The following is a 71,545-nucleotide window of genomic DNA, read 5'->3' on the forward strand; positions in this document are numbered from 1 at the left end:
ATCACTCACATAGCAACAAATAGCAAAATCTTACTGCACTTGGGCAGTCTGCCACCTGCTTGCTCCTCTATGTAAACACCAGCCACCCTATAGCTTTAAGATGGTATATGTTCCCAGCTAAACTAGCCAAGTTCTCCAAAACGACCTCAAATGGATGTTGGAAATGTAAGCGGAATGTCGGCACTTATTTCCATATGTGGTGGAATTGTTGTAAAGCAAAGCAATACTGGATGATGGTTAACAAAATGTTGGGGGAAATAACAGGTACGCAAATTCCCTTAGAACCACAGATGTGTTTATTAAATATGATTCCAGAATTGTACGGGAAAAGAAAGAAAAACTTGTTGGTTCACTTCTATACGGCTGCTAGGATAATGTACGCTAAGTACTGGAAAGAGGAGAAAATTCCAGAAAAAAGTGAAGTTATACAGAAGATATGGGAAGTAGCCGAGATGGACAAAATATCATGTAATTTGCAGGGGAAAGACGATTTGAATTACGAGAAAAAATGGGAAAAATTCTATAACTGAACACGAAAAATGAAGGGTTAGAACACGTTTAATTTATTGTATATACTAGTTTATTGCATATATTAGTTTTTACTATTGTATTTAAAATGGAAGAGGTAGAAAGTTTTCAATATGTAAAACTATAGTCAATGGCTGGATTACTTACACTCAGAAGGAAAGAGGCTGTATGCTCATCTGTTTTTGTGTGTAGAATCAACTGCTAATGTTTGATTTATTTTGGAAAATTCAATAAAGAAGTGTAAAAAAAAAAATGAACACCAGCTACCCTAGAGTTTATCACTCAGAGATGAACGAAAACCTTTAGGTTGAACAGAAGGGTCCAAATCTTTTTAAATTAATAAACTGTACTTAACTGCCATTCCTTTTTTTCTACCACTGCCTTGTTTTCTTTAGCTCAGGGCAGTTTTTCACATACATACCCTTCAACTGTGAACTCACTGTCTAATTTTACAATACACAACCAATGAACAGCCTAGTTCCTAAAGATTTCTGCATGACTATTTCAGGGTGCATTAATCAGGGCTCATGTTCCAAAAAATCTACACAGAAACGTAGAGCATTTATCACAAACTTATAAAAAACAAGATCTAACACAGCATTTGAACCTCCAGGTTGTACTGTTTTTAATCTATGAATCCAAAATACCTTTACATACAGGCATTTTGGATTCATAGATTAAAAACAGTACAACCTGGAGGTTCAAATGCTGTGTTAGATCTTGTTTTTTATAAGTTTGTGATAAATGCTCTACGTTTCTGTGTAGATTTTTTGGAACATGAGCCCTGATAATGCTCTTTGAAATAGTGCTTGCTGTATAACAGCGTACCTTTAAAATGACTATTTCAGGGTAGCTGCACTAATGTTTAAATATGTTTATATTTCAAAGGTTAACAAAATAAGAAAAATTTATTGTCCAGTGATCCCATACCCTTTTTAGCTCTTGGTTGTTATAACCCCAGGGATGTTTAATGAAACGGCAGATAAATCAATTATGTATAAATGGAAAGAAATTTTATTTGAACAACTCCATCACTTAAGATATAAAATACCATAAAACTTTGAAACTACATGCTATTACAGCCTAACCATAATGGAAAGATTTTATAGAGGTGCAGTGTGCAGCCAAAGTACAATACCAAACAGTCCAAAATAGTCAACCCAAAGTCTTATACTGAGCATAATAAGAACAAGCTCCAAGGATGGGAAAATGCAGTTTCCACATATTAAAGTTTTTAGGCACTAAATCACTACCAATTTCCTGCATGTGTAGTTTCCTCAGTAGCTTTAACTTTAGTATAACACAAACAACATAAACAAACAGCTCTACAACATAAAGAACAATTTCTCATTAAGATCCATGCAATTTATATATACAAGGGAAACACTTCACATTTCATGATCTAATCTAATTACCTGATAACCTCAAATGTAATGACTAATTTATGAACATCACTGCACAGACAGGAGTTAAGACTATTACACTAGATAAAGAAGAAGGAATTGCTAGGTTCTGTATGACTTTTCTATTTGGTGATTATATGTTTTCAGTTATACACCTGATAGCTTTCCCCCCTTTTAGTGCCATTCACTGACAAAAGATTAAACAGTGAAATACATACCATTTTTATGGAAGAAACCAGTAAAGGTGAGTTGCAGATGAGCAGACAAACTAAATTAAGGAAACAAACTTGAATTTACTGTTTTGAACATAAAATATACTGCTTATAACTCTTCAGATATTTACTCTATACACAAAGAGATGCTTTATACCTTTCCTGCTAACTGCTGAAGGAACACAGTGATAAAAAGAAAACAAGCAGTAATACTTACAAGGTCATGTTAAAGTCAGACAATGTTACAACCAATCAGCACCTCCTCCTTGTTCTGTTACAGCCCAAGGCTGATGTAAACTGGGAGCACAGAAGTTTATACACTGGCTATGTCACAAGGATAGAGCTGCTCTTCCCAAGAGACTCACCAAACTTGAACTTTTCTTATGCACTGTAAGACCTTAACATTTGAAATATCTAATGGTGCCTGGAGTTAAGCCATTCACAAGAGTGGCCTTTTAACATCAGTTTGGTCAACCATTTTGATCTAATTCCAAATTACACATGTAAAGAAATTTAACATTAACCATTTTAATTACTTATGTAAATCAAATTTTTCCTCTGCACTTTACATATTTCCTGAACAAAAGACTAGTACAGCCAAGCGATTTACATTTACATACAGGCATTATTATTAGGAGCTGCGGTGGCTCAAGTGGTTAAGACGCTGAACTGCAGGCTGTGGAAGGTCGGTAGTTCAGCAGTTCGAGATCCGAGTGTGCCGCATGACAGAGTGAGCTCCCGTTTCTAGTTCCAGCTCCTGCCAACCTAGCAGTTCGAAAGCAAGAAATTGCCAAGTAGATAAATAGGTACCACTTCAGTGGGAAGGTAACAGCGTTCCGTGTGCCTTGGTGTTTAGTCATGCCAGCCACATGACAACGGAAATGTCTTTGGACAGCGCTGGCTCTTTGGCTTTGAAACGGAGATGAGCACCGCAACCCTAGAGTCGGATTTGACTGGCTTTCGAGCAAGGGAACCTTTACCTTTAACAGGCATTATACTATCCAGGAGGCAATTGAAAACTTCTGCTCATGCAGCCTTATACCTCAGAATTTGGGAAACAAGAAGGGGCATTTGCAAAATTAATGGAACTCTGGCTTAGATCCTAAACTTTGTTTCGACTTATGTTCCTCTTTACCCATTTTGGAGGCCTCTGCTATAGAGTATGTTTCTTTGGTGCTGGACTCTTCTCACACAAAGCTAGTCTTTCATTGAACTGAACTGGGCCTAACACCGGAGGAATTCTTTGCATTGGAGGGCCACCTTTGCAACAAGAGTAAGCAGACACAAGTGGAAGTAATGTTTAGGACTGAAAGCTCAGTTTTTCTCAACTATACACCTGAAAGTACACTTTCCTCCATGGGGGAAAACGAGCAGGAAAAGCAACACAAGGCTAAGACTTATTGCTAAACCATGTCTTTTTGTTGTTGTTCAGTCGCACAGTCGAGTCCAACTCTTTACAACCCCATGGACAAGATCACGCCAGGCCTTCCTGTTTTCCGCCGTCCTCTGAAGTTTGCTCAATTTCATGTTTGTTGCATCGATGACACTGTCTAACCATCTCATCCTTTGCTGTCCCCGTCTTCTTTGACCTTCAATCTTTCCCAGCATCAGGGTCTTCTCCAGTGAGTGCTCCCTTCTCATTTGGTAGCCGAAGTATTTGAGCTTCAGTTTCATTATCTGGCCTTCCAGGGAACAGTCAGGGTTGATTTCTTTTAGGATTGACTGATTTGATCTTCTTGCAGTCCAAGGGACTCTCAAGAGTCTTCTCCAACACCATAGTTCAAAAGAATCTATTATTTGGCGCTCGGCCTTCCTTATAGTCCAACTCTCGCAGCCATACATGACTACTGGGAATACCATTGCTTTGATCATGCGGACTTTTGTTGGCAGGGTGATGTTTCTACTTTTTATCATGCTGTTTAGGTTCGCCATCGCTTTCCTCCCAAGGAGCAGGCGTCTTTTAATTTCATGGCTGCTGTCACCAGGTCTAGGTCTTTCTAAAAGCAAAGCTCAATGGTTACTGGGCAAATTGGATTTTTTTAAAAAACTGACTGCTAATGGCAGCATGTTTCTCTGATGTAAAAGGCTTTTTTGTTAACTGAGAGAAGTAGGATGCCACCCACTGTAAAGAATGCCCATCCCCTTTGTTTGGTAGAGGGAGCCAGCCATTCACAACTTGAAATAAAAAAAGATTTGAAATTTGTTAAAAGGCATAAAAAGGAGTCCTATTGCACAAGTAGGCTCAGGGTATAATACTATTGAGATATAGGATGAGTTTCAGACCAGCGTTACTATTCATGATTTATCAGTCCCTAAGCCAAGATGTGAAATACAGTAGTCATGTCAATTTTAATAACTGACCTAGAACTGCAACTTTTCCAGGTCTCTCCAAAATTCCCTCAGAAAAACAGCATTTACTCAATGTGCTTGCTTATTAAGAGCTTTGTGGATTTATTTTAAGGGATTCTACATATTAGTTTTGCTTTGTTTTCAGGTTTTAAACAAGATTATTTTAAAAAACAAATAAAACTGACTTCTTTTTTTTTTAAATTATTGATTTACCTTCACTCTGCACCTAACTTTTCTTACTACCTTCAACTTTTGGAGAAAGTGTTAAATGTTTTAATTGGATTAATGAAAGCACCTGCTTAACACTGTCCCTGTAGCTGAGGCTTCTGCAGATAAGAGTAAACATCAGTTTCTCCACTATAATTTTAATGTATTTGTAATTTGTTGATAGCTGTTTAGATAGAAACAGGCAGCAATTTATTCTTTCAAAAGTCTAGAATCTTAAACACACTAACAAAAGGGTAGCAGCTATTCAGATCTTAACTTGCAGGAAGAGTGGAATCTTCTCTATATGAAATATAACTTAAATTACCCAAAAGACTGCACAGAACTACATGGATCATTTTGGACCCATCATGAGACACCATGCAAGTCATATGCTAGCCAATACATGGACATAAAACTGGTAACACTTTAGCATGTACATTTCCCCCCAAGATGTTTGCAACTTAATGAATCAATGCATTCCCATTTGCTGTGCAAAGTGTCTGGGAGGGTACCCATCAGTCCACATCCTACAAATTAAATGGTGATTGCATTGGATTCAGTCCACATGTTTAGTTCCAATATTTAACAAGAAAGTATGTGCAGAAGATTGTTTCGGTGTACTCTCTTGTAAGATCAAAGCATGTACCTATAGTGGTATAGAGAGACAGAAAGAGCCTAGATAGACCAATAAAATGAAGATCAATACAGACGAGACCGGGGTGATGCTGGCAAATGGGACAATAAATGTAAGAGGAGTTACAGCATGTTGTGGATGGGGTTGCACTCCCTTATAGCAGCAGGTTTACAGCTAAGAAAAAGTTATCTAATCCACACCTACAAACTAGATGTCTAGCTCACACTGGAGGTGACGCTCATAGATATACCTTGTGTGCACAAGGTCCCAGGTTCAATTTCTGCCACTTCTAATTAGAGGGTATTAGGTACAGATCTTGGGAAAGACAGCTATGCCTGAGAGCCTGGACAGCCGCTATCTGAGTATATTACATTGAGATAGGTGCAGCAATGGTATGATTTGGTATAAGGCAGATTCTTATGACACTCAGCACCTTCGGCCAACTTTGGGTTGTGTGTCAGCTCCAGCCCTTCCCTAGAATAAGATACAGCTCTTTCTGTTGCAGTGCCTCATCACTATTAAAATACAAGCACCAGGAAAGTCCATTCTTATTGTTGCAGGATGTTGTGATTTAAAGTTGTTTAGCTGTCTGTCTTTTCTACCTCTTAAAAATACGCAAAAATATTAGTATAAGAAAAGCAAATGAGTCAGGAACCCTATTTTAGATAATTTAAATTTGTTGCACCTGACACCTGGTTTTTTTTTTTAATGACATTACTATTTTGAGACAACTCTTGCACTATTCTAAAGCAAAGTACCTACTGTAAGAAAAGCTATTCTCAGCCTTATGTTATACCAATGTAAAATATGAACTGTGAGTGCCACTGACAAAAAAAAAAAAAATTATCCCATTATATGTCAGTGTCTGCAGACACATGGGTCAAATGCACACCTCTCAGTACAAGCAGAAGGCCACTCCTATCATACAAGATGTGTATGGAGGGAGTATACAATTTCTGCAGATATTCCCCTTGACCATCAGTTTCCTGAGCCACATCTTGAGGATTTCATTCCCAGTAGCCCCTCAGTCCCTAGGAACTGCTTTTCAGAGTACATGAGGGGCTGCTGCAGGATTAATGATGCAGGAAATAGTCACTTTGCAAAATGTAGTTTAACACCTAGAGGGGCAACCCATTGTCATTGAAACTCTTGAAATATATTTTAAAATGTCCCATTATTTCTGCCCCAAAACAAAATTATGGAAGATAAAAATCAGGTATAAATTAAATAAATATACAACTAGCCTTTAAGAACACAGTAAAATACAATGTAATTCCATAGAACTGGCTTAACTTCGTTTTAGCATGAGATGGAATCTTGGGAATATGTATACCAGCTGAGTGAGATCTGGAATGAGCTTGTTTCCTTTTCTGTTATGTGTATTTAAGCCTGGGCTTGGTCAAGGACACAAATCTTTCAGCAAAAGCCAAAAGGGGGTCTTGACCCCATAACCCGTTGGTCTGGGTAAGCCAGGCCAGCCGATCCATGGCCAATCTAGGAGCTCTGTTGTACTGTTATCTTTGTTTCGTTAAACTATATTTTTGTATTTCCCTGTAAGCCATTTTAAATCCTCAGTTTGAAGCTAAATGGGACAGAAAATTTAATTTTATTCCCCAAAGTTCCATACAAATGCAATTTCTGCCCACTTCCTATTAGAGGATGGAAGGGGCCAGCCATGGGTGGGGGTCCTAAATGGGGGGCCTCAGTTTGTATAACATTTATAAAGAATTCTCCCTCGCTCCAAGATCCTTCTGGCATGGTGTTAGCATATGATAAATGATAAATGTAACAGAATGTAACAGTTCTTTCCCCCAACCACTTCCTCTAAAAAATCCACGGGGACATAGGGGATGAGATGGAACTTTGTGATATTACATAGGGCAGAACAACGGCACTGTCTCGAATCTATATGCCAGGTAGGAGCAGAAGCCCCACAGAATGGCTTCCCCAACTCCTAGAATAGTTAGATGACTCTTCGTTAATAAGTATCAAAAAGCCACTCAGACTTGGTTGGTCTTAGAGGTGCCACTGGACTCAAACTTTGTTCTGCTGCTTCAGACCAACATAGCTACCCACCCGAATCTATCCACTCAGAGACAGTTAGAGTTAACAGGGGTGTACTCCCACATCCGTCTTCCAACTTAGGTCACCCACCAAGATAGCCTCTGTATCTATCCTCATCTTGTAGCCAGACTAATCGGGATCTAGACCAGGCATCCCCAATGTGGTGCCCACAGGCACCGTGGTGCCCACCAAGTTTTTAGAAATGGATAGAGCCAGGTGGGGCTTTCACCAGCAAAGCTTCTGAATGGCTGTGTAGATTTTTTTAAATGTTGCTTTGGTAGAGCTGCCAACACAGTACAAGGATCTTCACTGTGTCACTGAAGCTAAGGTACGACAATCATTTTGCATCTAGCTCTGCCCCCTGTGGTAGCCACTTTGTGGCTGTGCCCACCACACTGTGTGAGAATTCCAAAGGTCCCTGCAAGGCTCAAAGTTTAGGGACCCCTGATCTAGACCAGGGGTGGTCAAACCGCAGCTTGGGAGCTGTATGTGGCTCTTTCACATAGTCTAATTTAATGTTAATTAAAAAAGCAAATTTGCATATTTTCCAATAAAAATGTGTGTGTAATATTTGTTCAGGTCCTGCGGCTCTCAAGCATATGACGTCTATTCTATGTGGCTGTTACATTAAGCAAGTTTGGCCACCCCTGATCTAGACGGTTACCCAGAAGAGACTGGAACTGAATTACTATCACACGCTCAAGCACTTCGCCCAAGAATAAGAGGAACCATCACAAGATGATAGTTGCACTGGTCAAAGAGGGCTTTAAAGAGTCGCCTTACCATTGCCTCTTACAAAGTACAGACTACCACCCCCTTCTCAACTACAAGGTTTTAATCTTCTGGACCTATACAACTAGATATAATTAGCCACGAATCGCAAGTATATAGTAAGCTAGTGGTTAGCCAAACTGATCTAAGCACTCTGTATCCTCAGGAGGCACAACATGAAATTCATTCAAGTGCTTGTGAGTGGAGGAGGCAGGTTTATATTTCAGATTATTTGTAATTAAAGTGACATCTAAGTAAGAAAGCATGCAAAGAAAGTGCTTTACAAATAAATCATGAGGCAACAGAGTAACAGACAAGACTTTTATAATAGTACTCACTACCATCATAACACAGCAAACCTCAAAATGAGCTGTAAGCCTTCCTTCATTTCTACTCTACCCATTATCCCTGCTACTTCAGTACCCAAGTAGCTGAATGTCATATGTTTAGAAAGGGGAGAGTGCATAACTTTGGCAGGATCCCTAAACACATCAATAGGGAAATACAATGAAATCTACCAGATCAATCCCTATCAGACTCTAGGTTTAGTACATCCTAATTAGCTCCACCACTGTGGAGGTTAGAAGAAAAGAAGGTTTTTATACCTTAGTTTTCTCTACTCTAAGGAATCTCAAAGCTGCTTAAAATCTCATTCCCTTCCCCTCCCCATAACAGGCACCTTGTGAGGTAGGTAGGGCTCAGAGATAACTATGACTGGCCCAACATCACCCAGCAGGCTTCATGTGGAGGAGTGGGGAAATCAAACCCGGTTCTTCAGATTAGAGTCCACCACTCTTAACCACTAGAACCATGCTCGTTAGGCATTCCTAAGAGACTGGACTTAGCCAGGCAGTTACCTATCCTTGATAAAGCAGTCCAATGTATGGCATGCCATGTGTAATTGCTAAGATGTCCTTTGGCAGTAACAGGGATCACAAAATCTTAAACTGCACCAGATAAAAGAGGTTCAGAATGGATGCTGAAGTTCTCTTGTACAAAAAATGGGTGTCCTCAACATTCAGTCTGAGACCATCTCTGCTATATCATCAGAAGCCAGACAATATGGGCAGTGGTAAACCAACAGAATCCCCATTCTGTCCCTGGACCCCAACACTAGGTACATACATTCGAAATTCGCCGTCTGCTGGAAATGGCACCTGAAAAGTGAGAAAATGAATGTTAATAAATTAATGTTGATGAAGTGAATGTTACCTTTGCAAATCATGTTCTCCCTTCATTTTCTCTACCTTCGTCAACATCTCATCTACTTTGAATGTTTTCCTGTAATAAAAATAGAAATTAAATTTTCATTACATAGTACAATTCTTTTTCATAAACATTTCTAATACTGTTTTGCAAACCTCCAGCTGCTTGGAGGTCTATACAAGTGAAACATTTTTCAGTTTTGAATACAAAATTTGGGCCTGTTTCCTAACAAAGTGATCCAGAAGTCCTGTGATTTTAAATTCTGTATTTGTTAATCTTAAAATCCTACTACATAATACAGATATACTTAATTATATTTCTCAAGATTATAATAGACAAAAAGAAAATTTATTGGGATATACATGTCTGCATGAGAATTCCAGACTGTTTGAAGCTATGCTTTCCATGCATGATTATGCAATAGAGAAGTTAGGTTCATAGAGCTGCCGTCATCTGAACCTATCAGTATGCTTGACTCCTCTACATATACACAACTTCTCAGCACTATTAAGCAGAAGTACACTCAGTAAAATTAAAATTGCTGGGCACTATGATTTGTAAATTTAATCAAATTGCAAACAAAATCTCCATGTAATATATTTCACTCTAAACTAAGTGACAAATAATCCAGCCTCCTGATATGCTGGACAGGTATTTGACTTTTATTAGAAATGATGATGCGCTAAGAGCATTACAACTCAAATATTTTCTTTTAATTTTTTTAAACTCACAGAATTCTGAGAGTCAACAGAAAAAATAATATTGCAGAGTCAAAAGAAAAGGACAATTATGCACTTTTAGTCTTACATTACGCTACATGCAATGTAACAAATTCTTTGTTCAAATTTTTACATACTAATATATTTCTACAACTCACATTAAAATTCTTTGACAAAATGTTTACATAGATTTATTCACAGAATTTATTCCACAACTAGTACAATTTTTCCCCAGTAGAACTGCAAATGTTTAACACAAATAAATTAGTGAAACTACTGGCTCACACATAGAGCCCTCAAATTTACTAGCCTACTCACACATAGCTAGCCTAGTCATTTGCAACACACAGACTGGGAATACAAAACAAAAGAAGGAACCAATTTTTCCAGTTCCCAAAGCTTCACATCCTGGTCTCTTGGTGCCAAAGGCTTACCTAAGCAAGTGACTACTTGCAAACATGGCTTAAGTACTACAGTTAAGAATTCAGACCATAATCAAATATGGTATTTAACCAATAGCTGCAGCATGGAAAAAACTAGTTTCATGTTCCTTCAATGCACTGCAGGGAAAGATGTACACCACACACAATATAACAGAATGCCAATGAAGATTTTTACTAGCAGCAAAACAAAGAATCTTGCTAGACTTTAAACAAAAGTGTGTGAAAACTTAAGAGTTACTCCAAAGAAGCACATTACAGATTTTAAGCGGGTAGTCCTCCAAAATGCAACTAATACAAGAAAAATCAACCAATACAAAAATGCAACAGACAACTCTACATCTAGCGCATGTTTTCTACCACTGTCTAATAGCAGCAGTGGCCACTAGATCACCACTGATTTGGGGTGTTACTTAAGATGGCATCACAGAATCAGAGTTGCATAACGGTAATCTTAAGGCATCATCAATTTGCCTGCACAAAACACTACAGCTTTAGTTATACCGAAACCTATCAAACTTGGCGTTTGCCTAGATAACTAGATTAACTTCTGGTTATATTTCTTAAATGCATATTCTTGCTCTACTTTTGTAGTTTCAGAAAATAGTTAATTTTAATGTCAGAACAGCAGCTCCTTTACATACATAAAGAATCTATGGAATGCTCCTCCTCATGTTAACAAGGTCATTTCTTCAGACTTACTCTTTAAATCCCTGTGTTCTTCATTACCTCAAAACTCAGTTTTGTCAGCCTCATAAAAGTTGGTGCCTAAAATGCACACCTCATTTCTTGACTCAAACGATGTCTTACACCTCTAATGCCACTCAAGTTGAAGTTACAAAATTAATCTTGCTGCAAGGTTTCAAAGCTTTACATTTTTGGTCTGATTTCCAGATTCTTTGATTGCCAAATCAAGGGCTCCATGTTTAAATAATGGACAGCTAGAGTTACAAACAGCAATCTTTTAAACTGGTTTTTACATCATTATGCTAAAACTAAACTCAATATGAATGGTGCATAGAAAATTCCTGCCATTAGTAAAACCACACTGACCATATGGTGTAGCAGCTCAGGCACAAGAATTAAATGATACTCACTATTCATTGTTAATTAGCAACTGTTATGACATGCTTCTGAAGTAAATTCCTTTTTTGTACTTCTGATCTTTGGTTTGTGTTGTTGTATTTAACATCTTTGCCAGCATACAGAGATGTCAACACTTTTCATTGCTGAACATCAAGAAAGTACATTTCCAAACAACTACCACTTCCAGTTTCATAATACACACCACACAAATAAGTCAAGACACACAACATACGTCAATTCGCCCCACTGCATAAATGCAGCAATCACAGGGTCATGCTCAATGGAAGATCACAATAATTTGATCCCATTTACAGACATAGTGACATTTCATCTCATACACTGGTACCTGCATACTATTATTGTCATTTCTTTGGAGGGGGGGGGGCTTTAGCATGTTAAATAACATGCCCTTTTTAATGAGTGAAGTTACCTTTTGATATTTGTTCGGGAGTTTCTATGGGACATGTAAGTCAGAGTTCTGTGCAAGAATATTGGCTGCAAAAGAAAAGGAAAATCCATCAAACATTGCCATTAAGGATTGTCTAAAACTAAAAGCAAAGATTAAAAATTACTCACAGCTATAAGATTGCGGGTACGTAGAAATCTATATATCTGTGTTGGTTCTGTGAGAGAAAATAAAACAAGCAACCAATTTGATACTTTTGATACTTTTTCCACAAGTACAACAGTACTAAACACCCCAAATATCAAGAGAAGTAAGCATTTTTAACAGTAACCTAAAAACTGATGCTACCACTAAATGATGCTACTGTGTGACATCGCCAGCTATGTACAAATGGTACATATAAATACATCACAGTATGTTTAATAAATTCAGAAAGATACCTTTAGCATATACAAGTGTGGCCAATACTTTAGATTTGTAATATCATTTTATAGAGATGAAACTCATTGTTTTAAAATTCTAACCAAATTTTCTGTCACCGACTCTCATTTTGAATAACCACGAGGAACAGCACTGATTCCTGTATACAAGTTGTTTTATTACATTTGTGAGTAAACAACTTTAACGTTTTTTTTCTATGGAACATATGTGCACTTGAATGCTAAAATACCAACACATTTGGACAGGGTAGAGGCATTAATAGTAACTTACTCAAGATGTACAAGATTTCTTGTACAGTGAATTGCCTAGTTACAACTCAGCTTTCCTTAAAAAGTTTCTTAAATATAAACAATAAAACAGTCTCTTAAAGATTTGGCCAAAATAGGCTTAACACACACACACACTAAATTGATGATGCCCTTATCTTCCAGCTACATCAACTTACATTTGTATCATAAACCATATTAAATGCTTACTAATAATTTCAACCTACAATATTTTTCTGTCTTGAGGAATATAAGACATGCTTTGACTGTACTACAGGCAGTTACACTGTTGACTTTTCACAATGCAGTTAAGTTGCTCTTTTATTATCAAAGTCTGCTGGAACTACTGTGAAACCTTTCAAGTTTAAATACACACCAAGCAAACGAAACACACAAAACAGCAGTATCTTGGGTAATCTTACAACCAGCACTTGGGCAGCATCTCCTTCTTACTTATGTTTTCCTCACAATCACTCCATCCCAACACTTGATCAAGACACTCTCTTTTTACAATGCAACTTAAACATGAAATTCATAACTTTCTCCTATGCAGGTAATCAACATAACGCATCATAAGCCCCTTTTCATTCCGTAAATGCTAGTAACGCATTCGGCATACTTAGTTTACACTTTTAATTATTATGGGATGTCCACAATTCAACAAGAATAGGACAAAACAATTCCTGAACATCAGACTTCCGAAAATATCTTTAGCTCTCTTTCTGCAGGAACTCTCAAAGGCACGAAAAAAGATATTCAAAACAACAAGGTATCATCTTACAGGGTCTCGGCGGCCTGGAGACAGAAGGGACCCCCAAACGCAACCCGAGCAAGAGACGCAATCTCAAAAGCGTTGACGTGGGAGTGTACGACAGCACCTCGTTAATGAAACAATTAGTAAGGCACGGATTTCCCTACGCCCCCCAATCCCCTCGAGCTGACAACTCTGACACAGAAGCAACAGCTCTGCCTCCAGAGCCCCCCCCCCCCCCGCAACCTCGATTGCCAACTCCCCAGAAAGGTTCGCATCGCGCACACGGGGCTGAAAAGGTGCCTTCGCCGCGTCCCCATAAATGAGCGCCCAATGCGGCTTCTCTCCGCCCATCCCACCTCGGCCCGGGGAATAGCTGGAGATCGCCCTGGCTCTGCTCCATCTTCGGCTTCTTCACTGGCGGGAGGGCCGCAGCCGAGGCGGCCGCCGCTGAGGACGCCGAGGAGCCCCCGCCACCGGTACCGCCAGAATAACTACTGCCTCCGCCGCCAGCGGCGCCGCCGGATTTGCCGCCCGGGGTGGCGGCTGAGGTAGAGCCAGCGAACCCCCCAGCAGCACCAGCACCACCTCCTCCTCCTGCCGCAGCGGTGGCGGCGACGGCGCCTCCCCCTCCGCTGGGAGCAGCCGAGCTGGGCCCCGCGCCGCCGCCGTGTTTTTGAGGAGCCATGAGGGCCTCTTCGCCGGGGCGGGAGTGTAGCGGAGACCGGCAGCGAACGGGGGCGCGGGGGAAGGCAAGGGGGCCAGAGGCAAGGTGAGGTAAGGAGGAAGTGGAAGCGCGGCGCTTCAACTCCTCTAAGTCTCCCCCGCTCCGTTCTCCTCAAGCGCCCTCTCTATCCAGCCAAACCCGACGGCATCGCCGTCGCTCCCGCCCCCTCCGCCGCGCGGCTATTGGCTCCTGCGATGGCGCCGTGCTGCGTCATTGGTCAGGAGAGAGCCCGCCCAGGCGTGACGCTAACGAAGGCCCTGCAAGAGTTTGGTTGGACCGCGCGCTTCACCGCTGGGAGCTTTCCTCACCCCCCCTCCCTCGCCTTCCTCCTTTGAACTGAATTCGCGGGAAAGCGGCGCTGCTCCTCCTCTTCCCTCCCCACGCTTGCGCTGCCGAAGTGCACGATGGGATAGAATTCTTCGTCTAACCAACGACTCGGGTGCAGCTCCCTCAGAGAGCGCGAGCTAGCCCGCCCGCCTGAGATTGACAGCTCCCAACCTCCAGTCCGTGTTTTGTGGCATCCCCCACCCCACCCCGCCGCTAATTAAAGGAGTCCGCGCGCGGGAACGGACGAAGGCAGACAAGCCACCAAGCTAGTGCCTTGCCCATGCTGCAGAACGGGAAGGGGGGGGGGGTCTGCTTGTGGTCTACCATTGGGAGCCGCAGCCGGGGGGAGACCGCCTTTGAATGCTCTTATACTTCTAAATGATCCTCGCCCATAGAGAAAGAGTATGTCAGTGAGGAAGAAGGCGCTACCCCACCATCCTTTCCTTGCTGTGCTAGTTTTCTGTTTGCAGGGAGTTGTTGGATTTCGAGGTTCAAGAGCATTAAGAAATAGCGTCCCTCACCTGCAGTCTGAAGTGGTATAGACCATTGTGTCTTATTGTGCTGTTAGGCTTGGTCTACACGACAGGCAGAGTGAGATGATACAACTGTATCCTAGGGGGGGGGGTTGATTCGTTGTTCCCTCATAAAAAATCTTCCTGTGCAGAAAAAAAAGAAAACACCTCTAGCTTAGCTCTTCACGCATGGTGTTAATTTTCTGCTTGTGAGGAATTATTGGTGTTAAGGGAACATAGAAAACCGTAATTTTTTGCCCACAGTCTAAAGTGGTGTGCTCCACTCTGCTACCTGCGCTTCTTTCATTAACTCCCCCAAATCATGCTGCCTATGTACACTGGGCCTTAGAAGCAGGAAGTGTTGGAGTGTATTGGTGGGGAGGGGGAGTGTTAAGGGGTCTTACTTAACCCCTCAGATTTACACATAACCTTCCAGGCTGAAAGCTGGCGGCAATATATTTTGAAACAATAGTTATAGTAATGTTCTTTTGAGAGGAAGCCCAGGTGATAGACAAAACAGCTACACATTCCAGAAGTAAAACAAGTGGATAGCCTTACTTGTAGCTGTATGTTATTGGATTTAATTATGTGATTCTTTTTTTAATCTACAAAGCGCATGGATGTAGTTACAGATGATGTTTACTGGTCTCACGGTGGCTTACAAAATGAAATCTTTTAAAATACAACAAGATAGCAATACACACATGGTGGGGACAGGCAAAAAAAGCCACCCTTAGTTACAGATATAGCTTACACACAACAGCCAGATATTGCTGGTTTCTGTAAGAATGAGTCTTTGTTGTGCAACTACAGTGGCGGGAGCTGGAATCTAGGTGGAAACGATGCTTTGCTGGATCCAGGCACAACAGAGGGGTGCCTAACAGCTACCTCTTTTTGACAGCCTCCACAGTGGATCTCTTAATATTGATTGCAGGGTTTAGCAGCCATGTGATTGGCTGCCCTGCAAGGCAGGAGGGTAATAGAAATGCAAGTATTTCTTTTCTCCTTAATGTGTGTTCTTGCATAGAATGGCATTATCAATTATGTTTCAGAGTGACTAATAAGTAAATTCTATTACTTTAAGGTTGATAATGAGCTCTCCTGTGGCTCACACGCTTTCTGCCTTGGAGTGGGATCTGGCAAAATGCCACCTGTCAACTTGAGCAAAAATCTGCTCACTGTCATGTGGGAGCTGCAAACACACGCTTCTGTAAATTAAACAGTGAATAATACTCTTTATTTGCTATATATTATACTTCCTTCCATCCACCCACCAACCAATAGTCTCATTTCCTGTCAACGTTCTTGCCTTGTGATCTTTTTCTTAGCTCTGTATTTGTGATGGCCTTTTCATCAGCTCTCCTTTCATTCCCCGATTTTCTCTCCATCTGGTGTTTCCTGAGCATCCTTTTTTTCTTCTTCATTCCAGTACCTGCACAGTCTCCTTGCTTATGCCTCCTTGTTCCCTACCTGTGATGGGCACAGCTATATCTGCTTATACCCCAAACAAGCTGATTTGGGAGAATAACATCTGTAATCCCTTCAGCCATGCCTGGATCTAACTTTACCAGCTGAGAGCCCTCATCTCCTTTTTACTTATTGCTGTTCCAGATGCAGAAGAGACAGCATAGCGTCCTTTCACTGAATTTAGCATCAAAATCACATGGATCACCTTTTATAATATAAGATTTGTATCTGTTTTTAAGACATTTTAAAGATTTGGGGCAGAAGAGTGGAGTTAAAAAGGCAAAGCAAATAGAAATTGTCTCCCAAACCAAAGACCATACTTATAGTGCCATCCTAAGTAGTGTTACACCCTCCTAAGCCCTTTGATGTAATGGATTTAGAATGACCTTCTGTTTAGAATTGCACTGTTAGAAGTAGTACAATGGTCAGGCTGGCAAGTGGGTGTTGAACAAAACATACAAAAATAAATAGGTTGCCTTAGTAAAAGATATTGGAGCAACTGCAGACCAGGTGTTTCTTCTTACATGTGCATATATGTATATATAAGAAAAATTTTAATGCAGTGCGTTACTAGTGTGAATGAGTTCTCTGCTGAAACTGAATAAAAGGCCTTAGTAGATTCAAGATTGTTTCATGAAACAGGAAGATAAGCTAGTGAACATCAGAGGTTAACAAAATGTGGGTCACATCTGACTAATTAATGGGAAAACTACAGTTATGCCAACTACAGAAAATGTCCTGCCTACCAGTGTTTAAATCCAGCAGCAGCTTAAAAAGTAGCTCATTTTGTTCTACATATGAATAATAGGCAATTATGACTCAAGAGATATTCATGCACAGAACCATGTTTCAGCAGCAAATATGATCTTGCCTGTTGGAGGGGGGGGAAGGGTATGATCAGGATTCACTTGTAGTGTCAAGACAAAGGAAATCTATGCCTATTGTTTCTGCTGATGTCACGGAGGATTATGGGGGCTGTTCTCCTTTCCCCATGTGAAGTATGGTCTGAATGTACTGCCACTTTTATCTCCAGTCACTGAGTCACACACAGCATGTTCCTTGGATAGGTCCACAAGTGTGTAGCTTGAGAAGTATATCACACTTGAGTTGACAAGATACTACATGTCAGGAACAATTCTTCATGAGGAACTACAAGAGGTACTAGCCCTCCATTTTATGGAGAAGTCAAGCAAAGGGTAACAATTTAACTTTTACAACGTGACTGTTTCATAATATTGGGCCACTATTGATATTTATTTATTTTAAATGTAAAATATAAGTTGGTTTGTTACTTTTATATTTATTAAGCTGATTATTTTAATGAAATGAAATGTCTTTTCTGTGTTAGTTGTCTGACCTGTGTCTTGATGGAAACTAGTAGCACCAGTCTTAGGTGGGTTACAAGAAGTTGTACCATGAGGTCCTGCACAAGGGATGCTACTTGATATAGTTTCTCAACAACAGATTGTTCTTCAGCAAATACATGGTTAAAAGGTTGGAGCAGCAATGAAACGTGTGACGACAGTGGGTCTCTTCCCCCACCTCCCTTGATTATCCCACTATCTGACCCTAATGGTGCAGAACTGTGCAGAGTTACTCCATCAAAGCCTGTTGAAATGTCAAGGCTTAGATGGGAGGAACTGGGTATAGAAATGCACAGCCAGGCTCCCCTATTCTTGAAAATGTGTACTGGATCTTTTCCTCCCAATTTTGCTAATGTGTTCAGATTATAAATTTACCAAAAAAAAAGCACATGGGAAGCATTTAAAGTAGATTTTCTGAAAGTGGGGGGAGAACAAAGGACATGTCAGGTTGCATTTTGATTTTCACTCCGAATCTACTGTGCAGTGTTCTGGTTAGGTCCAAGTTTTGCGTGCCTGCCATGTGTTGCATCTGTTACTTTCGTCTGAATACTTTTGACAGACCATAATCTTAATTGTTCTAAGGATCACTTTGTTAGGCATTTATTGGTGCACTCTTTTAGGCATTCCCCCCCCCTGCCCCAGAAATGGGATATTCTTTTCAATGCACTGAGTTGCAGTGGGAATAGACATGTAATGTCACATGTTAGTTTATCTCAATCTTTTCCATGTGTTGGTTTTTCTAACCCAATGTTTGTGTTTTTAGCAAGGAGGCTTTAGGCACACTTTGGAATGCCATTGTTCAGCTGTACACTGGTTTCTTTCTTTCTTTCTGTTCTGCTTTGAGCCTCACAGCTATAGGTCATGCAGAGGGGCTTCAGCTTTGCCTGTGTGTTCATATCAGTAGTGATATTGTAAGGCTTTGACAGGCTTTAACTAGGGCTTCTAATGGCCGACAGACCAGCATGGCCACAGATTGTTCCTCTTTTGTGCACAGCCTATGCATAACTTAACATGTAAAAGCAAGTCTGTAGGTATTTTGACCTGAGAATGGCTGAAAGGGTAATCAAAAATTTGAGAGGAAATACGCTTTTTCTTTTCTTGCTTTCATAAGGCAGACACATAGAAAAAACTAATCACACTGTGTCCAGCTTCACATCACATGCAGGTTAGAAATCGATGCTGGGTTTGGCGAACAAGCACATACCATAAAAGATGCAAAAATTGTAATTCCCAAGCCTTGCCTCAGCTTTGGTTGTAGTACGTTATTCACGACAATGGTTTTACAAATTGCTTTTGCTAATTTGGGCATTCCTTAACTTGAGCTGAGGCATGGACAAAGCACTTGTGGATCTGAGTAGCTGCTGTCCTGCTGCTGAAGCAAAAGAGGCTCCAATGGGCCCAGGTATGCCATCTGACTGAAGTTATAACATCCCAGACACCCAGAGTTAAGGGCCAACCTGAGTAGTTGCCAAAAAATGCTCCATGTGCTCTCCCTCAGCTTCCTGTTCAGATTAATGTGCAGCTCAATCATATTCATGTTTATTTAGAAGTAAATTCCACATTGTTCAAAGGATCTTACTGTCAAACATATATATAAATGCAACCAAGGGAGTATTTTGAGTACTCATGTTGAGTACAAAAAAATTTTTTTCTACTGGTAGATACATTTTTATTTTCATCTATTGGAAATATATTATTTGTTGTGTGATCAAGCACATTTCTGTGAACACACAACTTTCTAATTGATATCAAAAATAAGAGCAAGAAACCAAAAACAATTCTCAGAGTTTCCATAGAATGAGGATAATTTCAGAAGCATTTATAATTTTTGCATCATCATGGCATCCGGCCCCATCACTCCTTGGCAAATAGAAAGGGAAGTCATGGAAGCAGTGACAGACTTCGCATTCCTGGGATCCAAGATCACTACAGATGGTGACTTCAGCCATGAAATTAAAAGACGTCTGCTCCTTGGGAGGAAAGCTATGGCAAACCTAGACAGCATAATAAAAAGTAGCAGAGAAAAGAAGAGAAGAGACTGGATTTATACCCCGCCCTTCACTACCCGAAGGTGTCTCAGAGCGGCTTACAAACTCCCTTCCCCTCCACACAACAGACACCCTGTGAGGTGGGTGGGGCTGAGAGAGCTCTTGACAGAAACTGCTCTTTTTCGAGAACAGCTCTTATCAGAACTACGGCTTGCCCAAGGTCATCCAGCCAGGTGCAAGTGGAGGAGTGAGGAATCAAACCCAGTTCTCCCAGATTAGAGTCCGCGCACCTAACCACTACACCAAAGTAACCACTACACCAAAGTAGAGACATCACCCTGCCAACAAAAGTCTGTATAGTCAAGGCAATGGTATTCCCAGTAGTAATGTATGGCTGCGAGAGTTGGGCCATAAGGAAGGCCGAGCACCGAAGAATATATGTGTTTGAATTATGGTGCTGGAGAAGACTCTTGAGTGTCCCTTGGACTGCAAGGAGATCAAATCAGTCAATCCTAAAGGAAATCAACCCTGACTGTTCCCTGGAAGGCAAGATCCTGAAGCTGAAGCTCAAATACTTTGGCCACCAAATGAAAAGGGAGCACTCACTGGAGAAGTCCCTGATGCTGGGAAAGATTGAAGGTAAAAGAAGAAGGGGACGGCAAAGGATGAGATTGTTAGACAGTGCTATCGGAGATTGAGTAAGCTCCAGAGGGCAGTGGAGGACAGAAGGGCCTGGTGTGATGTGGGGTTCCAAAGAGTTGGACTCAACTGTGCAACTGAACAACAACAACATACTTTATATAGCACTGGTGTTATTCATGTGCTGTTTTCTGGGTTCCCAGTAGCCAATGTATCCAAAACGTTTAATCATATTGATAAAATTATACTCTTCCATACAGATAGTTAGGAACAGGAATGGAATTTTACATTCTTAGTTCTCAGTGCAGTGTCTCATAAGAAATACATTCAGAACCTAGACCTGGATAGCCCTGGCAAGCCCGATCTTGTCAGATCTCGGAAGCTAAGCAAGCTAGATGCTTGCAAGTACTTGAATGGGAGACTTCCTTGAAATGTGGGAGGCAGGAGAAGGCTTTATTCAGCCACCTCTCTGAATATCCTCCAGGCCTCGCATAGGGGTCACCATGACATCCAGGTGCACACACACGCACATATAAAAAATACACAAAGAAAAAAAGAAAAGAAAAATACATCCAGACATTTGATGCTGTCTTGGCTTAAGAATCCTTTCTTTCTTTTTTGGTTTTTAAAATATTTATTAAGATCAAGTATAACTTATAACATGTATAATACCTGCAAAACAGTATACAAAAGTCCTGAGAATCCAAAATTACAGACCAGCCAGTTAATCAATTCCCAACTTGCTATGTCATCACACCCAGTAGCCCTTTAATCCTAGATGTGTGCAGTCTAGTTATGATTGTTCACACATTTAAACATGTGTTCTGAGAACCACACCAATATGTAGTTTAAGAACCATTTGATTTTATGTGCTTGGTTCACAACAGAAGTCAATTTTATCTCACAGGGGTACTTCTACTGCACAAGGGAGCCCTCCCTCCTCTGTCATGTTGGCAACCCTTGTATGAGTTGGACATATTGCAAAACATTCACACGTTACTTTGCCACATATCCAGGGGTTAATTTGACCCATGATCCAGGGCTAAGCAACGTGTGATTTATAACCACAATAAAACTCATGTTTCTGAGCATGTTCAGAATCCATTTCCCACATGACCTCCAGCCTGAAAGTGTATCAAAAGAAAGGTCCCGGGTGTTCAATGGGGCCCAATTCTTGGTAAGTGGGAGATTGACTATCCTTTGACAGCTATTAGTGGGAAGAAAAGGGGGGGGGGAGAAGAGACTATCACACACCTGGTCCTAGATCAGTGCAGATTTGCCCTGTCTGCTCTCCTCTTCCCCTTTGCTCAGAGGCCAGAATATTCTCCATGTGTAGGAGGGTTTTTATTTAGATTTTATTTTGTAGAAGGGGTTGTTTGGGTTAGGAGTTCAGTATTCTCTGTGAGATTTTTAATCTGATTTATTCCCCATCTCTCACACCTCTTTTCATAGGTCCATTTATTGTAGGCTTAATGTTTAGATTAAAATGTACTTTTATTTTTTTTACAGCATCTTTTGCATTTTTCAAAAGCTGTGAGCGGAATTTGGGATGCCAGTCAAAAATTAGGATACAAATCTAATAAGTATGCATAGAATTTTAACCCCCAAGCAATGACAGATCAGCTGCAACACCCCTGAAATAGGGGCCACTTAGATATTTTAGACTGATCATATGTCCCCTGGACAGGCTTAAATCCCACCTTCACTCTTACCTTGTAGAAGTGGGCCATGGCAGTGAAAACAGGTTCTGGAGACAGAGCCATCAAGAGAGAGGGACTAGAGGCATAAAAAATCAAGGGACTTGGTGGGGCCGGCATCAGCACTCCCTGAGGCAGGGCAGGATGGGGCCCAGGACCTCTAGTGGGACCCACTGCTGCCAACCCTCCCCCCACCAATTAACCGCCTCTGCGGGTCACCTGAGCACCATTCCCATGCCCACTCATTTCCAAGTTCTCTGGCATTCTTGTTCCAGGCTGCACATGTTGCCCAGCACTTCTGGGGAGGGGTGTGTGTGGGTGGCACATGGTGACAGTGCACAATGATATTGGAGAAAAGTCATGTGAGAAACTAAACCCAGGTCATGAGTGGGCTGTAAAAAAACACAGAGGTGGGTGGGGGACACATGGAGGGGGAAGGGAAAGGAGGTCTAAGTAGGGGTCCTTGTGGTTGCAGGAGGGAGGTCCTGGGCACTTTGCCTGGGACTTCCCCAAACCTGGAGCTGGCCCTAGTCATCTTCACTACAAGTTTTGATTTTACATGGATTGAACCATCATGAAGTACCTAAGAATCCTGAGAATAATAGTTTAGTGGCAGTATTGAGAACTCTCTGAAGTATCCTCAGGTGGGGTTGCCATCTCCAGACTGGAAAATGCCTGGAGATTTTGTGGGTGGCGCGTGAGGAGGGCAGAGTTTGGGGAGGGACTTCAGTGGGGTATAATGGTCTTAAAGGTAAAGGTTCCCTTGCTCGAAAGCCAGTCGAGTCCGACTCTAGGGTTGCGGTGCTCATCTCCGTTTCAAAGCCGAAGAGCCAGCGCTGTCTGAAGACGTTTTCGTGGTTGTGTGGCCGGCATGACTAAACACCAAGGCGCACGGAACGCTGTTACAAAGTGGCTATTTTCTCCAGATGACCTGATCGCTGCCACCCGGAGATCAGCTGTAATAGCAGATCTTCAGCAACTTCCTGGGGGTTGGCAACACTAGGCTGCTACCTCTCGCAGAACTACAGTTCCCCCTGGGTAAAATGACTGACTATTGTATCAAATCAGTTTAAGGTCTGTGTGTAGGAGGATCCCTCCAACATGTCCAGCTAGGGTTGCCAGGCTCCAGGTGGGGCCTGGTGATCTCCTGCTTTTACAACTGATCTCCAGCTGATAAAGATCAGCTCCCCTGGAGAAAATGGCTGCTTTTAAGGGTGGACTCTATGGCATTGTACTATACTGAAGCCCCTCCCCAAACCCCACCCTCTCCTGGCTCCACCCCAAAGTCTCCAGGTATTTTCCATACCAGACCTGGCAACCCTATCAAACAATGCTTTCTCCACGGTGTACGAGATTTCTTGTTGCAGGGAGCTTAAGTTTAAAAAACAAAACCCGACAGCATTCACATACAGCGTCCCAAGCCGCCCTCTGAAGAGTCCATCTTATCACCCTCGTTAGGCTTTGCTTCTGAGTCGTAGATGTGCCTCGGCTGAAAGCAATTCAGTTTTTTTCCCCCAGAAGCCAGAAATGTCGCAGTTGCACTGGGGAGCCGCTGGGCGGCTGCCGAAGGAGTGAGTGGCCTGTCTAGGCAGTGACTTGTGCCCGGGACACCGGAAGTAGAGGCGACGTTCCTGCATGTGCGCGTGTTGCTGGGCAAGGAGCTCTGCGGACAGATCCAGAGGCTTTCCGGATCATGGCGGAGAGGGTTGAACAGCGCATTGAGGATCGGATCCCTGAGCTAGAGCAGCTGGAGAGGGTCGGATTATTCACTCACAAGGAGATCAAGTGAGCAAGGCAGAGGCAGGCTGCCTTAAGGGTCACGAGGGCAACAACTCTGACCATTGGGACGTAGGGTTGCGAAGCTCCAGGTGGTACCTGGAGATATCCTGGAATTACATCTGATCTCCAGATTAATGAGATCACTTCCCCTGGACAACACGGCTGCTTTGGAGAATAAACTCCATGGCATTATATCCCACTGAGGTCCCTTCCATTCCCTCCCGAAAACCGGCTATGCTCAAGTTGCACCCCCAAATCTCCAGGAATTTCCCAACTAACAGTTGGCAACCCTAGAACTTGAGAGGGATCTAGACCAAAGTCTAGATTTGATCCTTGGGGCTAAGAACTTGTCTCAAAACAAATTTGTAACAAAGTCCTGTATGTATGCGAGGACACATATTGCTGTAATAAATCTAGGATGCCATGATTCCATTTTCCCACTTATTAATGCTGATTATAATCCTGATGGTTATGCATAAATGTTTTTGACCCATGGTAATTTTTAGGTATTAAGGATGGAGGGGTTTGCAAATGTGTAATATGTCCATTTGGGTGACTCTGTCTCCCAATTAATGCTTCAATTGATACTTGCTTGTTTTGATTCTCATATGAACACTATGCTTGTTTTTTACATATCTGGCTTCTAATTCTCTGACTCTTAACAACTGATGGCCCTGGTTTGCCACTTAAGTAATGGAAAGTCAAGTTTTGTGAAAACATTGCTTAATTCAGCTTTCTTTTCAGTGTATGGTTTGGTCAAGGAAACCCATTCTCAACCTAGAACTGCAGAGTTCTGCAGAACAAGAGTCTCCCCCAGGAAACAGCATTAGGAATCCATATAGTGTTTCAGGCTATATTAAAGTGCTAGATCATTGTTAGGATACTCCTGATTGTGCTATAGCCATTTATTCCCCAAACAGAGGTGTGGAAGATAACTTTCTGTGTATAGATCAAGATGGGTAGCCATGTTACTCTGTCTGTAGCAGTAGAAAAGAGCAAGAATCTAGTAGAACCTTAAAGACTAACAAAATTTGTGGCAGGGTATGAGCTTTTGTGAGTCACTGTTCACTTCTTCAGGTATCTGCCACAAATGTTGTTAGTTTTTAAGATGCTACTGGACTCTTGCCCTTTTCTGTGCATAATCTGTGCAAGCTGTTAATGTGATACTTAAAGCTCACTTTCAAACTACACTTTCATTTAATCTTGGGAACAATTTGGTGAATTAATTCAAAACTCTTAAAGTGAATTATAATTGCCAGTTTAATATAGGAAAGCGATGAGAAGCTGATTTAATAAAAATCCATTTCTAGACCCCTCGATTACAGAGAAATGTTTGCAAATATGAAGGCACTATGAGATAAAAGGTAGGAAGGAAGTGATCAGGTAGGAATTATGATTAGGGTTTGGGATGTTATATGGGATATATATTTTTCTGGTACTCTTCATGTTGAACACAGTTTGTTATGTCCCTTGTTTATTTAGGCTTCTCTCTCCTGCCACCACATTTCCCATTAAAAACTTGCACTTTCAGAAGGGAGGTCTATATTCTGTGTATAAAAACATAAGGAGAGCCCTGCTGGATCAGACCAAAAATCCATCCTAGTCTAGCATTCTGTTTTCCAGGGTGGCCAACTGAGTGTCTCTGGGAAGTCCCCAAACAGAGTATGAAGCCAATAGCTTTGTTGCACTGCTGCCTGCCACTGGCATTTAATTATGGCTAATATTTATAGACAGGCTTATCCTCCATTAATATACTTCATTCCATCAAAACGTATAGAATAAATTAGAACAAAGTCTGAGTCCAATGGCACCTTTAAGACCAACAAAGTTTAATTCAAGGTATAAGCTTTCATGTGCAAGCACACTTCTTCAGAATAAATTAGAGTTGAATAAAGTTAAGATGATGTTTTGTTCTCCTGAGAACGTTTTAGCACATAAATCTAGATATTAGATGACATAATCGTGATCAGGGCTTTTTTTGTAGAAAAAGCCCAGCAGGAACTTATTAGCATAATTGACCACACCCCTGACAGTACAGCTCATTAGCATATTAGGCCCTTGGAGGGGAGGGAAGGAAGGCCGTTTAAACGGCCTTCCCTTGGCTTGCTCAGGTGCCCCACAGCTGCAGAACACCCGGGTAAGCCAGCCCTTGGACAGGCCAAGGAAGACATAAGGAGGTACTTAAATGCCTCCCCGATCCTTCCAGGGGCCCCCCTGGCCCACTCACCTCGGAGTCGCTGGGGGGGGTGTCGCTCTCCAGGCCTTCCCTCTGTAGCTATGCACACAGATGTTTTGGCTGTAGTGGGCATGGCCAACTCTGAAGCCAGCCAGAACTCTGTTCCTGTGCGTTCCTGCCCCAAAATAGCCCTGATCGTGATGCTTCCTGGACTTTTGTGAACCATCTGCTGCAAGTGAGGTGAAGCCAGGATTGGCTGTTTGTTCTGGCAAAGAGATGTTTTAGGGAAGAAGCCAGTAGTATGCCAGGAAACAAAATGGTGGGTGCTGTTGTATTCATGGGCACCATGTATAGGATACTGTTGTAGAAGAATGAACAGGGAAAGAAAAGGAACTGAATACTTTCAAATATTGGCTGTCATTTGATTTCTTCACACACACACTCTTATGTATAAGCATTGGAATTTATAAGTAGTATGCAGTTATAAATGGAGCTGTGGATAGATGTAAGTCAGTCTAGCCAACACCAGTTGTCATATTTAAAAATGCAAAATTTTAGAAGAGGTTTTTATAAAATGGTACAGTGAAGGTATATTGTATGGATCAGAACCATGACAGGATGCTACCTTCTTACATTTCTGTAGGACAGTTATTAAGAAGACCTCGGCTCTAGAATATAAAATACAGCGGAGAGCGCTTCATAAGGAGGATTTTATCAGTTATATTCAGGTAACTTTTCTATGTAGAGTTCTCTCTTGATATTTATCTCGGTTATCTCTTTACATCAATTGTTTTTGTCTTTTTTCCCTGTCCTTCATTACACAACTCAAAGAAGACTGATTAGCGGCTACTGTACAGTTTGGCATACGAAGAATTCCAGATTCTGATTCTGGTCATGTTGTATCCTGTCTTAAGGATGTTTGAGCAAATTGTTTTGGTCCCAGTTCTGTGGATACTCAAGGCTTAAATATGTTGTGCCAGAATTTTCATCCACTTGTGGTATAACTATAGGGGTGCAGAGTGTCGTGTGCATTGAGACAGAATCCTCAGTACTGGGCAACCTTATTAGTTTAGCCCCTGTAGAATTCCAGTTAATTCTGCTATGGTGAGATGAGAGTGTCTGAGTTAGGCTAGGCTGGTAAGAAAAGGAATCTTTTAAGTGAATTACTCCCAAGAGGCTCAAGACAACCTGTTCTGCCACAGGCTCCAGGAGTACCCCTCATATAAAAGGAAGGAAGAAAAACTAGCTGGTCCTGGCAACGTGTTGGCAGAATGGGCCATCAGCGTTCTGCCACTACACTTCTGTCTTTAGGAAGAATATGGCTTAGTTAACTCTGCGTTTTCAAACTTCAATAGATATAGTAATAAATCATATATGCAGTATGGGTGTGTATAACTGATAGCTAAAATTGTTACTGGGATTAATTAATGTGTTGGCTTTTCCCCAGCCCTTATGTCCCAGACGACCTCCCTTAATTGTCATTATCTTTGTGTATTTGTCTAAATGATAGATGTGTGGGCTTGGCATACTAGCTGCCCAGTCTTGGATAATCCTGCTGTTCTTACTCTAAATATTTTTCCTTCCTAGTATGAAATCAATCTGTTGGAATTGATTAAGAAAAGAAGAGCTGTAAGTAGACAAGTAACTGAAAATTTGAAGAAGTGGTTGGATTATTTTAAAAGACTGCAATGCTGGTAATTGTGTCTTTCCCCTCCCCTTAGCGCATTGGCTACTCGTTTAAGAAAGAGGAGATTGAGTACTCTATTGTGCAGCGGATACATGGCGTCTTCAAACGTGCCACAACAAAATGGAAGGTAATTTTTAAAAATCCCATAGAAATGGATGGTTTTGTATAATGTCTTGTGTAACGTGACATCAGGAAAACAGTTTAACTAACCTGGTTTGTGCCATCCAAACTGGTATGCCACTTATTGAAAATATTAAATATGAGGGAATTTCATTGCTAGAAAAAGAATAACCACAGTCAGATGGCATGGAGCTGCTTTTGGTGAGCTCAGTATTGAGGTCTGTATGGTGAAGATGGGGGCTGGCTGGCTGGAGGACCAGATCCCCTGCAGCCATGCTGCTCAGGGCCAAACACCTGTCCCAGTCACTGTGTCACTGCTGCCTCTTGCCCTTGGGCTGAAGAATCCTGACAGTGCTCAGTAAGAGGGATGGGCCCAGAATTTCAGCAAAAGGTAGAAACCTCTGAGGTGTCTTCTGATTTCATTCTGAGGGAAGTGTTTGTGCTTCAAAGCACCATGTGTATTGTAGCTTCTAATTGCTACCCTATGTGAAAAGGTTGCTGCAACAGCAGTCAGGTCAGCAGGACTTTGCTTCCTTGTAAAGCCTCCTGGTGGCTGTCAGAAAAGGAAGGATCCGAGAAGAGAGATCGAGAGCTTCCATTCAACAGCTTAGTCTGAGTGAGGGAGCCCTGCTTCTTATCTGTTGAGACCCAAGTATGTGGGGGGATTAGGAAGACCAGCAGTAGTGACAGCGATTGGTTTAGCAGGAGGCGTGGGGAGAAGATTAGAGGTAAAAGCTTCCAGTGTGGGATGAGAATCCACATGCCACCCCCTTTCAGCCATCCTTTCTTTCATTTCCAACACACTGATCGTTGAAGAACGCCCTCTTTCCAACATGCTCAAGGGTCCTCCCCTTTCTAAAAAGTATACCCGTGCAATTCCCTCATCCAGGTTGCTTCATTGTTATTTTGAATTGTATATTGTTCTGGATTTGAATGGTAAGATGCTTTGGGAGCCAGCGTGACTGCAAAGAAAGGGTATAAAAATGATCAGCCGTTCCGGATTCCGAACAACAAACTTGTCAGGTTGAAAGCAACACCTTGTGTGGGGCTTTGCAGCCCTCGCTGTGGTGCTTCTCACCAACAGGTACTCCATGTAAAAAGAGTGGATGCCCAGCAAGCCGCTGCAGTGTGCCACATCCTCTTGTAGCACAGCTGAGAGAGGGGCCTTGGAGGCTCGGTGGCTTCTGTGTGAACATTGTCTAAATATTTTCCTTGAACGATGGGAGGGGTTTAATGCCAAAATATTGTGCTCTGGTTTCATTTTTAAAAATTCACGAGCTGAATACTGTAGATGCTATTGGGTGTTCTGAAATGCTCACAAATGAATGCACAGCGACTGCATGGCCCAGTGCATAATTTTCTGGGTTTGGATTTGTGGATTCAGTTCTCAGCTCATCTTGGCCTCGTGTTGAGTTGTCACCTTTCTCATTTGGGGAATAAACATGGTCTATCTGTAGGGTCAGCTTGAAAACGAGACACAATAAATATTTGTAGTTGTTGTAATGCCATACAAAATGATGACAGAAAAGTAGTGCAGATTGAGAAATCAACAGTGGTTCTGGAGGAGTGTATTGGCAAGAGGTGGGGTTGTCTTGACCTGCTTACTGGCTCTGAGCCTACCACCTGGTGGCCTTGCTACTCCAGTGGATCCTTCCACTGCTTAATCTCCTCAGTCCTTGCACAGCCCCGTTGCTAAAACTGACAAGCTATGCTGATTTGAGTATTTTTCCATACGTGTATTGGGTTGTTCTTGGTGACGGCGTTTACCTAGCCTTGGGTATACATTTCATTGAACCATTAGAGGGAAGGATGGGGATAAAGTGAATGAGGCCTTGTAAAGAGGCATCCGTAGTGGCTGCCCCAAAACATAGGCACCTCTTCCCCATGGAAACACCAGTGAGCATGTTCTGTGAGGCCCTTCTTTGGGTGTTGGCTTCACAAGGCAAAGGTTTGTTTATTTGTTTAGATATTTATATCCCACTTTTCCTCCAGTGGAAACCCAAAGCAGCTTACAACATCATTCTCCCTTCCTCTGTTTTATCTTCATAACAATAACCCTGTGAGATAGGTCAGGCTGAGAAAGAGCGACTGGTCCGAGGTCACCCAGCAAGGTTTCATGGCTGCGGGGTGGCTTGAACATGGGTCTTCTTCCAGATCCTAGTCCAGCACTAATCACTATTAATACTGGGTCTTCTGATGTGCTTGGTTTAAATTTTAATTTAATTTCAGATCAAATGAAATTGATTTTAATTTAATTTTAGATCAAATGAAATTAAAACATTTTTTGGCTATGTTAGAATAGGCTGTAAAGTCCAGCGAGTAACTCAAGCAGAGAGAACAGAAGAAAAGAGTTGTAATGCAGGGAATCTGTTGCATACTTTATGGTTGCAGAACATGAGTATATGTTTTCCAACGGCATACAATGGATGTGAGGAAACGCTTCTTCTTTTGTTTCTGGAGGAGAGGGCTAGAATCGACGGTCACCTAAGGGCAATAAAGCGATGCTCCTTCATGTTCTGGCTAGCATACAGTGGATGTGAGGAAACGCTTGCTCTTTTGTTTCTGGAGGAGAGGGCTAGACTCGACGGTCACCTAAGGGCAAATAAAGCGATGCTCCTTCATGTTCTGGCTCCCTCTGCAGATCGTGGGATTTTTGGTTGTGTTCCTATGTTGCTCCCAATTCTTTTGCTGCCAGTTGTTACAGGAAGGTTTATTGTGTGTTGGGTGAATGGTATATAGAAAATAGCACTTGTGTGCTCAGCTGTTTCTTTTTTCCCTTTGCTTCATCCCAATAGGATGACATTCAACTGTGGCTGTCTCATGTTGCATTTTGCAAGAAATGGGTGAGTATTTGGGCATGACGTCTCCCATTCAGGCTGCATGAATTGATATAACACACAACAAGGGACATCAGCACAGAACAGGAGAGAAAACTAGAACTGTTGCTGCTGTGGGATATTTTATTCCCAGTGGAGTATCCCAAATGCTTTTTCCAGAAAATCAGCTGTCTGTTAGAGGAATGTAAAATATTGTATTAGTGTGCTTGTACTGAGAACTGAGGGGCTGCGGTGGCTCAACTGGTTAAGACAGAGGAATGTAAAATATCATTGTATTAGTGTGCTTGTACCGAGAACTGAGGAGCTGTGGTGGCTCAAGTGGTTAAGACGCTGAACTGCAGGCTGTGGAAGGTCGGTAGTTCAGCAGTTCGAGACCCGGGTGCCGCATGACGGAGTGAGCTCCCGTCTCTAGTTCCAGCTCCTGCCAACCTAGCAGTTCGAAAGCAAGAAATTGCAAGTAGATAAATAGGTACCACTTCGGTGGGAAGGTAACAGCGTTCCGTGCGCCTTGGGGTTTAGTCATGCCGGCCACATGACCACGGAAACGTCTTCGGACAGCGCTGGCTCTTCGGCTTTGTAACGGAGATGAGCACCGCAACCCTAGAGTCGGATTCGACTGGCTTTTGAGCAAGGGAACCTTTACCTTTACCTTTTTACCGAGAACTGATATCGCCTGTCACTTGCTTTGACCACTGACTAGCACTGATAAGCCATTGAGCTTCTTTCAAGGAAGTACTGGGTGCAGTCTTGGCATTGGTGAAGAACTTGATCAAAGTGACTGAAATTGACTGAAGCTTTTATTTGTACTCGCTTAACACCAAGCACACCCCGTCCTGGATGGCCCGGGCTAGCCTGGCCTCCTCAGATCTCAGAAGCTAAGCAGGGTCGGCCCATGGATGGGACATCACCAAGGGATACCAGGGTCACTATGTAGAGACAGGCAATGGGAAACCACCTGTGACTGTCTTTGGCCTCGAAAACCCTATGGGATCCCCATAAGTCAGCTACGACCTGATGGCGCTTTCTACCACCACCAGCACCAAGCGCAGGGTTGGCCTATGGATTTTTCTCTTTCCTTCATATATGGGATGAAGCTTGGAATGCTTCAGATTCTGCGGTCTCTGCAACAGTGGCCCTTTGGAGGAATCTGTTGTGAAAAGAGGGAAAAGAGCATCAGCTGCAGGCTTACTAGTGTAACCCTTCTTGGGATGCCAAAAAAACACCACAAACTGATCCCCCCCCCCCCCAGAACAAAGGGGGACATTTGATCCCCCCCCCCCCAAGTAGCAAGAGGGTACTTTTCCAAGATCCATCTTTACTCCCCTCCCCCAGTAAGATTGCAGGTTAGCCTCAACAGTACTCTTCAGGGTGAGGTTTCTCATTATGCAAGAAATGACTGTGTGAATTGTCCCAGATGTTTTCAGAATCTGTCAGAAGACAAGGTCACTGTGCTTTCCTGGGTGACTGCAAGCACTGTTTGCCTTACAAAGGAGGCTCATTTGCACTCTTGGTGCCATTTGGGTTTTCTTGCTTCTCTTCCAAACCGCTCTCTTGGGGATGGTGGATGCTAAAAGTTAAGTCTCTTGCATTGCAGAGGTGGATGGATCTTTTCCACTGTTAATTGTACTAAAAACCAACAATATAGCCACTCTTTGTAATGCAGGCGAGTCTATTTCAGGCTGAAAGGTTAGCAACACACCAGTGTGACTGATGCCATCTGTCTCCTTACAGAACAGGAAAATACAGCTGAGCAAGGTGTTTTCTTCCCTGTTGGCCCTTCATTCAAATAAACCAGGTACCGTAACTTAACAGCAGTAATTTGCAAGCAGAGAGGTATGATAAGCTAGTACTGAAATATAATTGAGGGTTGTTTCCAGTGTTCCCTCTAAGCTGAGTTAGTGTGAGCTAGCTCACAGTTTTTTAGCCCCCAGTTCACACATTTTTGTCTCAGCTCAGGAAGGATGGCTCCAGAGCAAACTGATTTATGCAGTAGCCAAATCGCTTGCTCACAACTTTACTGCTAGTAGCTCGCAAAATAGAATTTTTGCTCACTAGATTCCACAGCTTAGAGGGAACATTGGTTGGAAAACCCCCCCAGGAAAAAAGAACAAGGGAGAAAAACCCTTAAAATCCAACAACTAAACAAAGTTAAAAAAGAAAAAAAAGATATATAGAGAGACAAAATTATAACAGTGGTGGCAGATCTATACATAAGTTTCTGTAAATGGTTTCCAAATATCTAAAAATAAGTCCATATGCAATTGTTGTGTATATGCCATGTGTTCAGCTATTGAAAGAATTCTGAGGTCCTCAGTGCACTGATTTGTGATGGCATTCACCAATACTGAGTAACAGCACTTTTTCCGGAGGTGGGTTTTTTATCTTTCCTGCGTCGTAATATGACCCCTTTAGCTGTAGTAAGGGCCTGAAAGGTCCATTTTTGTTGACCATCATTTAGCCTCCAAGAGATGGGCAGCTGGTTTAAATAGTTTAAAAAAAAACATAAGCATCCTCATAAATCCATGCACAGTCTAATACAAAGCAACTTCTTTCCAGAAAAAACTGAATGACTGAACACACCCAAAGCATGTGTTTAAGGAACACTTCCTGTGAGTTACAGTGCCAACAATTAGACACCTTACTCAGTCCTTTGCTAAAGAGTCTCTGTGGTGTCCAGGATACCCTAAACATAATTTTTTGCTCAATGAGTTGCAGCTTTAAGATACATGGAGAGAGCTGGTATAAACTTGGCCATATCCAGTTGCTTTGGCAAAACAGGGAGATCTAGTTTTTTGTTCCATTCATTGCTGAGACTCTGCATATTTCAGGCTTGTTTCACATTAAACAACAAACAGAAGTTCCCTGGTTAACACTGTGGGTTACCACCACATTTTTTCTTTGGGTGCTTTCCTGTGGAAAGTAGCATTGAGTTGAAAATGGGGGGTGACTATCTTTCCCTCCTGAGGATGTTTCTACCAGGTGTTGGAAAAGACCATTCTGTGCCTGGGATCTTGGAGATCCCAAAAGGACTATAGAGACCCTCTCCCCTTGCAGATTCATGATTTGCGATTTCACTTATTCTGGATCAAATCTCATTATACAGTCTCCAGCAAGTTTTTATTCCTACTATGCCATCATTGTAATAATTATGCAGTTAAATTTTGCTGGGAATCTCATGGTTTTGGTGCTGGGTTTTGGAGGCAGAAGATCCCGGTCTCCCAGTATCTGTGGATTTAGCTGTTTGCTGTTATCACTTGTGAACGGCAAGAGTCCACCATATTACTGAGCTACATGGATCTGATGTGGTCTGAAACTGCTTCAGGCATTCCGTGTGTTAAGCCTTTTCCCACCCAGGTCTTCTGGATTAGATGGGTTTTTGTTGTTTGTGAACAAGTACAATCCAGATTTTGCCTCCACCACATTTATTATGATGTATGTAGTGTGTCTTCAAAACTGCCCTGAGACCGGTGTGTGTGTGTATACACACACATTTTCAAAGTTTATATGAATAGCAGTTACTTGTGTGAAAATATGTGGTAGTCATTCAGTCAAAGATAGTGACTGCATGTTTTCAGATACACAAATGCTTAATCCAGGGATTTGTTACTGCCATATGCAGTGAACTGATAGCATCAACATTAACACAAGTACTGGGGGCAAAAATCGAGTAAGCGGGAATACAGCGTAGATTCTTTTGTTTGGAATAATGTCTTATTGCCTGTTAGTTTTGCAGCAGCTGTATGCAGTAACAGCCAGCACCTTTCTGTTACAGCTCTGTGGATTATGGCTGCAAAATGGGAAATGGAGAACCGCCTGTCATCTGAAAATGCCCGGCAGTTGTTTTTGCGTGCATTGCGCTTCCACCCAGAGTGTCCCAAACTTTATCAAGAGGTAGCATATGGTTTTGCTCTATATATAAATATCTATTTCTTATGTACAGATATATTCACACTTCTTAGCTCATAGAGTTATATGTTAATAGAACGTGTCATTAGGTTGTCACTTTCTACCCGGTAAATGTGTTCAGTGTGGTGGTTGGAGCCTTAGTTTTTATTGTTACTCCTTCTGTTTTCTGTAGTATTTTAGAATGGAGCTGATGCATGCTGAAAAGCAGAGGAAAGAAAAGAAAGTGTTTGAGCAAGCAAAAATGGACTTGGTAAGAAAACATGGGTGGGTGGGTCTGCCGTTGAAAATGCATGTATGTGGGTGAATCAGTTCCACTGAGGTGGTCAAGATGTGGCATTTGATGTGGTGATTTGGTGTAGTGGTTAAGTGCACGAACTCTAATCTGGGAGAACCAGGTTTGATTCCCCACTCCTCCACTTGCACCTGGCTAGATGGCCTTGATAAGAGCTGTTCTTGAAAAAGAGCAGTTTCTGTCAGGAGCTCTCTCAGCCCCACCTACCTCACAGGGTGTCTGTTGTGGGGAGGGGAAGGGAAAGGAGTTTGTAAGCCGCTCTGAGACACCTTTGGGTAGTGAAGGGCGGGGTATAAATCCAATCTCTTCTTCTTCTTCTTCTGTATTAAGAGACAAGAATTACTGCCCCGTCTGTACTGGTTCTCCCATAGACTGTTCCCACACGTTAAAGCTAAAAAAAAGGCATCATGCGAAACCCTGCTGATTCTTTGGTGGTGAAAAGTGCTGTTAAGTCACAGCTGATGTATGGTTGACCCTGAAGATTTTATAAGGCAAAAGACGTTCAGAGGTGGTTTGCCATTTCCTGCCGCCACATCAAACCCCCCCCCCAAGAACTTCTTGGTGGTCTCCCATCCAAATACTAGCCAGGGCCGACCCTTCTGAAATCCGATGAGATCAGGCTAGCCTGGGCTATATCCAGGTCAGGGTTACTGATTTTTGTCCTTAAGATGTAGGCAGGGTTGAAGGGTGGTCTTCCCAGGGAAAACCTTGCATGTTAGGAGGAGGAGTGATGCTGGCACCGTGGTCTCCCATGCAGCAGATCTTCTGGGTTTTGCATCAGGAGCCTGGAAAGCTTGAGGTGCACTGTCTGTTCATGAAGGCAAGATAACTGGCTCATAGAGCATTGATTTTAATTCATTCTTTCAGAGATCACTGGGAAATTGGTGTTCAAAAGTCTACGTCTCTGTATTTTATTCTATGGGATTTAGAGTTCCCTGTGCTCTGAGCCCTTGTGGGCATCTGATGCTAAATTCCGCCCTGGCTGCCAAAGGCCGGTTTGAATGAAGATGTTTTATGCTACTTCTGGAACATGCATTTCAGCTGATGGAGTACTGTAATAATAAAATTGGTTGTTTTAGGAACATGCGTTGACTCAAGTTTTAGTGAATATCTAGTTTGCTTTGTCCTGGCACTTTCATTCTCCTCCTTCTTCCCCCCCCCCCCCCAGTTAATTTTCCACTTGAAAATAAATATTTCCAAGAAACACACTAAGCTACCTACCTTATATTGAATCAGACTATTGGTCCATCAGGATCAATATTTCCTACTCTGACTGGCAGCACTTCTCTAGGATCTAAAGCTAACCAGTGATGTGTGCTTTCTTCTTCGACTGCTGCCTTTGCATTATAGTCTGATTCTTCCCCGATAAGTAATGGTGCCTGTGCTTTGTTGTGCTTTATGCAAGAAGGGGCTGCACCATCTTCTTCATTGTTGCGTCAGTAATGCTACTGTATATGGAGCATTCTTCTGAACTCACCTGCATGTGGAACCCTGTACGTGCACTGGAGCTCTATCGAGCTTTGGATTGCATCAGTACTACGGAGGAAAAAAGGCTCAGTTGCATTCTATACATGTTTCTGTCTTCTCTGCATACGAGAGAGATTGTTAACTGTAAAATCACATTGTCTAAAATTTCAGGGTGAGTTCAGTTATTCTGATGACATACTTAATGGCGAACTGGCTCGAATAGTCTGGAGAGAGGCCATCCAGAAAATCAAAGGTAACCAAATCCTTCCTTTTCTCCTCCTACCTCCGACTTCAGTTTTTTTAAAGAAGTAGCAGCCTTGCAGCATGTTTACTACCATGTATTCAGCCACCTTGGGGAGCCTTGAAGATGGCTGTCATTCGCTTCAGTTTGCATATTGTTAGTGTGCTAGGTTGGACGGCCCAAATGTCCGATCTGTTTTGAGCTGCGTGTGCTGAAAAATGGGGTCTTGCAAAGGCAAGCAAATAATGCAGTGTATTGTTGGCGTAAACTGATGTTCCATGCTAGCTCTGCTTCGTTCACAAGCTGCTCGGACGACCCTTTTCCTCTCATTTAATAGTTGACAAGAATTAGGGTGCCCACACAGCTCAGAACACCCATTTTTAGCCCCTCTCTCTCTCTCCATTCTAGGTGCGGAGTTTCAGTTGACGCTGCTCTCTATTGCAAAACTGTTTGATTTTACACAGGACTTCCAAAAAGAAATTTTGGACAAGTAAGTAGGCAGCAGTGGGGGGAGTGGTGCAGACAGTGAAGTTTCCATGGTTTGTTCTTCGTAAGGATTCATTGCAGGCATGAATTCGGCTTTTAGGTCTAGAGTTGTACTTTGAATACAGCTGAAAAAGTTGAATTGGATTCTGTAAATCTGCCCCATTGACTGTGGTCATGCATTCCCCCCCCCCCAAGTAACCTGCTTCTCCCCAAAAGCTTTGTGTAGGTGTGTGACTGGCTGGTCTAGTGCACTTCGTAGCCTTCTCCATCAAGTGGATTTGAAAACTTGGGAAATTATGAGAATAGATAGCTATCTTCTCTCCCCGCCCCCTGTTTGCAGTGAGATCCAGTGGCCTAAAGACAATTGTTGCATAGAGTAAACACCACAGTTCTTTAAGCCTCCTCTGTAGCACTGTGAACCTGTAGAATATGAACCTTCTGTTACCTTTCCTACAAAAGGATAATCTAGCAGACTGCTGCATCTTTGACAGTTCCATCAGCTTCCCCCCCCCCCTCCAGGCAGCATCAGCAGTATGTCAGAAGGAGCAAAAAAGCATCTTTGCTTACAATTGCTTTGTTGTTTGAACAAAATAACTCTTCACTCCAGAGCCTCATAGCGAGAGAGTGAAGACACAGATAAAGGCATGACGTCACCTTTTTGGTTTTTAAGATTGCAGGCAGAGCACGCTAACGATCCTTTTGTGTGGGATTACATGGCACGGCGGGAGCTGGAGATGGACTCCCTGCCGTCAAAAGAACACCCGTCTAAACAGTTAAAGGCACTTGAGGTGGCCCACAAAGAAGAACGGTGCTGTAGAGTGTTTGAGGAGGCCGTGACGTCCCTTCCCACAGGTGAGAAATTGTAGAGAGATGTATTAAGCGTTGATTCATGCTGTTCTTTTAGAATGGAGGTTTTGGAGGTGCGTGCAGTCATCAACTTGCTGGAGCTCTTTACGAAGCAGTGGGCTTGATTAAAGGGCAGCATTTTCTACTGGCATTGGTTTTGACTCTCTCTCCCCCTCATCTTCTTGCGTCTTTCATTAACGTCTCTATGGTAATAGGTAGCAGTTCTCTCTCTAGCAAAAACAATACTGGGAACGATGCTGTTAATTTCAGCCAGTAGTCTCAAAGGGGAACTGGAGGCTTGTTCTGTACCAAGGTCTAGTTCTTGCAAACAGCAGGTGAGGTGGCAAGCCTGTTTTTCGAGAGGATCGCTTGAGACTGCAGGGGAGGGCTCACATAATTTAATGTTCCTCCATAAAAATAAAAAGCAATTCCCTGTATATGGAAAGCTAGGATTCAAAGGGAATGATTTTAGCATAGCCATCATCCAAGCACATATGTGTAATTTTTTGGTCTGTGTGTGTGTGAGAGAGTGAGAGAGAGAGGAAGCATTCGATCAACCTTTTGGTGCAAAGTGGTACAGTCCCCCTTTCATAACTCCATGGCTGATTACTGTAATGGGGATCTATGTGGGGCTACCCTTGAAGGCAGCCCAGAAACTGCAGCTAGTTCAGAATAAAGCAGTCTGATTGTTGTTGCGAGCCAGCTGACAGGAAGGGATCTCACCTATTATAAACCAGTAACTTGGATACCAGTTTGTTTCTGAGTTCAAATCCAGGTGCTGCTTATGACTCTTAAAGCCCTTCGTGACATACCCCGTCTGAAAAACTGGCTTTCCCAGTATGTCCCCATCTGCTAACTCCTGTTCTTTAGACTGCCACCCTTTGGTGGTGCCCCCTCTGCCTGGCATGGTCTCGAGCCCATTCCTTTTTGAGCAGGAGCTTTCACCTTGTTGAATGGGCTCCCTGAGGAAGCAAGGGGGCACACCATCACTATAAGTTTTTAGGAGGTCTTTCAAGGCCACCTTATTTGCTTGAGATGCAAGCTGCATGCATTGCGGGGTGAACTGGGGTTTAATTGCCCTTTGTAAATTTGGAATTTTAAGCTACCTTGAGCTATGGGGACAGGGTAGGGTATAAATATTTTAATAATTCCAGTCAAGTGATACCATCCTACCACATCTACTCTGTGGGAAATGGGCCAGTGGGTGAGTCTGGGGGCCACCATCATTTCCCAACCAAAGAGAAGCCCAAAGGAAATTTGAACACAGCCAAACTCATAGACTCACCTAGCTTCACTGGAGCTGGGTAGCAGACCAGAGAGCTTTTAAGCCACTCACTCCTGTGTGCACTACTGTGGAGCCAGAGACCTTCCATCTCTTCTGGGACTACAGCATTCTAGCATGCTACAAAGCCTGAGTAAATGGGATCCAACCTGCAGCATTGCCAGAGCCTGCACCTCTCCCCACAGCCCCTTAGTGCCCTGTATGGTTGTATCTTGTGTGGTTGTATCTTGCCAATCAAGTGACCTTCACTCTAACTATTCCCTGTGCCCACCCGCACTTGAAACCCTCCATGTTTCCCATAATCTTTAACAACCTATTCAGTCTCCTCCAGGTCCACTATTTCTTCTGTTCCCTGTATTCTGTCCTAGCCCCTCTCCATTCTCTCCACTTTTGAAGACTCATCTTTCATATTTAGTGCTGGCATAGACAGAATGGAATCAGTGACAATAAAGTATTACACACTTTTAAAAAAAAAGGGGGAAATGGGCCAGGGGATTGGTAGGTGGTAGTGGATGATGGTGTCTTATAGAAGGACTGTGCCATAGCTTCCCACAGTGCAAAGTATTTGTTAGCCCTATTTATTTTATTGCTTATATATCACCTTAGCCATGTTTTTTCCAGGCAAATAAAACTGTTATACTGGTAGTTTTCTTATATGATTACATTCAGCAGTGATGACATTTAAATACTCCAAGCTGTGGCAGTGGGCATCCAATGAAACAATTCACTGTAGCAGCAAGATATTGAAAATAAACACATTACTGGGCAGCAGTTTAAGAAAAAACAGAAGCAGTTCAGCAAACAAGCAAAGCCAGCCATAAAAAAGAAAGAAGGAGAAAGCAAAGACTTAAAACACTGGATGCCAGGGAAAAGAGAAACTCTTTTACCTGGTGTCTAAAACTGAAGATGCCAAGCAAAGAGACGTGGAGGGAGTGCCACAGACATGTGCCACTACAGAGAAGGCCCTGGCAACATAGATGTTTTGTAGAAAAAGCCCAGCAGGAACTCATTAGCATAATAGGCCATACCCAACAGTAGGAACTCATTAGCATATTAGGCCACACCCTAACAGCACAGCTCATTTGCCTATTAGGCAACACCCCCATGCTACCAGAAGTGTGGTCATCCAGCCACACCCACCTATTGCTTCTTATTCTGTTTACCTTGTTTGTTGTCAAAACCCAGGGCGTTTTTGCATGTTAGGCCACACACCCCTAATTGTAGCCAATCCGAATGAGTCTCTGCTGTTGAGTGTGGCCTATTATGCTAATGAGTTCCTGCTAGGCATGGCCAGCTTGGGAGCCAGCCGGAACTCCGTTCCTGTGCGTTCCTGCCCAAAAATAGCCCTGGATGTTAACAACTTCATCTTAAGAACACTGGAATAAATTTTCCACTAACAGAAGGGGTTCCCCCCAGTTCCCTCTTCCTTCTGCAGGCCCCCAATTTGCCTCTCCTCCTGCTCTTAAGGGTCATCTGTCCACCAGGAGCCACATTTGGGGGAGATCAGTGGAATGCAGCAGGAGGAGGGGAGGCAGGAATGCTCTGTTCCAAGAAGCACCTTGTGTGAGCAGAAAATTGAGCCTGGATGCAGCCCTCTTCTTCTGACAGTACAGTGAGAGTAGCTAGTGCAGCAAAAGACCTGCCTTCTTCCTCCTGCCAAGGACACTGAACACTTCAGGAGTCGTTTCTGAAGGGGAAGTGCCACCCACTTTTTGCTGTTTTGCTATGCCCAGTATGTATAATATGAGGGGAGAATATAGAGGAGGGTGGGCCTGTCTGTATTCCTCACAGTTCATTCTCAAGAGTTGTTCTTTTTCGATAAGCCTCGTACACTTTGTGAGCCATGTGAAAGTAAAAGGAATGAGCAAGAGGCTCAGTGTTGCTGGGATTGGGGGGCCATGCTGGTAGTTCTACATCTTCTCTGGGAGAAAAAGAACCTATGAATTAGCTATTCAGTCTTAAGAGAAAGTGCTAGATTCAAGTCCAGTAGCACCTTAGAGACCAACAAGATTTTCGGGGTATAAGGTTTTGAGAGTCAGAGCTCCCCGCATCAGAAACTATTCCTCTTCTAATGTCATTTATGACATCAAATGTCAGCAGTTCCCTTCCACTCTCTACATCGGACAGACAGCTCAGTCCTTACACAAAAGAGCAAATGGACATACAACCAACATTAAAAACCACAACATTCAAAAACCAATGGGAGAACATTTTAATCTTCCAGGACATTCCATTGCTGACCCAAGAGTGGCAGTCCTCTAAAAAAGAAGCTTCAAGGGGAGATTACAATGTGAGATTGCTGAATTTGAGTTCATTCACAAGTTCAGAACAGTGGACCCCTAGGGCTGAATAGGGACATAAGGTTTTTATCTTACTACAGATGCTAATTTTCTGTGCCCCGCCATTTCCCCTCTAATCAAGCTGATTACAATGTGTATTGTACGTCTGCATTCTGAGTTCCTTCTTTGCAACATTCCTCCCACCTTCTGATTGGGATATAAGGACTCAAAGATCTCCCTTCCCATTTGTATTTGCTAAACCTTTGACTTTCGAAAGGTTATACCCCCAAAATCTTGTTGCTCTCTAAGGTGCTTCTGGACTTGAATCCTCTGAAACCATGTCTTCTTTTTAAAAAGGTTGATTTCATAGGGATTATTTAATACTTGGGATTTTCTTTTGCTGACCTTGGAAGGGCAGGTGGTTACTGTAATTGTTACTCTCTCTGAAGATCATAACTATCATTTTTATGTCTTTAACACTCCCAGAGGACATGTGGAAATGTTACATCACTTTTTGCTTGGAGAGATTAAACCGGAAGACCAATTGCGAAGAGTTAAGGCAGAAGGTAAATTTCTTACCTTCAGAATAATAAGCACATTCTTCTGTTACTGGTTTCTCTTAACTACTTTTGGAGAAATGTTGTTGGAAACCCCTCAGTTTGAGGCAGAAATGCAGCTTGCAAGCCTGGAAGCACTTGCTACCTTAAATGCTATATATTACTGCTAAGCTTCTATCAGTTTCTACTGGTGGGCCCCACTGTAAAACAGAAAAGGGTCCTTTGTACCACAGGTTCATGATTCTTTCAATCTGATTATTTTGATGGATGATTCTTTATTCCTGTAAATATCTATAATCTTATTAGTGCACATCTTTAGCCTGCCCTTCATCATTCCAGTTACTTCATTTTTTTAGAAGTTATTTTTGGAAGATCAGATTGGCTCTGGATGCCCTGGCTGGACTTTTCAAATGGCTGCTTCCCTTTACAGTCATTGATGAAAAGCTCCATATGACATCAGGGCTCTTAGTGGATAGTGATGGGCAGGTATCTATACAAACAGGATTTGCAAGCATTTATAAACAGCTTTAGTGCGGTTCGAAGTGATGATGTCAGAGAGATGCTGTCTTTTAAACTGTCTTGAGCGTCTTCTGTGGAAGTGCCTAGAACCTTCTGTCAGATACCGCTTCCAACCTTTTAAGGGGCTAGCTCTAAAATCCTGAAATCTAGAACATGCTTGGGACCTTACAGGAATTGGATGAATGACCTGAACTTTAAAGTACCAGTTCAGTTCTGCAGTTTATAGTGCACTTTTTAGGTACAGTACCTCTTTAAAGTCACATTGGTTGTTGGGTGATTTACAGGAGGTTTCCTCTCTCAAAAGTTCCATTTTGTTTTCATGGTATCTAGTTTACACAGAAGTAAAAATTACATTTCTTCTCCCTGTCTTCTTGTTGTAGAGGCTGGAAAGGACATTAGGCACCTTCAATCAAGCTCACGAGTCACAGTTGCTACCAGCTTCATTGTATAAACAATGGGTAAGGATGCTTGCAGTTCTGAGGGGGCCGCCTCACACTTTGCAGTTTCAAAAGTTACTGCCTCACATCAAACAGGAAGGCCAGAGGTGAATCTTGTAAGGCTGCTTCTAAATGCTGACATTTTACCTTCAAATTACTCCTCTTCAGCTTCAGGTCTTACTGGAGCTTGACCTCCAAGAGAAGGCCGAAGAGGTGGCAGCGGCAGCCACCAAGCAATTCAGCCACTTGGTAGAAATGTGGGAAATGAGACTGCAGCTGCTAATCAAGCAGAGCAGTGATGGTCTGGCCTCTTGTTTCCAGGAAGCCTTTCGGGCAGTTAAAGATAAGGTGAGTGACTGGCCTCTTGTAATGGTGGCATCTGAAGAGGTGTTGGTCAGAAGCCTCAGTGTGCATGTGTGGACTGAAAGCTTGAGGGCAGCTTTTAAAATTTGCCGCACCTAGGGTGAGTAGCAGTTGATTATGGGGACACACCTCAAAGCTACTGCCGTTGTGCACCTTCCACTCTGTGCTCTTAATCCTTAAAGGCTGAGATACTAATCCACGCAGTTATGATAGCAACACTGTTTCCTGCTTGGACTTGTGTAGGCTTGGAGTCCCTCCAGATTCCTGATGTTTCATACAAGATTTGTATATTCTAGTAAAAAACAATCTATTTTACTTTGACAATTAAGGTTGGATGGACATTTAGATTAAATTTAAACATACATAAATAAACAGATAAAAAGATACGTTACCTGAAAGAATTATGTTGTTAAAGAATTGGAAAAGGAGAAAAAAATTAAGAATGTAATAGAGGTTTGAGCACTGTGGGAAGTCAGAGGGGGGGGGAGATATTTGGATAAAAGGATATGAAAAGTTTGTTATATGACGTATAATTTTACTTATTACTATATCCTAATAAAATTGTTTTTTAAAAAAATTTGTATATTCTGCGGGATGAAGGATTCCCTGACTGGCTTAACTCCCTTCAAGAGAAGGGAGGCTCATTAATTGTCCGTGATATCCTATTCTTCAGCCCTGCTCTGGGCTTCCTGTTAGCTTGAAAATCTGCTACACAGTTGGTCCATAGTTGCTTTGCATATGATAACACGGAAGACTCCAGTACTGTTCATAGCGTGTGTGTTGTGAGTTCCAACAATCTGCGGCCCACATCATGTGGGGAGGGAGACTGTGCACTGTCCCTGTCCCTGTGCCTCCATGCAATTGCTGAGTCATTTGTACCACGTGAATGTGCTGCGGCAGTGCCTACAGGTACACTGCCTCTCCTTGAGTGGTGACATTGCCTTGCTGATCATAGGGAAGGGGATATGTGCACGGGCACTTCCTCCAGGCATTCACACCATGCAGACCACTTGGCAGGTGTGCAGGATGCAGCCAGCCACTTGTGCCTAGTCTCCTTTCCCATGCAGTGAGTTGACGGTGCATCTGCACAGGGCTAGTATGTTTTTGGCCTCCTGTGTCACTGTGATGGTTAGACAGTGTTATTGATGCAACGAACATGAAATTAAGCAAACTCCGGAGCATGACGGAAGACAGCAGGGCCTGGCATGATGTGGTCCATGGGGTCGCGAAGAGTCTGACTTGACTGTGCGACTGAACTGTGTCACTGTGTTTGGTTTTCCTCCCCAAAATACTATTGACTCCAGACTGCATCTAAAAAAGTTTTTTTTTAGACTGCATCTAAAAAAGTTTTTGGACCAGGAGAGGAAGGTATACAACTGAATTACCATTCAAGACACGTGTACCTGACCAGGGCAGCAGGTTATTTAAAACGAGGCCTCTGAATTGTATCTCTGCCTTAGGTCACAGATATTGATTATAAAACAATTTTAAGATGGTCTAAAGCCACTGTGAAACAACACTGTTTGACCACTGAAGAAGGCCAGCTGGCCAAAACATGTTTGGTCAGGGTCAAAAATGGTCTATGTTTGAAATAATTGTATGATTTTATTCTGACTTGAAGCTACTATTTGGGCCTACCTTTGTTTTTATCTAATTTGTAATAAATACATGCATTTAAAAAATTTATTTGGTAATACTTATGTTTTAAGTTTAGATCCAGAACTATTGGGTGCTCACATTCTGACACTTTAACCTTTAAACTCTTAATTCAATTCTTTTTGGGTTAAGTTCTCCCCCCTTGTGTCTTTTGTTGGTTTTTCTCCTCCACAGGACAGCTTGCCATTATGGATTTTATGGGTTGAATGGAGTGAGACAGTGAATAGCAAGGCTGAAACTGAAGCTCTGTATCAGGTATTGTGCATCAACAGGAGCCTTGTGGTTCCAGAAAGAACAACACATTTTATTCCAGCATAAGGTTTTGTGGACCAGAGCTCAGTGCACTGAATAAATAAACTCTAGCCCACAAAAGCTTGGGCTGGAATAAAATGTTATTGATCTTTAAGATGCCACAAGACTCCACTTCTATTTTTACCGCAACAGACTAACATGGATACTCCTTTGGAAGTATTGTGCATAGAAACCATTTATTAAAAATATTGAATGGCAAAAAAAAAAAATCATGATGCTGGGAATGACATCTATTTTTAAAAAATGAATTTTAGACCTATCGTTGAGATAGTGGCCTTGGAGACAGCTAATTGTTGGGCCAAGTCTGTGATGGTGCAATATAGAGGACCTGTAGACAAATAGAGCTTACAAAAAAGGAAATTTTTCTTGCTGAAGATTTTGAGTTTGAAAAGGGGGGTGGTTTAAGGAAGGGAAGGAAGAAAAAGATAGGGGAAGATTTTTGGGTCACAGTAAAAGGCATTTGCAAGAGAAGGAGAAGAAGAGGAGTTGGTTTTATACCCCGCTCTTCACTACCTGAAGGAGTCTTGGAGCAACTGACACGCTTCTTCCCTTCCTCCCCTCCCCCCGACAGACACCATGTGAGGTAGGTGGGGCTGAGAGAGCTCTGAGAGAACTGTGACTGACCCAAAGTCACCCAGCTGGCTGCATGTGGAGGAGTGGGGAATCAAACCCAGTTCTTCAGATTAGAGTCCGCTGCTCTGTACCACTACACCAACCTGGCTCTCTTGATGATATTAATACACAAAGTCTCCAGCTACATATGTGAGGATTGTACTTGTGAATCAATAAAGTACAAAACTGGTAGATAGTTAAGACAAAACTGAATGCATGTCGCTGTGCTATAGAATCAGATTTTTATCCTATGCAAACACAGTGAATACCTTGTGCATGCCCTGATAATACTAAATTGCTGAGAACTCAATGGGAGGCCAGTCAGCCAACCCATTGCATTTACGATTTTATGAGTGTTCAGTTCCCTAATAAGCATACAAATTAAATAAAGACCCCTGTTTGTTCAGTACCGACAAGTCATTTGTAAATTCATACCCCTTGAATATTAACTGTTGAAATTACTATTGCAGAAGGTATGAAGATGGTATGTCCAAATGTGTATGTTCTTTAAATACGCCCCTAAAATCAAAAGGCAAGTTGACTGGTCTCCCATTGCGTCTTCAGTGATTTAGCAGCAACAGTATCCTGTATACACACACTGTGTGACTTTTACTTACAAAGGATAAAGATTCTGGTTTCGTAATTGATCTGTGATGTGACACTGTTTTTTTAATATATTTTTATATTGAGAGCTAGCATGGTATAGCAATTAAGATCAACAAACTCTAATATGAAGAAGCAAGTTTGATTCCCCACTTCTCCACATGAAGCCTGCTGTGTGGCCTTGGGCCAGTCAGCCCCACCTACCTCACAAGGTGCCTGTTGTGGGGAGAGGAAGGGAAGGTGATCTTATGCTGCTTTGAGACTCCTTAAGGTACAGAAAAGCAGGGTATAAAAACCAACTCTTCTTCTTATATGCTTTTTTGTACTTGGAATCTGTTTGTGAGTTGGGAGATTCAGCTGTGCATGAGTACATTTATGCTGCTATTTTTTAGTGTACTTTTGGGTCCATTGCCATCCCTCCTCCATAGTAGTTTCCTTTGCGGGTGGTGACAGTAGCAGATGAACTGTCACTGCACTGCTGCGTCGTATGGAAGGTTCCATGGGAGCAGACTTGGATTCCTTGAAGCCTTAAACTTAAATACGCATCCTTTTTCTCTCCTGCTTGTTCCTTATTTTGCATGTGCTCCTTATCTTCAACTCTGGAGCACTCCTTCGTGCATGTAGGCCAAATAAGAACGTTTCTAACCAGTGCAAGAGAAGAATGAGTCTTGGGCTTGTGCAGGACATCAGCAAGTCTGACTCTTCTTCCATCCTATTCTCTCCAGGTAGCATATGATGTGGCACAATATTTTTGCATAGGGGCAAGGGCTTGCACACAGCACACAGAAACCCAAGAACATTTTCCCTTCTTGTACCAGATAGACAAGTGTTCATCTACCTGTCAAGTCCCTGTTTTAGGAAAAGGTGATAGCAAGACATCATTGGAGAACATTGTTTCAAAAGTTGTATTCTCTGTGTATTAAAGATCACTTATTTGTTACAGACTTAGCATATTTATGTAACAGAAGCCGTGGTTGGTTTTTCTAAATAAAAGTTTACGTTTAACTTGGCAGAAATCCTTACTTGCCACAGTCCCAGCTGACTCTGTAATGATGAAACAAAAGTACCTTGAATGGGCTTATAGGACAGGTGGCTATAAGAAAGCCAGAAAAGTCTTTACCAGGTTAGTGAACTTCATTTTTGGAACAAACACCAGAATTATTAACACACACACACACAAAAGCCCCATTGTTAAGCTACATTCACATGCCTGCTTTCTGTTCTAGCTTGCATGAAAGCCGGCCATTTTCACTTGAGTTCTTCAAGAAGATGATTGAGATAGAAAAGGAGCAAGTAAGTGTTAAGCGTATCTCAGGGCTGACTTATTTTAGGTTGTGTGTTAATGTCTTTAGAGGTATGTACAGATGCAAACTTTGTAGAGAGCTGGGTGGATGTGGGGGAACTCCATTGGGCATGATGGAAATAGTAGAGATGGAAACTTGGGGGAGGAAATTGGCAAGGGAGAAAGCACAGAGGGGTTGGAGAGGCCTGGAGGGCTACAAGATGGGGGAAGGAAGGAAGATGGGGGAAGGAAAAGAGTTACATGGCCAGGGGCCGAAAACTCCTCATGACTTACTGCCCAAAACGTGCCACGGCCATTTCTGTCTACCTTACCCTCAGGCAGCTGATTCTGTGAACAGAAGTGAAATAAGGCTGCATAGATCTAACAAGGTCTTCATTGATTGGTAGTACAGTCCTCAGCTAAGTGACATCCTTCTAAACCCATTAAGTTAAACATGCCATTCCAGTTGTATTATTGCTGTGATGCATTGATAGTGCAATACCCAGCCAATGTCCAGATGTAACCCCAGGCTTTCAATTGAGTTTCATCCCCTTGTGCAGTTTTCTCCCCAGTTTTGTTCTGCTTGATTTTATGCTGCTGTTTTAAAATTGTTTTCTATTACTGCCATTTTAGTTTTATTCAACCACTTAATTGCAAGGTATTTTGATTTAAAATAGTATATATATTTTTATTTTAGCTGCCTCCAGCAGATTCTGGAGAGTACAATATACAAATCTTTCAAATATTTGTTTGCCTAGATTTGCATTAGATAAACAATAGTTCTTAAAGGTGGTGAGGGGGAAAGGGGATCATGCATTTTTTAGATGTTGCTTATATGCACTGTAGCAAGTATTATCCTGGAGGCATAGGGCAAATGTATGGCCAGGGTCCAGCTTACCTAAGAGATCGTCTTTCCCCATATATTCCCTCAAGGGCACTACGGTCGGGGAGTCAACATCTCCTGTTTATTCCAGGCCCCAGGGACATCAAATTTGCTGCTACTAGGGCCAGGGCTTTCTCAGTGGCAGCTCCTACCTGGTGGAATGAGCTCCCAGAGGAGATCCGGGCCCTGTGGGACCTTTCGCAGTTCCGCAGGGCCTGTAAGACGGAGCTCTTCTGCCAGGCTTTTGAGTAGGAGCCGCCGCCACTACTATTCCACCTTCGTTATTTCTACATCATCGCACCCCCCACCACCATCCATGTGGGTACCATCGGGGTGCGAGATGACCCTGGATTGAGAAGGGATGACAGTGCTACTGGAACATACATTGGTTTGGAATTAACTCCATCTTGGGATAAATGATTGATGTGATATCTAGAGCACCAATATTTTATTCAATTGTATTATATTGTTTTATATTGTTTTTATCTGTTTTAATGTTGGCATTCATGCCATCTTGTTAGCTGCCCTGAGCCTTCAGGGAGGGTGCGGTATAAATCTAATAAATAAATAAATAAAATTACTTGGCACAGCACATTCAGTAGCCGAATGCTAAGTATTTCTTGCTCCTTTTTTCCCTTTTGAAGGAATCTTGTAAAATGGTCAATATCCGAGAATATTATGAACGTGCCTTGCGAGAGTTTGGTGCCACAGAACCTGGTAAGAACTCTTTGTTTCAGTGGGGTTTAATCAGTAGTTGGTCTCCCTTTTTTTCCTTTCCCTGAATCTTGGCTAGAGATACTAACTTTAAAATGCTTAGACATTCTATTGTGATGTTCTTTGAGGGATGCATTGGCCCAAATGACATCACATGTGTTTTAAAAACAAACAGATACACATGTTTAAAAATATATGATTGTATATGGAACAGAGATTAGCCAGGTAGATTGGTAGGCAATCCATCAAGCAAACCATCAGATTAAATCATCAGATTAAGCATCCCTGCTTAAGCCTGAGGCCTAATGTGGGGTTGGCTGTGAGACCGTGGCAGCCATCTCTATCTAAATAAGCAATTCAGTGTGCAAAAGTGGAAAGATGAGGTATTTCACCATCAGGAGGGTGCTGGTAGCTATTGGTTTGTGAATTTAGCCCAATGGCTACACATTGGTGCTGTGATGGACCCCTGTTGCTTCCAAACTCCCAGGCAGATTTGTCCTGCCAAAATTGAGTTCCATTCTGTTTCTGAGCCGCCTCTCAGTAGTGTGTATTGCTTCTTTGTCATAAAAGACTTGACTGTCCCTCCCTTTGTCAAAGAGTTCGTTTGGCTTTGGACCCAGCACAGGAACTTGAGGGGAAAACAGGAGCCCTTTTGTCTTAAACCCTTTGAAATGGCATTGGAGACTGTATAACTTTCAAAATAGAATAAAAGATATTTATTTAACAGGCAGGGAATATATATAGGAGAAGTCAAGGTTTAGAAATACTGAGGTAAAAGTTATATTTTGTACTGGAACGAATACTTAAGACAAACAAATGTGTTGTAGCTTATTTTCAGAGATTTCTAGATCTTTTCAGTGAGAGGTATTTGCTTAGTATAATTCAGCAGTTTCAATATTAGTTCACAGAGTTTCCTGGAGATTTGCTGTTTCTTAGAGTATCTAACTTTCTCCCTTTCGAAATCACAGTTTCCCACTAATTCTGGAGGTGCCTAAAGCCACAGACCAGGTTTCTCCCCAGATCTCAACCCCTTTTTAATTGGCAGAAATTATTCTTCTTTTTCCTAAGAAGCAATAACCCTTTTCTGTTTGGCTTTATTGAGAGTTACAGCCTAACAACCCAGTCACCCTTGCCAAATCTCTCTTCCAGTACTGATGTCTGTGTAAAAGAGTTTTTTAGCTTTCTCGACTTAGAATCACAATTCTTTCTCAGAGTAGCTTTTATTCAATTAGGGCAAAGGAGTCTCTTCTCTCAGAAGAAGAACCTGTCTGACTAATCCTGTCAGAACCACTGACTCCAGCTGTCTCTCTGTCAGAAGCCAACTCACTGGCTTGCTGACTCCAGATGAAAAGCCTTTTTCCCTCCAGTACACAGTTGATCTTATACTTTCTCTCAGCTGATGCTGCAGCCTATCAAACAAGCTGTCCACTCCGGGGAAGGTTAGCTCTTTACCTCCCAGGCTCTCTGAACTAGCAGCATTTTAAAACTTGCTTTTTAGGTGTAATCCATCACAGCTGCCCACTGCGTTCTTCTGTTAGTGCTGCATCAACATACAATATTACAATACAGTTCGGTATTATGAGGAACACACACTGTAAACACTTTGTGCTCTCAGTCCCCCTAATAAATAAGTGAGGTTTGGTGATAGTGTTTGGTTAGCTTACGATATCAAAGTGAGAGATCTTAATGGAGGGTGTGAGGTATTTAACAGCAACAATCTCCCTTTCTTCCTATTATTTTTTTGACCAAAATAATGTGGGGATAGCAGGTCAGCTTCAGGGAAGGGGGGAGGGAAAGAGAGCAAATTCTTTCATCTTTCTCATGGATAACTGTCCTTGTTCCAGTCAAGACAGTGTGTCACTGTGCAGCTTGTATCTTTCTCTTTCTTGAAACAAGGAATGATCAATGCAGAATGACTAGGGTGCAATTTCCTCTTAACTAAGGAATAAAAAAAATGAAGATGCCTCTTGTTTTGAATATCTGTTTAGCAATATCTGTTTTCACCCCCTTTTGTTTTTATTTTTGGTAGCCTCATTTAATGTTAATAGAAAGCAAATTTGCATATTTTTCAATAAAAACATGTGTGTAATATTTGTTCTTGTCTTGCGTCTCTCAAACATCTGATGTTTATTCTATGTGGCTCTTATGTTAAGCAAGTTTGGCCACCCCTGCTATAGTGTAACATGTTTGTTGGAGAAACATACAGGAATTGGGGAAATTGAATGATTATCAAGCTGTGATAGCTGCTGCATCCACATTCCCTTTTCTTCTACAGATTGCCTAATTTTCCAAAAGGGAGGCAATGGGTTCTTTGGCAGTGATGGGGGTAACCCTTTGCAGACACCAAAATTCTGCAACAATATTTTCTAGTTGCAAACTGTGTGGATCTGATGCACAGGACCATACCCTGCTAGTATTTTTGCACACAATAGCATCTTCTTTAGCATTTCCATAATTATAATATTACCATACTTTCTTTTTCCTTTTGAAGATCTGTGGTTGGCCTACATCAGAGAAGAGCTGAGTTCCCAAGGCAAACCTGAGAACTGTGGCACTATTTACTGGAGAGCTATGAAAATGTTGCAAGGAGAACAAGTGGAAAATTTTATTTCAAAGTACACATTGCTGCAAACTGGACATCTGTGAAAAATGTAGTTGCATCTGTGTCTTGGAGGACAAGCATTGAAGGACTAAATTATTCTATATTTCATACTCCCCACCCACCCCCAAGCAAAAATATCTGTTTCTGGTCTTGTAGATTTATGTGCATTGGTGATTTTTCATTGGATCAACACTTATATTCAACATGGCGTACTGAATATCCAGTGGCTTGAATGCAGCAACCTAATGACATTGGCAGGGTGTATGTGGAAGAAAATTATTTCATCTTGGCATAGAACTGTATGGCGTTCAGCCCTATACATCGAGGGATGCAAAAAAGTTGGTACACTTGACTGTACCAACCATTTTGAGAAGAGTGCCAAATGTCTCATGGCCAGATCTCAGTTCAGAGGGCATGGGAACACATCTGGAAACAAATACTTCTTCAGCTGTCATGAGTGTTAGGCTGTACAGGGCCTTACAAGCTAAAAACAGCACGGTTAATCTAGTCCGTGAACTAATGGGCAATCATTTAAATAGTCTGAAAACAAGCATAATGTGCTACCTGTGGTCAACCTTGTGCCTCAGGCTGACTGTTGTGTTTTGAATCGATGGAAGTTGCCCATCAGTCTCCAGGGGAACCCCATAGAAAGTGCATTTTAATAATCAAGCTGAGGTTGCAGGGGCAAATGGGGGCAAGTGTGTATTTCTAGGACAGGATTCAGCTGGTACATCAGCTGAAGCTGGAGAAAAGCTGCTACCTATGAATCCAGGACTAGGAAGCTGTTCCTTTGGTGGGGATGATAACTCTATTCAGAAAAGGCTAGATAAGGGGTTGGGATGTCCTCCTGAATATCATACCAGGGTGGTCCACGATCCCTTTTTACAGTTGATCTTGGAATTGTAAAAAAAGTTTTCAGTAATTCCAGTAACTGGGAAAATTTTTAAGAGTACTATCTATAGGTCCTGAAATAATCCTATTCCTTAGTCAACATCGGAAAGTTCAACATTAACTGGAGTTGTTGAGCCAATTTTGGGGACCATTTCCTGGCCCTAAGATTGGGAATACATCCTTTCATAACATTTGTAATGGACCAATGAGCAGAACTGTGTAACACCTAATCCATACAATCTCTGCAGAAGGAGGGCATGGTACTGAAGTTCAGGAGCATCAGCCAGCAAGATAATGGCTGTTTCAGTCCCAAACTCTGGCTAGTGACTGTAATGAAATTGACCCAGATAACCTCCTTCAGCCAGAAGTATCTGAATGGTGGCAGGACATAAGTACTGCTTGGAAAGGGTGTCCAGGTCTGAAATGTATTTGAAGTATAAATGCAGAACTACCAGTTATTCTCAAAAGTTTCTTCTTTTTTGTCTTGTAGTTGTAAAGTCAAATTGTCCATTTCTGCTGCTTCTAAGAGTTTATAAATCATTTCTTCTTTTGTTGGGTTTTCTTCTTTTTTCCAATACTTGGCAGACAGTATCCTAGCTGTTGTTACAACATGTATAATCATATAAACATCTGCTTTCTTGTAATTTTGTGGTACAATATTTAATAAAAATAATTCTGGAATAAATGGCAAACTTGTATCTAATTTTTTTTTGGCAATATCTCATGTATCCAAATCCAATACTTTTTAGCAACCTTACATGTCCACCAACGCTATGCTTACATTTCCAACATACATTCAACATGTTTGGATACCATTTTGCTAGATTTTCAGGTGTCATATGCCATCTATTAAACATTTTATATATGTTCTCTTTGAATGTAGTAGCTTTTGTAATTTTCATATTTATCTTCCATACCTTAGACCATTGCTCTAATTGTATGTTGTGACCTAAGTTTTGTGCTCACTTAACCATTGATTCTTTAACTATCTCATCTTGCATTTTCATATCTAATAGCAAAGTATAAAAACGTTTTATATATTTCCCATCAAAGCACAACAAAATTTTATCTAGTTCAGAAGGTATATCGCAAAACCCTGTGGATTTATCCTTTACATATCTAGAATTCAGTTGTGCTCTTTCCCACCAATTTAAGTTAATGTCTTTTTTATTTAGGTTATCTTGCTGTAATAGTTTATTCCGGTTATCTAGGAGGTCTTCATACCTCCATAGTAATTCTTGCGTAAATATCGAAGGGTTTGTAAAGGCCTCTAGTGGTGAAACCCAGTTTGGAATTTGAGTATAATACCTCTTCTGGATCTCTTCCCAAATCTTTAGTAATGATGCTCTTATCATATGTTGTTTGAAGTATTTATGGTTTTCACTTTCGGTACCAGACAAAAGCATGCCATCCTAGCATTAAATCATGTCCTCCTAACTTTAATAATCTTGAGTTTTCCAATGTAACCCATTCTTTCAGCCATGTCAGGGCTGCTGCTTTATAGTATAACTGCCAATCTGATAGTGCGAAGCCTCCTCTATCTTTTGTGTCTTGCAAGGCTTTCAATTTAATTCTAGGTTTTCTGCCTTGCCAAATAAATTGTCTCACAAGCTTATCCATTACTTTTTAAAACTTTCGATTTCTTAAAATTGGTATTGTTTGGAATAGGAATATCAGTCTCAGTAGTATATTCATCTTCACAGTAGCAATTCTTCCCATAAATGACAACTGTAAATGTTTCCAGCTTTCTAAATCTTTTTTTATGGTTGATAGCAGTTTCATATAGTTGTCTTTTAACAAAGAGCTGCATCTGTTAGAATTATTCCTAAATATTTTATTTTCTTCTGCACTTCCATCCCCGAGTGTTCTTGTAGACTCTGTATCTGTTCTGTGGCACAATTCTTTGTTAATATTTTTGTTTTCCTGAAATTAATTTTAAACCTGCAACTTGTCCATATTCTCTTATCAAGTCCAAGAGTTGAGTACTAGATGATTGTGGATACCAAGTCATCTGCAAATGCTTGTAGCGTATACTCTTCGCCTTTAATTTTAAGTCCTTTAATTGCTGTACTAGTTCTTATAAAGCCAGAAAATCTTGAATGTCTCACCATTAGCCCCACTAAGATTTGTAGATTGCTTCGGGGAGGGGGTATGGGCCAGCCTTGGTTGAGAATGGTTAGAGCAGTAATTCTATTTCATGTTGAATATCACAGTTGCTGTCTTAATAGCAAGCCTTGGAATGCCTTCTAGTAACAAAAGGTTTTCTTCTTGAATCACTAAGCCATGCAACAAATATGATCAGAATTATTATTAAAATTGTTACAGTGCCAGTGTAGTGGTTAGAATGTCACACTAGGACCTGGGAGACTCAATATTGAATCCCCAAACTGCTATGGAAGCTTGCAGAGAGACATTGAGCCTGCCACTCTCACACTAACCTACCTCAAAGGGTTGTTGTGAGGATAAGATTAAGAGGAGAACAATGAAAAACACTTTGAAAGGTGGGGTATAATTTAAGTAAATAAAACTATCACATTCACATAACTAGCTTCAGTTTTTCCAGTGGTGCCAAAAAGGAATTTTCTCTGCAGGATCATCATGATTTCCAGTCCATTACATCACTCAAGCCAATGTTGTTACCTGCAAATAAGAACTAATCATTTTTATGGGTAGCAAGGGAAGATTAAAGTCTCAGCTCAAAGCACACCTGATTATAAGCATTTGGTTTTTAAATGGAATGGCTCTAAAGGTTTGCCTGGCATATAATCCTGAGCAATGTATTATATGCAGTGTATTGCATTTCTAATTAACAGAGTGGTAGCAGATAATGTAGAACTCCAAATACAAATGGGAAATTCAAGCTTGACTCTCAGAGTGGACAGATAGTACAAAATAACATAATATATACAAATGCACAATCACATGGGCAGACATGCCGAGATTTCCCCAAGCATCTCTATCAGCCAGCCATTAACAGCGCCAAACTAAGCAGGGTTATACCATCCTAAACCCCCTTGAGTTCAACAGAAGGATTTAACTCTGTTTAGGATTGCACCATTTGTCATGTTTGTTTGCCACTGATTGCCTTCAAGCTGGTTTCTGGGGGATTCTGGTCTCACCCTCAGCTCCATAGCTGTCTGTCCTTTCCTACGTTTTTGACAGCTCTGTTAGCCACTATAAATTTTGCAGTGTAAAGTGAAACCTTAGACTGGATATGAGGAATTAATATGGAGTTTTCCAAAGGCTGCTTCCATCTTTCTCCTCCAAGGAGCTCAAAGCAGTGTACACTCATGTAGTTACCAGCCTCAAGGGAGGGCCTGGAGTTCTCCTGGAAATACAAGTGATCTCCCGTATGGCGGAGATCAGTTCCCCCTGACAAAAAGGCAGTATCAGAGGATAGACTCTATGGCATCATATCCCCACTGAGCTCCCTCCCCGGGCACCCCCCCCCCAAATCTCTAGGATTTTCCCAAACCAGAATTGGTAACCCTACTTGCTAATTTTATTCTTGCAGGAACCTTATGAAGTAGATGAGGTTGAGAGATAGCGACTGGCCCAACGTCACCCATGCTGGAGTGAGCAACCCTGACTCAGCTTGCCTGCACGTTGGGGGGGTGCTATATCACTCTTAGTATGTATAGTTGTTATCTCCTTGAATGGGATGCCTCTCTTTGTCTTAGCCTGGGAGCTGCCCTCTGATCCCTTCTCTGGCTTTGCCCTCTCACTGGCTTCAATTGTCCTTCCATGGAGACACATGTCTCTGCAGGTCTCTCCTGTAGAAACAGTGCCCTCATGCTCCCACACATGTGATGCCGGACTAGCTGGCCATTTGTGATAGGGAAAGTACCGTACTCTTTAGAGTAGGCTTCTCTCTACTTTTGACTGCAACCTGAATAAGAACTGGATCTACTTGAATAAATGTAAGCTTACCTTTTTTGCGATATACTTCTCGGGAGAGTCATTTACTGCACTCAGTATCACACTTCTATGACTCTGCAAACCTCTGCTATATTAACCAAATATCTCAATAACCCAATGAGTTTCATGATAAGAGCAGGGATTTGAAGGTAGGGCTCCTGGATGCTAGTCTGACACTCTGTTATATCGTATTGGTGATTCTATGTCATTTTACTCATGATCACTTCCGTACATTTCTCCTTCTGTATTTGATATTTACTCATTATCCAAATTAGCTGTGTTCACAGGTAAAGGTTCCCTTGCTCGAAAGCCAGTCGAGTCCGACTCTAGGGTTGCGGTGCTCAGCTCCGTTTCAAAGCCAAAGAGCCAGCGCTGTCCGAAGACGTTTCCGTGGTCATGTGGCCGGCATGACTAAACACCAAGGTGCACGGAACGCTGTTACCCTCCCACCGAAGTGGTACCTATTTATCTACTTGCAATTTCTTGCTTTCGAACTGCTAGGTTGGCAGGAGCTGGAACTAGAGACGGGAGCTCACTCCGTCATGCGGCAACTCGGATCTCGAACTGCTGAACTACTGACCTTCCACAGCCTGCAGTTCAGCATCTTAACCACTTGAGCCACCACAGCTCAAGTGTTCACAAGGTTTGGTTAAATTCAGAATACTGAAAAGTGTCCCATACACTACAAGCCACACCTGTTTATCAGTTACAACTCTGTCTTCTACCACATAATTCCAAAAGGACTGTCTTGTCTCTTCTTCGTGCGCAGAAAACATTTGACAGGAGACAGAAAACAAGGCATCCGGTTGTCTTTCAATACACTACTTATTTTACTTGGTCATATCTTAACAGGAGGCCTGGATTGTTCCCCCCTCCTCCCATCCTGGTATTGGATTTTTCTGGCTCATGAGCTACTGATTAAGTAATCTACACAGATTCTGACAGGCAAAACTGTAGTAGTATAGTCTTCAAATCTAGAAACAACAAAAAAAAGTGGACTTTGTCCCTTTCATTGTTAAAACTCTAAGATTTTCTCCTGTCAGATGGGGATGTGTAAAGATATTTTGTGAAAAGCTGTATGGCCATACTGTTACAAAATGGCCTAATGATGTTTAGCATTGCCACCCTCCAGGTGGCACCTGGAGATCTCATAGAATCATAGAATCACAGAGGTGGAAGGGGCCATGCAGGCCATCAACCCCCTCCCCATTACAGGATCAGCCACTATTACAGTTGATCTCCAGACAACCAGGATCCCCCAGAGAAAATGGCTGCTTTGGAGGGTGGACTGTATGGCATTATAACCTGCTGAGCTTTCCCCCTCCTTAAATCCCACCCTCCCCAGGCTCCACCCCCAAAATCTCCAGGTATTGCACAACCCAGAGCCGGCAACCCTATATTCCTGAAAGATTATCATGAAAATAGGTGCTTGTTTATTAAGGTAGACAAGATTGCTGAATGTGCGCAGCAGCCATTTGGGTTTTGGACTTGGGGAGGGGACCAGGCTGATTTTGCAGTGAATTTGGAGCAATTAGGATGCATATTTCTGCAGGCACCCACAAACACACAATCCACAACTGCCTAGTAGAGAACGAGTGTGGTGTAATGGTCAGACTAGGATCTGGGAGACCCAGGTTCAAATCCTCACTCTATCATGGAAATTTGCTGGGTGACTGTAGGCCACTCACACACTCTTAGCCTAAACTGTCTCACAGGGTTGTTAAGATGATATAATAGAGCAGAGGAGAACAACACCAGCCACTTTCTGTTGGGGAGAAAGGTGGGATATAAATGAAGACAAGAAATTTTAAAAGTCAAGTTATTCATTTCAAAACAATCCAGAAACACCAGCAGTTTTCATTCTTCTCTCTTCAAAATAACATTTGCCCTGTAAACTTCGTTGCTTAGAGCTTCACATTACTCTGGGAAGAAAGGGTACAGGAAAATACATATGACTAGGAATAAGGCCTGTTGTGGAAATAAATACAAGCTCTAGAAGGAGGCGCTGGGCAGGCGCCATGGCCTTGGGCACTCAGCGTCAATTTGCTGTGGTGACCTCAGCAGGGTATAATGACACCGAGCTTACCATTTTCTCCAGGGGAACTGATCTCTGCCATCTGAAGAGCAGTTGTAATTCTGAGTGATCTCCAGCTCTCTCCTGGCAGGTTAGGCTGAAAGTCTGTGAGTGGTCTGAAATCACCCAATCAGCTTCCACAGGAAGAACGTGGGTCTGGAAGACCCTGCTCTGAAGCGCTAACTACTACCTCACACTGGCTGTCTTGGGGGGGGGGGCACCTCAGTAGAGTATAATGACACAGAGCCCACCATTTTCTCCAGGAGAACTGATCTTTGCCATCTGGAGAGCAGTTGTAATTGAGTCATCTCCAGCCCTCACCTGGAGATTGGCTACAATGGTCCCCCAGGAGAAAATGGCTGGTTTGGAGGGTGGAGTCTATGGCATTGTGCCTGTTTGATATCCCACCCCTCCTCAGACCCTACCCACTTCAGGCTACACCCCTAAAATCTCTTGGAATTCCCCAACCTGGAGGTGGCAACCCAATCTCCTTCCCAACCAACCACCAACCTACCATTATCTGCCCTTCTGACTTCCCCCCCCAGCCTCTGCCTAGGAAAACTAATCTTTCTCTGCAGGACCCAAGCAGGAGGGAAGCAACCTCAGCAGGGTATCACTATACAGAGTCCACCCTGCAGAGCACATACATATGAGATTCAGCATCTAGGAGCTTTGCAATCTTTTCTGGTACTTGCCGTACCAATGGAGGCACATCCAGTGCAAATGTTGTGATATAGCTGGCACCAATGTTCCCTCTAAGTGGTAGAGTCTTGTGAGCAGAAATTCTACTTTGTGAGCTACTGGCATTAAAGTTGTGAGCGAGCGATTTGGCTACTGCATAAATTAGTTTGCTCTGGAGCCATTCTTCCTGAGCTAAGACAAAAATGTGTGAGTTGGAGGCTAAAAAATTGTGAGCTAGCTCACACTAACTCAGCTTAGATGGAACACTGGTTGGCACACAGCATTGCCTACACTATAGCTTGCCTTGCTGCAACTTGTCCCTGAGACATCCCTTCCTTTTCAGGATATAATGTTGCATCAGGAATAGACTGAAGTCATAAAGAATTATGAGTTTGAAGAGACCTTGGACATCACCTACTCCGGCCCCCTACAGAGTCCAATGGCTGGAATCATATGCACCCTGCGGGGTTAGTACCACTGAACTCAACGGGAATAAAGGCTGCTCTAACACATTCAACTGTGAGGGATGGTAGAGCAGAGGGACTTGCCGAAGGAAGCAATTACACTTTTCAGAATTTCTCTATCTTAATCATCCCCTGCAAATGGTAAACAAGCACAGCATGCTAAAAGCTCAACGGCATTTTTTCCCTCCCGTCTGTGCGTGCTTAACAAGCAGGAACTTTGAGATGGGAAAGCATATATATTTTTTAATGTGGCCTTTCCACCTGCAGTCTGTCTGTCTGAAGTGTGGTGCAGCTAATTTTACCACCTCAGAATGCCATCGCCTTTTTGCATTGCGCATGTGGGCAATGCCTCACTTCCAAACAAGTATATAAATCACCCGTCTCTCCCATAACAAGGGGCAGCCCACGGGCTAACCAACAGCGCGTCCCCTTGCAGAGAAGCTGCACGAGTCCTCAGACAAATGCCGCGTTCTTCCTCCCCAGGCGCTGATTGGCTGGCTCCGGCACAGCGGCTCGTCGGCTGAGCACGTGACGCGTGTGGTAGCCTGGCCGGCGGCGCTGTAGCCGAGGTCTGAAGAGGGGGCTAAGGGGAGTCTCTGCTGTCCGGGCATGGAGGCGACCGGACAGCAGGATCCCCCAGGGGATATCCCAGGCCAGAGGGTGAGGAAAGAGGCAGCGGGTGGAGGGATCCCGTAGAGTGTGTGGGTGTGTGGGGCTCGGAACAGCCTGTGGTTTGAGGCAAAACGAAATGGGAGTGAGTGCAGTGCGGCGGTGTAAATACTTAAACAATCTTTATTCCAGCGCTCACTTCGTCACGTCAGGTGCTTTGTGTGCTTGAGTATCTCAGGTGTGAAGCAGCTGCCACCCTGAGTAGGTTTACTTGGAAGTAAGGACATCTTTTTTTTTTTTAAAGAACACGTACAGCAAGTTTGTTTTCAAATCGTTCCTCGCTTCGTCTTGAGCTCGGAGGGCTCTCATTCCCACGGGTTCCTAAGGTCCTTGTCTGCTTCAGCGTTGAGTGGCACGGGGTAGAATTTGAATGGCTGGTGTCTCGGTTGACCCCCCCCCCCCCCCCCCGGGGGGGCCCCCCCCGCAGGGATATGGTGAATTTTAAGGTGTTTTCGTAAAGATGAATGCAAACAAAGGCTAATGAGGCTACCGTACGATTCTGGAATACACATTCTCCCTCCCCGCGCGATGAAACATGTTGGTAAAAAAATAAAATCAAATTCAGTGTAGCCTCAAACGTGCGTCTGGAATAGCTCTGTTATGGGGTTGGTGCTTGCCTGTGGGCTAGATTAAATCTGTGTCCTCCAGATCTAGCAGTGAGCAATTGGAAGAAACTTGCATTATTATATGGAGCCTGCAGTCAAGTAATACTGCAGTATTGGAAGTAAATCTGTTGAAACTCGGTGGGACTTGCTTCTTAGAAAACATGCATAGGATTATGATTTAAATCTTTGCCCTTTTTTCTGAAAAGAGGAAAGAATGATACGGAAAACAAACATAATATTCCTGAAACAATGGGCAATTCCAGTAGGTAGCTGTATTGCTTCCCAGGCTGATTCATGATACAGAAAGCAGCTGAAAACATACTCTTAATTGCTTAAGGCAGAGGTCTGATGAGGACCCCTAGAAAATCTCTTATAGGGACCTGGTGCATTGCAGAGGAGTCTGAAGTATGTTGTAGGATGTGTACTGTGCATGTGCAGGGCACCTACTCCTTGAGCCTCATACACATAAACTGAAAGTGCACTCCAGAATACACCTGACACTATTGCTGTGCACATTGCACCACAATACTGGTAGAGACAAAGGTGGTTGTAAAAATATGTTATTTTGCCATCAGTTTGAAGCCCTTGATTTAACTTACAAGGAACCCCAGTATGAAAATCACTGCTGGAAAGCTTTGTAGAAGAATAGTTCTTAAAGAGTAAACCACATGTTTCTAAGAGGTCTCAATCCATGATTTCACATAAAGGGAAGGTTGATACTGAAACTACTCTTGAGGTTTTTAAAAATCTAACTCCAGGTGTTTTATTAAGCTGTCTTTCAGTAACTTTTTCTGTGGAACAATATTAGATACATTAATACAGGAGTTAGAGTAAACCAATAACAGTTTTGAACAGCAGTGGCAAAGTTGCAACATTCAGCAATCAACAACTATTCTGTATAGGATGGTTTTCAAAAGCCCCCAACCGCCAGCTCTTATCTTAACCACAGTGACCATAGAAGACCATAGAACACTTTTATATTCCTGACTGCCTTTTGCAGATTTTAAGAACAGTTCCCCCTTTATATTTTGCATGCCATTTTCAAATGCCTTCTTCCTAGATGACGTTTTCAAAACCTGTCTTTCTGTTTTATTTATTTTGAGCTGAATTGCATGAATCCATGTCTGATTTACTGTGATCTAATCAGCAAAATATTACATCACTTGATCACTTTTAAAATCTCAGTTTCTGGAGTTGCTTTATAGTTCCTAAACAAGCTGGACTTGCATGAAGTTCTTCTAAAATACCAAATGAAAATCACTAGCTCTTCTATAGTCTATATGTTATTGTACTACTGGCAGTGAAGCATCTGAATCAGATTAGCTTAAATTTATTCTATGGAACATTTGTGCTGTATAGTCTGTGGAATGAACGTGACAGAATGTGTGCATTTCCACTCAGAAAAAGAAGGGAAAGCTGTCTTTGGGATCAAATATCACACAATCCCTGTGGACAGGAATGGCTTTGAAAGGCTGCCTGGGAAGAAATCACATAAGAAGTTCCCTTATGGATCAGACCAGTAGTGTGTCTGGTTCAGAATCCTTATCCTTGTGATGACCAACTGGTTGCCCTGGAGGGTCAACAAATAAGGTATGAAGGTTAAAACCTTCCCCTGATGTTGTGCTGGTATACACAGCTTGGCTGCCTCTGTATATAGAGGTTCCCCTTGTAGTCACAGAAAGTAGGAAAACTAGGGCCTGGTAGCCCGGAAGCAAAGTGTGTGAAAGAAGTGTTTAAAGAAGGTAATCAGTTGAACAGTCAAGTCTGAACAACATGGCTGGAGTGTTTTTGGTATAGTTTGGTGTAATGGTTAAGAGCGGTGGACTCTAATTTGGAGAACCGGGTTTGATTCCCCACTCCTCCCCTTGCAGCTGCTGGATGACCTTGGAGAAGCCATAGTTCTGTCAGAGCTGTTCTTGAAAGAGCTCTCTCAGCCCCACCTACCTCATAGGATGTCTGTTGTGGGGAGGGGAAGGCAATTGTAAGCCGCTCTGAGACTCCGAGTGAAGGGTGGGGTATAAATCCAACTCTTCTTGTTTTGGATAAACCTGGGAAATCGTTGCTTTAGAGGTAAAGGCCTTTGGCATACTTCTAGTTTCTGAGCTTGAGGAAGCAAATATTCAATGCCCTTCTACTCCTGGCAATGAAAAGGTTCTCCTTTAAGGCAGGTCTTGAGAGTAGTAGGAGGTGAGTGACTGCATTTCCAAGCCCATGTTGGAAATCCTCTTCAGTCAGCAGTTTACTGAGTAGCTTATTAGGTCATGGTCATGACATTAACACAAAAATAAGCGAAAATTGGTCACATAACTCAATAGCATAAAAAGAGTGATATGATAACTAAAACCTCCGAAACATTGGAACTCCCTCCTCAGGGAGATTCGTTCCTGCCTTCCTCTGTTGTCGTCTTCCACCAGCAGGCAAAAGACTCTTTTTGTTTTGTTTTATGTTCCCCCAATAACTGTTACTGGCCCTCCTCCTTGGTTTTGGTGTTGTCTGTGTTTATATATTTCTATTGAATTGTTTTATGTATACTTTATATTTTAAATATTGTTTTGATGCTCACTGTCTTGGGGATCTTATTTGGGTGGAAAGGTGGTATGAATGTGGTTTTTTAAAAAATAATAATACAATTTACAATCCACAGCATAAACCTTCACTTCCTGTACTTTGCTTGTACTGTATGTTTAGGTTTTCTGAAGGTACAGTGTTAGAAATCAAGGTTCAGTCCCATATAATTCCTGTGAGGAGATATTACTTAAACAAGCATTTTTGCCCTGCAGACAGAAGTTGACGCATCTGCTGCCACTGGACAGGGGGAAGTGGTGAAGAGGGTGACTTTCAATTGGAAACCTAGAAAAGGTATTTTATGATGAGTTGGCAATTTTTGCGATAGAAAAGAGTACATAACCATGGCAGAAGGATCCATAGCTCAGTAGATGAACAGATACTTTGTATATGTCTTGGATAAAATCCACCTATTGGGAAGCTGGGCTGAAAGATTTTTACAGTTCCTTCTATTGTAATGTAAAAGTGAGAATTGTGATACAGTAGCCAAAATAAATGCTATTCTAAAGAGAGAGAGATGGCGTTTAATATATGACTGGTAACAATAATGCTCTTTTTAATAGTGTGTCATATCCCAAAAAAAATCAATTTTGGATTAAGTAGACATAAGGCCATATTTTCTTTAGAATTCTTGTAAATATAGACCACATAAATGGAGCAAGGAGGAGAGGGAAATAGATAATAATTTTTTTAAAAAACCCTACCCGTGGAGGGAAAGAATAGTGCATTGTAGAAGGTGCAGTATAGTAGTTTAATTATGTAATCAAGAATACAGGCAAGTAAAAATTTGGGTTATTTAAACAGATCTTACAGCGATGGATTTAGAAAACATACTAAGGAGATTAGAAGACTTGTAAATATTAATCCTTGAGAAAAGGAAGCTATCAGGTCTGGGTTTTTAATCTGTAAATATTTCTTATGGTTGTATCAAAGAAGATGGAGAGCGATTGTTTTCTGCAGCTCATCTGGAGACACGAGGAAGTATCTTAACTGGTAAGTTCCTTTAGTCCGTTAAACTACTCTCTTTCTGTATTGTTCACTTTAATTTGCTAGTGGTTTTTTCTTTATAGACGTAGAAGACAGTTTGGCAGAGGAAGACGAAATCATTCTTGAGGACATCAAAGATCTGGATGATGAAGAATTGGAGAATGAAGCCTACAATGTCCCCACAGATACAGCTTTTCCTGAGAAGAACCCGACATCCCATTATGAGGCAGAAGACTGGGATAAAGAACTGGCAGAGATAGAATACAATAACAGTCCTTATGGTAGGTCTGTGGGGGCCGCCATATGCTTTCTTCGAGCAAGTGCTGGGTTCGGTGTTAGGGGAGAGCAGCATTATGGGAAGATATTTATGGAATGTGCTTTTGAAGCTGACTGTGAGCCTTTTCTGAACTCAGCTGAGAGAAACAGTAGATTTTTAAAAGCAAGAAGTGAAAGGGACAAAGAGTCCCAGGGGATTATTACAGTGTTGAATTGGTAGGAAGGTTAGATAGATAAAGGCGGCAGATTTGCACGTTTATTTACTTCATTTATACCCCGCTTTTCTCCCTGATAGGGACTCTTGAGTGGCTTACATCATTCTCTCCTCCTAAATTTTATTCTCAGCTCCATCTTGACCACTGGAAGATGTAATAGACGCTGTCTGGTTTAATTCCACATTGTGGCACTGTCAGGGCAAGCCTGTGCGGTAGTTTTCTTTGTTCTTTCAGAGCTTTGGTGTTAAGCCCTGAAGAGCAAAGAAGCATCTGTTGATACAGCATTTTCCTGACCTGAAACAGGCCTTGGGAGCTGTTCTTTGCTCCATTGGGAGAACTATTGTGTACTGATGGGCTAAACTTGTTTTGATGGGATGCATGCAGGTTTTCCCAACGGGGTCGATAGCTCCCTCCCCAGGGCTGTTTCAGACCTGGAAAACGGCAGGCTTAAGACCTCTCTCCATGAGAATCTTAAGTTTCAAAAAGGAACTCCAGCATGTGACTAGACCCTGGACAGGCCCAAGAACAGTGTAACATTTAGGTAGGCCCTCAGTGTACACACAGTACAGGAGTGAGATGTGTGTTCAGTCTCACCGAAACCTTTTCATAACTTTATAGGTGCTTTCCTGAGGCCTGGAACCACATGGATATAAACAGTACGATTATGAGGAAGATGGCAGATTTGTGTGCAAGAGACGATAATGCCAAATAACAAAAAAACAGGGAAAGCTGAAGGCTGTAAATGGGTACAGGAAAACTCTGGAGAAGGGAGAGAATGGAGATGGTTCGGGGATGCCAAGGGGAGGTAGTGTGGGGAGGGGGGCTGGACAGAGGTGAGATTCCTTCCTTGTGGATCCCCTATTTGTAAAACCTATAATATCCAGCTACCTATAACTGGTAATTTTCCTGTTCCTTCATGCTAAGTAAAAATGGTCTTCAGACAGTTCTCTGCTGTTGAGTGGATACAACAACCCTTGTAGCATATTGATGATAGCCAACCCCCAGACTAAGAATGATTTGTCCTAAGGGCTTTATGCGGAGATTGAAAAGCATGGGGAACAGGATTGCACCCTGTGGCATAATATGCCCATGTGAAATTTTATATACGTGTCTGAAGTCTTGGTGCACAGTTGTTTTCCATTAGTGTGTAAGAGAAAATGATTTAAAGCACATCTAGTGGACTTGAGCTTAACCTTAGAAATCAATATTTTTCACCCCATTTGTGCTTTTCAGCCCTAGCATTGCCCTGTCTGTCCTTTGACTTCTTTCTGCATCTTTTCCCTTTGCTTTAAAAAGCTGCTGGCTATTTGGAATGAATTGGGAAATGTAAGAAGTCAGCTCTGTGTGCAGTCTACATAGTGCCACTTTGTTTAGCACTGTGATGGCTACAGATTGTGCTTTCCTGGGTTCCTTTCTAGGCCTTTGAGGCACACGCTCTTAGTAGCTTTGTTGTCTTAGGAGGCTTAATACAGGGTTTGATTTCTTCTTCTAAAGCCATTTGACATTCCTGGATGAGTTGCGATTAATTACAAAATAAGCACTTGCACTGATGAATGCTTTCCTATTTATAATAATAAGCTTCTAATCTGCTTGGGCACAAGGAAGAAAAATGTTTGCATGATCTTAAACTTAGAAGGTAAATTTTAGCTCAGTGGGGCTTTCTCTGTACAACGTGTTTAGGATTACTGCTTAAATCCAATGAAACCAAAACATTTTTTTTTAAAGTACTAAGATGACTTCTAAATTATATCTTTAGATTCTGAGGATTTGATCTTCCATGGTAAAATGCAAGACTGGGATCCAGTGGCATTATGTTCTATTAAAGAAGAGCCTCTGTATGACCCAAGCGCCTGCCATGTGGCACCAATGACTCTGAGGCACCGAAAGACCACACCAGTGGATGGCCAGTTTGAGGATGCTGTTGACTGAAGTACTGTGAACATTGCAGTGGAGATTTATTTCTCATGGCACTGACCTGAGAACAATGGGTCAGACCCCACAGTTTGTCAGTGGAAATTGCTGATGGCTGCAGGTCTTCCAGGCTCTTCCCTAGCAGCCATTTCTGACCTTGGGAAAGTTTATTCCTGGGGTTTCAGGACTCTTAATGAATAATAGGCTATTACAGAAATGGCTGCTGGTGGGAGTGAGAAGGCCAGGAATGTTGTGCTGGATCCCGTAAGCACCTTTTATGCTCCATGCTGGGGCTCTCATGTATTATTTTAAAACAACTGCATATCACACTGTTGGAAAGCAGAGAAAGAGGACAGGTGTTGGATCCATGGCAAAAAGTAGCCCTGTTTGATTTAAAGAAAACTGTTCTGGAAATGATTTGGGTTTTATTTCAGTGTTATCAGTGTAATCACTGAGGTCTGCCTGCTATACTGTGCCATCCTCAGCAGAGTTAAACCCTTCTAAGCCCATGCATTTCAGTGCACTTAGAAATACGTCACTCTGCTTAGGATGGCACTGTTACTCTTACTTGTCGTCTTCATACTTTTAATTCTTTTCTTTGACATGGCTGCACTGATCTAATTGTAAATATTTATGTCCATGTTATAAATTCTGTGCTATATAGCTTGTTATATATTTATTTGAAATTGAAGACCCAGCGGCATGCTGGAATGGTGTTTTGTGGCACCTGATGCCCTGAAGAATACATGCTGTTTGCTTTATATATGTTGTATATATATATATATATTATTTAACATGCTTGCCATTATAAATTTGAGAAGTGGCTAACTCAGCATATTGCCGAGCACCTTGTGTCATCCTTGCACTGATTCATACAGACTTAATGGAGGCCTTGACATTGATGGTCAGGTGATTAGTTTTGTAACTATCATCCCCGTATCTCTAACAAATGATAATTCCAGGCTGTCATCAGGAATTTGTCTGGGAAATTGCAGTGGAATAGTGAATGGGATCTGTCTGAACAAGAAAATGTCGCGATCCTGTAAAACAGATACCGGTGCTAAAGGAATGCCAGATTCCTCTGGAAACATTTAATACAGTATTCTGCCTTCCTGTGTCCACCCCCCCCCAAGCTTCTACCCGCTGTTCTCAATCCTTTATTGCATAAGAAATGCTCTCCAATTATAAGGTAGACAGGAGGAGACTAGTAGCCATTTTGGTGACTTCATTTAACATTTTTGTGTGGGACCATTCCAGAGTTTCTGAAAGTTTTTTCAGCACACCTAGTCCTTGAAAGACATGTGGTTCTTGAGATGAACCCGTGCTGTTCCCCTGTGGAGTCAGTGGTGATCCACAAAATCCCGTGCAACAAGGTACTCTTTTCCTCATATCACTTTCCTGTATATCTGTCTCTCTTTTTAAATTTATTTTTAATTAATTTATTTATTTATTCACAGCTGACTTACAGCAACCCATCACAAGGTTTTCAGTGTAAGAGATATTTGGAGGTGGTTTGCCATTGCCTGCCTTTGCATTGTGACCCTGGACTTTGGTGGTCTCCCATCCAAATACTAATCAGGGCCAATGTTCCCTCTAAGCTGTGGAGTCTTGTGAGCAAAAATTCTACTTTGTGAGCTACTGGCATTAAAGTTGTGAGCGAGTGATTCGGCTACTGCATAAATTAGTTTGCTCTGGAGCCATCCTTCCTGAGCTAAGACAAAAATGTGTGAGCTGGAGGCTAAAAAATTGTGAGCTAGCTCACACTAACTCAGCTTACGGGGAACACTGATCAGGGCCAACCCTGCTTAGCTTCCAAGATCAAATGAAATCAGGCTAGCTTGGGCGATAGACTAGATCACCAGATGCTTCCATTTGCATCTGCATTGAGTTTCTGCTTAATTCTCAGCAACTCAAGAAATTCAGCACTGACCAGCTTACAATATTATTTAACATGCCTGTCAATTGTATGTATGAGTGTGTAGACTGACCCTCTCTTCATGGATTGTTATTGTGACCTTTGGTTTTTCTGGCTTACATAGTAAAGCCTGTAGAGGGCAGCACTAATCCAGCCCATAGGTTATTTGCTGTTTCTCAGACCTGCCTTTTTAGGTAGGTGGTTGGTACAGCAGCAAAGCAGTTTAGCCAGAAAAAAACCTTCAGTGCTGAAGAAGGTGAAATTATGGGCCACTGAGGTATTTAAAATGCTGCAAGTTTTTGAAACTTGTCTCCTGTGAAGTTAATTAGGTTTTTTTTAAAAAATCTCAATTTTGTCAAAGGTAATTGGTACCTGGTATTACCTTTAATAACAGCGTTCTGTGCGCCTTGGTGTTTAGTCATGCCGGCCACATGACCACGGAAACGTCTTCGGACAGCGCTGGCTCTTCGGCTTTGAAACGGAGATGAGCACCGCAACCCTAGAGTCGGATTCGACTGGCTTTCGAGCAAGGGAACCTTTACCTTTACCTTTATTACATTTAATGTTTTAAAATATACTGTATGTATTGTCTTCCCTAGCTCGACGAAAGCTATAGCATATAGATCCTCTTCCTTCTCTTCACCTTCCCCCTCACCCCTAGTATAAACCTAAGTCATAGGGAAGGAGGTGGTTGACCTGATCCTTTATACTTATCACACCATGAGTCATTCCTGTCCCACTCTTTAAACAGCTGAACCTGTTGCTGTCAAGGCAAATTTGATAAATATATTCTATTTTCAGGTTAAAGGCCCTGGTAGCAACCAAGGACATGTCACACTGTGATCCCGAGGTGTGTTTATTCAGAAACAAGTGTCACCGAATTCTTTGGGAATTTCTTCCTCTTATGTGTGTTTAGGGTTGCAGCTTAGCTCACAGTTTGTTCCTTTCTCTTCCAGGAAGAACTTTGGGAACTGTAGTTCTGTGCCGGGGCTGAGAGTGGAGGGGCTGAGAGTTGCTGAATGGACATCTCAGAACCCATAAAAACCCACCTACCTTTCCTGTGTGTGTGTTTGTTAAAATTAATACCTGCCACATGGCCTTTTAGCATCTCTCATGGTACCTTACAGCCCATAAAACTACAGTTGCCTTGGAAGTTTTTTACTGAAGAATCAGGATATTAGTATTTTAAAATAAATAAAACCAAATGGACAAATATGGAAACAACTGCTTAATAAAATAAGTGAAAGGCATTATCCTAAAAAAAACAACAACCCACAGTGACCATAAATTTTGCAAATAAAATAATAGTGAAACCTGGATAAAGTGTTAATCTTAGCTTGGTTATTGAAATCACATGGTCTTCCCCAATTTCCTGATGGTTAGACATAAGGGGGCCTGTTGAAATTCAAGAGGGAGTGAATTCCCTAGGGCATCACCACTGAAAAGGTGCCTGGTCCTTGTGCCAGCCCACTTAACCTCAAACTTCACAGGCATTCAGATCAGGGCCCATGTGGTGACCTTAGCACACAACTGTTCCATGAGATACCCTGGGCCTGGACCACTTAAGGCTTTAACTGTTAAATTCAGCACTTTAAATTGCACCTGGAAATTGTCTGGGAGCCAGTACAGTTCCTTCAGCCCAAGGGCAATATATTCCCTGCAACCTACTGCCATTATCAAATGGCCCTCTATTTTGTCAACCAATTAAGTTTCTGGAAGCCTCATGTAGAGCCCATCACAGTTGCCCAACCTGGAGGTTTACCAAGGCTTGTATGACAGTGGCCCCGGGTCACCATTCTCCAGAAGCAGCTGTAGCTAATGTGTTAACTGAAATGGGTAAAAGGCACTTTGGGCTCCAGATGTTATGTTTGGACTTTAGGACCAGAGCTGGGTCTAGGTTCCCTGCAAGCTGGGAAACTGATTCTTTAGGGGGGCATTTTCCCTTCTTTAGCTCAGAAACTTGCTTTGAAGATTGTTTAGCAGTGTATTTCCCACATTAGTAGAGACATAAATTTCCACTTTTGCTTCTAGTGTGTTAGTAACCAGCCTAATGAAAAGTTCTGCAAAACCCTAACACTTGCATGCTGTTCTACTTACAGAATATTGTTACTAGATTTTGTGGTCTTTTGGAAGGCATATGATTTGTTTTTTCAATTGAAAATGCAGGCATAATTGTGGTTTGCCATTTACCTTCTTGGGGGGAAATTTTTTTGGGGGGTGGTTTGTTATCAT

The 71,545-nt window shown here is 42.2% G+C and overlaps 3 protein-coding genes across 3 annotated transcripts in view; 2 read left to right on the forward strand and 1 right to left on the reverse strand.

Annotated features, from left to right (window-relative positions):
- The window catches only part of SUZ12 (SUZ12 polycomb repressive complex 2 subunit), a 37,777-nt gene extending 23,430 nt beyond the window's left edge, over window positions 1-14,347 (reverse strand). Inside the window, exons 1-6 of the mRNA XM_015424694.1 lie at window positions 13,853-14,347; window positions 13,465-13,479; window positions 12,196-12,242; window positions 12,050-12,114; window positions 9,381-9,449; window positions 2,150-2,199 (exon numbers count right to left, since the gene is read on the reverse strand). Coding sequence (XP_015280180.1) covers window positions 2,150-2,199; window positions 9,381-9,449; window positions 12,050-12,114; window positions 12,196-12,242; window positions 13,465-13,479; window positions 13,853-14,171 — 565 coding nt within the window. The 5' untranslated portion in view covers window positions 14,172-14,347. The remainder of the gene's footprint in view (window positions 1-2,149; window positions 2,200-9,380; window positions 9,450-12,049; window positions 12,115-12,195; window positions 12,243-13,464; window positions 13,480-13,852) is intronic.
- A 9,550-nt stretch (window positions 14,348-23,897) lies between these two features.
- On the forward strand, window positions 23,898-52,960 carry UTP6 (UTP6 small subunit processome component). Its single transcript, XM_015424699.1, has 19 exons — window positions 23,898-23,989; window positions 26,803-26,887; window positions 27,747-27,788; window positions 27,881-27,973; window positions 30,762-30,809; window positions 32,535-32,598; window positions 34,576-34,694; window positions 34,882-34,959; window positions 36,640-36,721; window positions 37,118-37,199; window positions 37,866-38,047; window positions 42,089-42,168; window positions 43,059-43,136; window positions 43,284-43,463; window positions 45,309-45,389; window positions 47,675-47,784; window positions 47,888-47,954; window positions 49,471-49,543; window positions 52,032-52,960. Exons 1-19 carry the CDS (start codon window positions 23,898-23,900, stop codon window positions 52,184-52,186), a joined length of 1,791 nt encoding a protein of 596 aa, XP_015280185.1. The 3' UTR covers window positions 52,187-52,960.
- A 7,819-nt stretch (window positions 52,961-60,779) lies between these two features.
- On the forward strand, window positions 60,780-68,129 carry COPRS (coordinator of PRMT5, differentiation stimulator). Its single transcript, XM_015424704.1, has 5 exons — window positions 60,780-60,830; window positions 64,225-64,303; window positions 64,943-65,002; window positions 65,080-65,277; window positions 67,244-68,129. The coding sequence occupies exons 1-5, from the start codon at window positions 60,780-60,782 to the stop codon at window positions 67,414-67,416; spliced, it is 561 nt and encodes a 186-aa protein (XP_015280190.1). The 3' UTR covers window positions 67,417-68,129.
- The last annotated feature ends 3,416 nt before the right edge of the window (window positions 68,130-71,545 follow it).

Source organism: Gekko japonicus, unplaced genomic scaffold, assembly GCF_001447785.1.
Source record: "Gekko japonicus isolate JY-2015 unplaced genomic scaffold, Gekko_japonicus_V1.1 scaffold668, whole genome shotgun sequence".
Taxonomy (NCBI): domain Eukaryota; kingdom Metazoa; phylum Chordata; class Lepidosauria; order Squamata; family Gekkonidae; genus Gekko; species Gekko japonicus.

Coding starts and splice junctions, on each gene's coding strand:
- UTP6 (XM_015424699.1), top strand. CDS start 23,898: ATGGCGGAGAGGGTTGAACAGCGCATTGAGGATCGGATCCCTGAGCTA. Junction 37,200..37,865: donor CAAAAAGAAATTTTGGACAA/GTAAGTAGGCAG, acceptor TTGGTTTTTAAG/ATTGCAGGCAGAGCACGCTA. Junction 38,048..42,088: donor CGTGACGTCCCTTCCCACAG/GTGAGAAATTGT, acceptor TAACACTCCCAG/AGGACATGTGGAAATGTTAC.
- COPRS (XM_015424704.1), top strand. CDS start 60,780: ATGGAGGCGACCGGACAGCAGGATCCCCCAGGGGATATCCCAGGCCAG. Junction 64,304..64,942: donor CAATTGGAAACCTAGAAAAG/GTATTTTATGAT, acceptor GTTGTATCAAAG/AAGATGGAGAGCGATTGTTT. Junction 65,278..67,243: donor ATACAATAACAGTCCTTATG/GTAGGTCTGTGG, acceptor TTATATCTTTAG/ATTCTGAGGATTTGATCTTC.